This window comes from Vigna umbellata, chromosome 6, assembly GCF_029865625.1.
Source record: "Vigna umbellata cultivar VRB3 chromosome 6, Vumbellata_1.0, whole genome shotgun sequence".
Classification (NCBI taxonomy): Eukaryota; Viridiplantae; Streptophyta; class Magnoliopsida; order Fabales; family Fabaceae; genus Vigna; species Vigna umbellata.
The window spans coordinates 8726329-8798417 of NC_142170.1; the positions used below are offsets into that span (position 1 = coordinate 8726329).

At 31.2% G+C, this 72089-nt stretch overlaps 7 protein-coding genes and 1 pseudogene across 10 annotated transcripts in view; 6 read left to right on the top strand and 2 right to left on the bottom strand.

Annotated features, from left to right (window-relative positions):
- Positions 1-7244: 7244 nt before the first annotated feature.
- LOC124821904 (uncharacterized) lies at positions 7245-8621 on the bottom strand. Its single transcript, XM_047293847.2, has 2 exons — positions 7964-8621; positions 7245-7761 (listed from the first exon to the last, which is right to left on the bottom strand). Exons 1-2 carry the CDS (start codon positions 8450-8452, stop codon positions 7705-7707), a joined length of 546 nt encoding a protein of 181 aa, XP_047149803.1. The 5' UTR covers positions 8453-8621; the 3' UTR covers positions 7245-7704.
- A 9309-nt stretch (positions 8622-17930) lies between these two features.
- LOC148196748 (G-type lectin S-receptor-like serine/threonine-protein kinase At4g03230) lies at positions 17931-24092 on the top strand. The gene is made up of 8 exons (XM_088092994.1): positions 17931-19233; positions 19384-19845; positions 22274-22390; positions 22475-22686; positions 22787-22997; positions 23110-23347; positions 23433-23583; positions 23674-24092. Exons 1-8 carry the CDS (start codon positions 17946-17948, stop codon positions 23980-23982), a joined length of 2988 nt encoding a protein of 995 aa, XP_087949120.1. The 5' UTR covers positions 17931-17945; the 3' UTR covers positions 23983-24092.
- Positions 24093-27304: 3212 nt separating this feature from the next.
- Positions 27305-31295, top strand: LOC124822553 (G-type lectin S-receptor-like serine/threonine-protein kinase At4g03230). 3 transcript variants are annotated; one of them, XM_088093072.1, is made up of 8 exons: positions 27319-28658; positions 28808-29260; positions 29423-29551; positions 29643-29845; positions 29944-30154; positions 30258-30495; positions 30594-30744; positions 30831-31295. In XM_088093072.1, the coding sequence occupies exons 1-8, from the start codon at positions 27380-27382 to the stop codon at positions 31131-31133; spliced, it is 2967 nt and encodes a 988-aa protein (XP_087949198.1). In that variant the 5' UTR covers positions 27319-27379; the 3' UTR covers positions 31134-31295. The 3 variants fall into 3 exon arrangements, with proteins under 3 accessions (XP_087949200.1, XP_087949198.1, XP_087949199.1); XM_088093073.1 differs by having other exon boundaries at positions 29426-29551; XM_088093074.1 differs by lacking the exon at positions 30594-30744 and having other exon boundaries at positions 27305-28658; positions 30831-30972.
- Positions 31296-32028: 733 nt separating this feature from the next.
- Positions 32029-32810, top strand: LOC148196749 (uncharacterized). The gene is made up of 2 exons (XM_088092408.1): positions 32029-32343; positions 32420-32810. Exons 1-2 carry the CDS (start codon positions 32167-32169, stop codon positions 32720-32722), a joined length of 480 nt encoding a protein of 159 aa, XP_087948534.1. The 5' UTR covers positions 32029-32166; the 3' UTR covers positions 32723-32810.
- Positions 32811-33029: 219 nt separating this feature from the next.
- LOC148196750 (uncharacterized) lies at positions 33030-35084 on the bottom strand. The gene is made up of 4 exons (XM_088093075.1): positions 34527-35084; positions 34220-34443; positions 33863-34120; positions 33030-33768 (listed from the first exon to the last, which is right to left on the bottom strand). The coding sequence occupies exons 1-4, from the start codon at positions 35052-35054 to the stop codon at positions 33195-33197; spliced, it is 1584 nt and encodes a 527-aa protein (XP_087949201.1). The 5' UTR covers positions 35055-35084; the 3' UTR covers positions 33030-33194.
- Positions 35085-42273: 7189 nt separating this feature from the next.
- On the top strand, positions 42274-46413 carry LOC124822486 (G-type lectin S-receptor-like serine/threonine-protein kinase At4g03230). 2 transcript variants are annotated; one of them, XM_047294488.2, is made up of 8 exons: positions 42282-43745; positions 43894-44349; positions 44488-44613; positions 44705-44907; positions 45003-45213; positions 45317-45554; positions 45653-45803; positions 45890-46413. In XM_047294488.2, the coding sequence occupies exons 1-8, from the start codon at positions 42464-42466 to the stop codon at positions 46190-46192; spliced, it is 2970 nt and encodes a 989-aa protein (XP_047150444.2). In that variant the 5' UTR covers positions 42282-42463; the 3' UTR covers positions 46193-46413. The 2 variants fall into 2 exon arrangements, with proteins under 2 accessions (XP_087949769.1, XP_047150444.2); XM_088093643.1 differs by lacking the exon at positions 45653-45803 and having other exon boundaries at positions 42274-43745; positions 45890-46030.
- Positions 46414-53040: 6627 nt separating this feature from the next.
- LOC124845195 (calcium-binding protein PBP1 pseudogene) lies at positions 53041-53798 on the top strand (annotated as a pseudogene).
- Positions 53799-69700: 15902 nt separating this feature from the next.
- LOC124832029 (indole-3-acetic acid-amido synthetase GH3.6-like) overlaps positions 69701-72089 on the top strand; it is a 4510-nt gene continuing 2121 nt past the window's right edge. Inside the window, exons 1-2 of the mRNA XM_047306138.2 lie at positions 69701-70129; positions 71894-72089. The exon at positions 71894-72089 is cut by the window's right edge and continues 715 nt beyond it. Of these exons, the coding sequence (XP_047162094.2) occupies positions 69735-70129; positions 71894-72089 (591 nt within the window). The 5' untranslated portion in view covers positions 69701-69734. The remainder of the gene's footprint in view (positions 70130-71893) is intronic.

The following is a 72089-nucleotide window of genomic DNA, read 5'->3' on the forward strand; positions in this document are numbered from 1 at the left end:
GTTCATAGCATAGTTTTGTGACCAACTTTATTTTAACGTATATAATCTATTAATACATAATATAATTAATCTGACCATAACAAAAATACATTACAAGAAATATTATAAAAAAAAAAACTAACTAAATAATTTCGCCTTCGCTGATATGGTTAAAATTCTTTGTTCTTGTATACAAGGGCAAAGGTATACGATTATATTCTTTTAATTCAATTTATCAAAACCTTTCTTTACCTGGTTTTCTTATTGGCGGTTCGTCTAAACCGTTTGATTATCTATCAAAGACATTTTTACATTCAAATTATTGTTCAATTAAGATAAAATTCATTAAATACGATAGATTTAAAAATATTAAATGTTTTATCTCTACATCAATTTTATAGGTTTCTTAATAGGTTTTTTATTTTAATAACACTCCATTACCTTTTAATATTGTTTATCATGATAATTTCATACTTAATTGTCTCACTTCTCTTCCCTTCTAACATGTTTTCTTAAATCTCTCAACTCTTATACTTGCATGAATTTTGCCACCTTCTGCCTTAATTTTTTTATATTTACAACTAACTACATGCATAAGTTGTCAACAAAAGACTCAGCGAAATGACCATGTGATACACGACCACTTCAAAACTCATATTCTTAATATAGAGAGTCACCTTCCCATATCGGTCCATAAAGATCCACAAGGATTCTCCTTCTTCCTGGCTATTATCGAACAACACTATGGACGTCATCAGGTGTTGGAGGTTTGTAGCGAACTAAGCTCTAAACTTTGCTCTAAGCTTAGCAAAATAATCAACGGAGTTTGCGGGCAGAAGGGTGAATCACCCCAGTGCTAATAGTTCATTCGAATTTGTCGTTCCATCATACTTATTGAACGTAGGCATCTTCCAGAACTCAAGTGATGATGCATCCACTATTCCTACCATTAACGAGTAACGGGTGTACTTCGATCATGTCTATTGTGGTTATGATGGATAAGTTATGGTTTCTACTAGCCTCTTCCCTTTCTCCTTAGACCGTTTGTTTAGGTTTCGCACATGTTTGTTTAGGTGACCTCGATTGGTTTGGAGTTGATGGGGTTGGGCCCCTATTATTCATATGTTTTCTTATCAATGTGTCTTCATCTCCTAGAGCCTACAACTCTTTGCATTCTTCTTCATGTTTTTTCTTCATTTCTTCCATATCCATGCTTATTCTCCATATCATCTCCATAAGATCCAAGAGTTGTTCTTCAGATGCTTCCTCTAAAACTACCTTGCTCGACATGTTTCTGGTGGTTACCATATTGGATTTGCTTCCTCGACCCCACGGTGGCACCCGAGCCTACCTAAGTTTGCAACAAACTCAAAGCTTGCCTAAATCGACGACACAAAGTTTGCTTAGATAAGTGGCATCAAATCCTGCCTAATTCAATAATTCAAAGCGCTTAAGACAACATCCATGGTCAAAGACGACTACTCATAGCTTGGTTAAACGGTGAATTCATCTATAAAGTCAAAGACAACCACCCACAACTTAGTTAAGAACAAATTAAGTTAATAGATACCTCAACATGATCAAAGACGACCACATACGGTTGAGCCAAACGACCAATCCACCTGCAAACGTAAAGTCGACTATGACTCGACCAGGGCCAGTTACATTCGCAATAAACATTCCTCATATGCTAATCAAACTTCTGAGGTTGGGGGCCTTATGTACATACTTGCTCAACAAATATGCTAAGTGATGTTGTCCAACAAGGTCCATTCAACTTTACTAGCATAAAGTGGTTGAAAGATATTCTGAGATATATTTATTACTGCAAATTTTCATATATTAACTATGTGACCAAATCTTAGTAGTTTGATTACGTCATGTTATTCTTCAATACCATATATTTACAAATTATCTAGTATATCAAGTAAGTTATCACATTATTGTTATTATTTCACTAATTATCATATATATCGTAAGTTGTTATATTTGTTTATATTACTTGATATTCTCTTGATATTATCAATTTTTACAACAAATCTCATAGGTCCTAAGAACTCTATAAATACACATGATATTTCACCAGAAAATACATACATTCTTATACTCATTTCTCTATTATCTTATATTCTTAAACTCTCTCAGGAACTTGAGTATAAGAAAGTCTTTTATAGGTAGATCTTTTTTCTTTGAACAATTACCTTATTTTTGTGATTGTTAGTAATTTAAAATCTTTAGTTTGAGTTTGAATTGAATTTTCGTATTATTAGTCACAAAATAATGGGTGAAACAGTAAGCAATAAAATGAAAAAAGTGTTTTGCTTTTAAATTGTATATTTAGATTATAAGTGAAAAAAGTGTTTTACTTTTAAATTGTATATTTAGATTATAAGAGTGAACGAAATAATTATAATTTGTTAATCTCTATAGACTAGTATGTTCAAATTTAAATATTAAAAAAACATAAGTGAATAAAATAAACCAATTTAAAACTTACCAATTACAATTAGTTTGATTCACATCTAAAGTAACACATAAAGTATATAATCTATTTCAAAACTAATTCAATAAAACCTACAAGTACCTTCTAATAAACTCGTCACAAATAACGTTTTTCACAAATAAAATAATTCAATAGTTTTTTTTCTTTCATAAACGACAAATATGATATATATAGAGATTTACTAGAGACATTAGTACATTATAGATGAGTTTTTTCCCCAAATATTTAATACAATTGCAAATTCAGAACACACACTCAAATAGCAAGTTAAACTGAAATAACTTCAAACCAATGAATCTAAGTGTTTTGGTTGTTCTTACTTTTTTTTCTCAATGCCAACAATGTGTCGTGTCGTCTTTCTAATCATACCCGGTTGAAAGTTAGCTTCATGTTTTTGGTCTAAAAGAATAAATAAAACTTATGTATCATAATATAAGTTTACATTGAGCATGAAGTTACGTCAACCGGATCCAATTTCCTATTTTATTTTAAAACATTGACATTTTTATATAATTATGTATTAATAATACAGCTTCTTAATTTAATTGATAATAATTTATTTATATGATTTATTTTAAAATATATTATAAATTATAATTTGGTTATTATTGTGTACTCCTTAAATAAGTTTTAAATTTTAAAGTTAAACTTTCAATTCTCCAATCTTTATAGGAGAAAAAATAATTCATAACATTTCTTATCTATATATTAAAATAATTGAGAATATTTTACTAAAAAAGCTAATGCTATAGAGGATTTGAAGAAGTTTTATAAAAAAAATATATTTTATTTAGAAATTGAAAGAATATTATTTATTTTTTAATTTTTTATTGACAAATAATATAAATATATATATTTAGAGACACTTTAGGGTGTCTCAACCTATATACCAAAGATCATGATTTTATATTGGATAAATCAAATTCATCATAATACTGTGTATAACAAAAAGTTTAAAAAAAAAGAGAGGTCCTTACACATTTAATATGCAAATAAATTAAAAGTAACTTCTTAAGTAATTTTGCTTGTTTGTAGTTATTAGATTCAATCCCACTAGTCCAATGCTAGATTTAAATTCATTTATAGGTTATGTTGAGAGCTTCCTGTTGAGCAAATAAACATATGTGTAACATTTTGTTTTCTGACATTATTACTCATAATTAAAACAAGAAAGTTAGAACACTGCACCTTAGTAAAGACTTTTCCTATAAGATTATCTGCATAAAACCAATGAGACCTCTTGACTGAGCAATCTGAGTGGGTTAGAACACATGTTTCCTCCACATCATATTTTGATTAGAGAATTCTATTCCTATGTTACTAATTTGATGCACTCAATAGGGCATATATTCCAATCATTATAAGAGAAATAGACATTTAAGAAATATTTAATTGTGTCAAAGTAAATATTTCCTCTGCATCCACTTTCCCTTATTTAAATGCAATCATATTCTTATGGTTCCATATGTTCTAAATTATTGACACCCATAAGTCCTTCCATATTTTATTTCCTTTTTTGTTTGAAGGCAATAAAGAAAATTGTTGGAAATGCATATATTTAGTTAATTATGTTTATACCACCCATTTATTACAAAAGTTCTAAACCATGTTTGTAAGTTTACACATTAAGAATAAATGAGGTATATATTTTCCAACTTCAACCCCCATAAAACACATGATGTTTCTAAAAACTGTAATCCTCTGCTCAAGTTTTATTTTGTTTCTATTTTATTCAGTGTTGATGATGGAGCTACCTCTATCCTCCAAAAATATGTTAAACATATCAGAATTTTCCTAACAATTGGAGTTCTAAATTTCAAGTATGCCGATTTGACTGTGAATTTGTGTTCCTCATATTTTCATACCCAAAGGTTCTCTCCTTCTTTATGTATTTGTATTTGATTTAACATTTGTTTTATATCCTCTAGACAATTCTTATTCAAACCAATCTCTTCTCAATTTCACTATCCATATCCAACCATTGTTAGTCCATTCACCAAACACCCTTATTATTTTTTCCTTAATAATTGAGTTTCCATATAATCTTAGGAATCTTATATACAGAGGTAATGATCTTATTCATGTATCTTTCCAAAATTTAATCATAGATCCTGAATCTACGTTTTAATCTAAGTTCTGGTCAAATCATTTTCCTTCCTCTTATTCACCACATACATCACATAAGTCTTTCCACCACCTTGATGTGTAACATTTTTTATTATGTTCTCTTAGACCTCTCTATAGGACCCATATTTTGATTCTAAAATATCCTTCCACAATCCATGTTACTACGTGCCTAATCCCAACTTCTATTTGACTACACTAGTATAATAAAGGGAAACGACAATGGTTATTTTTGCTTATATGCAGTAGTTCCACAACCAAGACATATACAAGCGAAACAAAAAGGTATGTGCTTTTGCCTCAGTTCAAATCCAAGAGGCAGTAGAGGGGTTTTTTCATTTTTTTGTGTTTTTTTTTGTTTTCATCATTCACCAGGTCAGTTGTTAGCCCTTGGCCGCAATCCATCAATGTCCACTGCTCCATCTCACACCACCATCATCAAAGATTCCCAACTGCGAAGAACAAAGAACGAGGACGACGCGCTCCCACCACCACCTGCAGAGAATTAATCAAACACCACCACTCCTACAGAGAATCAATCAAACATAAAAAACCCAATCGAAATCAGAAAAAGGGGAGGGAAGTAAGTTTCCTCCTTCATTGCGAATCAGAACAGAGAGAAGAAGAAGAACAAGAATGGCCACCGCACTCTTGCACCCTTGCCACGTCTTCGTCGCATCTCCATCACGCCTTCGTTGCGCTATTGATGATCCCTCCGCTGTTCTTCATCGGAACAGAGAAGAGAAAGGAAGTTCGCCTCTCGCCAACATGAAAGTAAATGGGAGAACAGAGAGGAGTGGCACAACTTCTGTCTGAAAATGTCTCTGTTTGCAAAATTTAACCATAAACACATGTTATTACTGCAGTTATTTTTCTAACCGAGGCAATAAGGGTCTACGGCCTCGGTTCTATAAAGAATCGATGCCTAAGCCCTCAAAAAAAATTCAGTTATTTTATGCCTCGGTTCTTTAAACAATTGAGGTAATAGACCTTTGCGATATTTACAAAAATGTCACCGCGCCAGTTTTAGGCATTAGTTCTTTTTGAACCGAGACATATACGTCTGTGATAATTACAAAAATGTCAGCGCATCAATTTTAGACATCGGTTCCTTTTGAACCGAGACATATATGTTTGCAATAATTACAAAAATGTCACCGCGTCATTTTTTGCTTCGGTTACAACTAAATCTATGTTAAATGCGCGATGTTAAATGTGCGAGTTAAAATCCTTGTTTTTTACTAGTGCTAACATAGTTTTGTTAAACAAATGAATATATTTGAATCCAATTCATCCTTCATTGTTTGGTTTACGTATGTTTTTCCATCTTACACAAGCAATCTTTCTACCCTCATATCCCTAACCCTAGAGAAATTTTTTATGAAGGATTTTAATAATCTTACGGACATCTATTGAAGCTTTATGAAAAAAATAATAAAAAGACATTGTTGTGATGACTGATTTTATTAAACAAATTCATCCTACAAATGGTAAATATATGCTTTTCCAATTGGACAATTTGTTTTTAATTTTTGTAATCACTAATTACCAAAAAAATTGTTTTGTTAGGTTACCTCGTATAATCATATCCAGATATTTGAATGTTACTTGTATTATATTGAAATTTAAAACCTGTGAGTACCTTACTAAAACATTTTTATCTATCCAAAGCTCTAATTTTGCTTTTATAAAAAATAATTTTAAATCTTAAAATCATCTCAAAACACTTAAATAAACTTTTAACAATAAAAGAACACCTAAATGTACTTTTTAACGATGAAGACATTCTGATTTTTATTTTTTTCCTATATTTATGCCCATATACAATTTTTCTTTAACTGCCTAGTTTACCATAGACCTTGTCTCACTATTAATAACAAAATGTTATTAACCAATGAAGTTAGTTTTTTCACCTCCCCAGTCTTAATTATATTAAATTCAAATTTGAATAAATACAATTATTGAATTGAGATACATATAAATGTGCTAGTACATTCAACTCATCTAGATTCATTTGCACCAAAAGAATGTCGCAATGTAAAAAAAAAAATGTGTCCCACGAAGTCTCTTAGTCAGTGGCTTAATAAATTAATTTACAAGTCAAAATAATATATTAAAGAATTAACAGCTACAACAATTTCGGTCTAATTTTTACTTTTAAGGTGCGAAGGTGCAGCCTTATTCATCTCTTACGTGTCATAATTCAATGGTTCATGCACACATTATCTAATTAATTGACTTCGGAACCAAAAGAACCACCTCAAAGATAAATGCATCCTCATAATAAACAAACAAAGAAATAAAAGATGAATGCATAGTTATATAATCTTCTTGTTCTTTATGAAAAGAATCCCATTATTTTTAAACAATTCATTTACTTTTTCATTCTAACACGTTAAATACTTTATGCCTCTAACATTTTAGATGCTTGCTTATACTTAATATGAATGTTAAATAATCTAAGAAAGAAACAATTGCTTACATAATCAACTTTCTTAAATTTTAAACAATTCGAATTACATGTGGCAATATTGTTGAACATCTTCTGATATTTACAGAGGAAATTGATAATTAATTGGTTTCCATAAACTAAAGAAACTATCTAAGAAAGATAGACGCAGAGTCAGAGACATTGATGTCTTGAATCAGGAATCACATTCATGTGCTTCTGGTTTTTCCTATCTATTCATAACATAAAGCATCCTCACCTACTTATAAACAGAAAAAAAAAATGTTATTATTTTACAACAATAAAATAGAAGTAAAAAGTTATAACACCTCCACAGCCTTGATCCTCAAAATATCGAAACGGAAAACAATAATAAAAAGAAAAAGAAAAAGTTTCATACACTTGAGAGTCATTATCAAAAACTTGAGTGCTGTTAGAGGAAGTTAATAATCAAAGACTCCATAAATAATGTCCAATGGTACGGCCCCGAAGATCACGCGGCTGAGATTCCCCGTGTCTCTTCAGATCAAACGTCTTCAGAGGCTCTATCATCATCACCGCAACCGTAGGGAGCCACCATCCCACCACTCCGTCGCTCAACGGCAAGACCGTCATCTTCGCCGCCGGTTCGCCGCCGCAACTGAACCAACTAACCTCCTCTCTCTACTTCGCTCAGTTGACAACCCCAATTGTTCGAATCCGAACACTGAAAAAAAAATCAATAAATTTATCTTATGTAAAAAGAAATTCCTTTTATTTGTTATCGCTGAGCAGGAGGAGAAATTAACAAATAAAGAAATAATTTGGCTCGGATTATGTGACTTACAATTTACATGTTAGATTATAAAATCCGTATATTTAGATTATGGATCTTAACGCACAAATTGAGGCATTAGTTTAATGCAAACCTCGAAATCATTATCCTCACGACGTCGTTTCAATGTGGTCGAAACATCCTCGTAGGCGTTGTTGCACCGGCTAACCGACTCTTCGCTGCTGGAAGAGCTCGGAGCAGGTGGCGGAGGCGCGGAGGACCAAGGGACAACCTGGTTTTCTCCGTCTTCGTCGGCGGCGACTTCGTCGTCGGTCTCATCATCGTCGTCGTAGTCATCTTCGTCTGTGTCTACGTCGTCGTCATTGCCTCCTTGACTCTCCTGACCTTGTTCGGCGGTTCCACCGGCGCACCTCTCGCAGAGGGAGACGGTGTTGCCGAGGGCGGCGCCGGAGGCCTTCCAGGGGGTGGGTGACTGGCAGGTGTGGCAGAGGAGCGTGCGCGTGTGTCTGGCGACGAGGAAGTTGGCACCGTGGACCTTGGCGTCGCAGTCCCAGCATAAGCTGGCCTGGTCAGACTCGCAGAAGGTCCGAGCCGGAACCTTGCAGAGCTCGCAGTTCTTCATCTCTAAACCTATGAGTTATGATCCACACTCTTCTTCAGCTTTTCCTCTCTCTCTCTCTCTCTCGTTCCACTTTGCTTTTCTTTTTCCTAAATTTCCTCTCTTTAGTCTCTCTCTCTTCTGCTGGTACGATATGGTTGAATGGGCGTGAGAAGGAAGAGAAGAGGAAAGAAGGCGCAAGTTGCTGAGATATATATAAAAAATTATTAATCCTTGGTTTATAGTCAAAACCCCAAACTACCCTCCCTCTATTTAATGTTTAATACTCGGGTAGTTTTCACTCCGATTCCCCCGTCAGCCCCTATTATTTCTAAATTTCAACAGCGCGTAATTCGATTATCAAAATTGTTTCCGCAGTTGTTTAGGTTGGGTTTCTGCCTTTTTGGATTATGCGTCAATTAGGAAATTTTGACCAATCTTTCTTTTGGCTACATTTAATATTCATTCATATATTGAACCAAGCTATGTTTTTTTCTTAACCGGTTGTAACCTTTTATCTCGCATATCATACTGTTAGATTTACTCTATCTAATTTGGATTGAAACCTTTAAAAAGTCTGAGGGGCCACGGTTTAAAGTAATTGGTTGTGACTCTACTGAATATGTATGGACACAATGGTTAGAAAAGTGTGGTTCCATTGACGAAAGAGGGAAGATATTGCCATACCATGTTGTTATTAAACATATTGTAGCGCCATCCAACAGTTGCAAGGAATCAGATGGGACAAACTGTTTCTGAAACAACGCTCTGCACCGTCATGCAAACCAAAAACAACGAAGCAGTGCGCAGCAATGTCAAGCATACTAGAAAGGGAGACCAACCAAGACTTCTCCAGGAGATTATGCAAACGTATTATTTTTATTTATGGTATACTATTAGCTGTATGATCCTATTCCAATTATAACTATTTTTTGAGATAAAGAAAATAAAATATGCGGGCCTTTTATTTAAAAAAAAAAACAAGGCATATATTGACTTATTTGAATAAATTTTCGACAAATTATCCAAAGTACTTTTTTTGGATAAGAAAATAAATTATTTATGTAAAGTAAAAACAAATGAAATGATAGGGCCATACCGGGTGGGTGCAATGTATGTGGACCTTACGTAAGGACAGTCTCATCACATCGAAAAATCCATTTTCCATGGCTACATTAGCTAAACTGATCACCAGTACACACCACGAATTTCCCTATTTAAATACTTTTTTTGGTTAAAAAAGTTAACAGAATTTTTGGTATGTGATAATGTTATGAGTTTGATGGTAATTAAAAGAGGAGAGATTGTATAGTATTGAAAATCGAAGAGGTTATGAAGAATGAAAAAATTGATAAGGAGAGTGAAAAATAAGCAAGTGATCTTGTGGTGTGAGGGGACGCCAGGTGTCTGCTGGAAAGGGAACAAGAGGGTTTCCGTTTTGTGTGGCGTTGGACCATAGATGGCATAAGAAAAATATTGGTATTTGGTTTGGGTTTATTTATGATTGGATATTTTTCTTTGGCTGTGTTATGGACAAAGAAAGAAGGTGGTTTGTACGTGGCACATAGGCATGATGGAGATTCCGATTTGAATCACTGGGTCCAGAACCCGCCATCTGGATTTAGATGTGGTCATCCTTACTTCATTTGATCTTCCCTTCTCTCTCCTATCAACACTCATCATTCACTCAACAACTCCATAACTTCTAATCCCATTTCCCACGTCTGCGATTCACGCGCCACTTCCAAAGGGCCCACACCCACGTGCCCTCTGCCACCTCGCCATTCCTTATTCAATTTGCCTTCGCCTTTCACATTCTTCCAAACTCCAAACCGTGTACACTGTTTCACGTTTGATTCCTGTGTGCGCTGACGACCAGCGTCCACGACGCCGTTTCGTTTTCGCTTTCTCTCCAAATTTCCAGAGAAGGACGGGTCAACATTGGCGGTTTCCTCCTGCCGGAGAATTTTAACTTTCATTCTCAGAAATACCTTTTCAAGAACAATAAGGTTTGCCTGTTAATTCTTCTTGCCAAGTTTCAGGTTGTCGGTCCATTATCTTTTTTTTTTTTCTATATATCCTGTACCGCTTTATTCTTCAAAGAAACTATTTATCAACTTTTTCATGAAAGTGATTACATTAGAATTATTTTGATCTATCTACAGATTAATTTGATGGCTAACGAGTTCAATGCAGGTCTGGTCATGTTCTTCCATTTTTTTTTTCCTTTAATATTAAATCCGTGTTCTTTTTTATGACTATAACAAACCACCTATATATAATGGTAAAATTTTAGAATTTTTTTATGTTACGAAGATAGAGAATGACACTAATACTCGCAAGATAATTATGTCTATGTTGTCACGCTCCACGAACTACATCTACAAAAAAAAAGGTTAGGTCACTCAGGTTTTCACATTTAATGAAATTAATGACCAATTAATACATTGTAAAAATATTTAGTTATCAATTATGATGGCACACAAATTTCGAAACTGTATGTGACATTATAAAGATTCCATACATTGGTTCAAAATTTCTTAATATGGGATATCTTACCTAAATATTTCCATTAGCTGGTTTAAGAAAACAGCATCACAGTTGACTCATTAAATTAGTGTTTCATTTTAGAAAATTGACGAATAATGAACTTTGCCTAAAACTTAGAGGAATTTCAAACTAAATAGTTGAGTGTGTGTATAACTCATTGCTTGTTTTAGAATTTTATCAGTTAAAATTTTCGTCGGGCTTCTTTCTGCACCCTAAACTTTCTTATATTCCTAAAATTATCCCTAACTTTTAGGTTTCAATTTTGACTGGAGTTTAAAATCCTTGAGACCCTTGTCACTGCACGATTCTTCCTTCACCTGCACCTCATTCCTTCCATTTGTATCTCATTGTAGGTCAAAGTAGGGTACTGCTATTGTGGTTGAATAACATGAACGTGCTGAAAATTTTATGCTTAAGGTCAAAACAGTCCAACTTGAATTTGAATTTTTGTGTTTGTTGATGTGAATGTGTATTATTTAGAAACTGTTATCTTCCTTGTGCCACGTATATTCCAATTTCGGTTTTCTTCCTGCAATAGTTAGTCAGTGTTCATGAAAGGGAAATGAGTTTTGGAAATGTTAGTGTGCGTCAATTCTCATTGTCGGGAGGTGCAAATTTTCCACAACCAGAAGTTGAAGGAGAAGACAAATAGAAAACAAAAATGTTTTGTTTTTCACGTGTGATGGCATGTAGCACGGCCCAACTTATTGGGCTGGAAAAAAAGTTCTAGACACTTGGAACGTGGCTCCTACTATGTACACCCCCGTTCCACTGCTTTTTTTACACACACTTCCTTTTCGTTTCCTTTATAACTTTATTTAATTAAATAGGCTTTGTATCAGGAATTCCCTCGTATGTACATATACAAGTATAAACCCTATTATCTATAGGGTTAAATATGTTTTTAGTCCTTAAACTATTGGTCGTTTCTGGTTTTCGTCCCTCTTTCAAAGTAAGGTACAATTTGGTCCTTATTTTTTTCGAAAACGTTCGTTTTAGTCCTCGAAAACTAACACCATTTAAAAATTTGGTCCTCATTTAGCAACAAAATGAGGACTAAAACCAAAGTTCCGAGGACTAAAACGAACGTTTCGAAAAGAATGAGGACCAAATTGTACCTTACTTTGAAAGAGGGACGAAAACCAAAAACGGCCAATAGTTTAGGGACTAAAAACATATTTAATCCTTATCTATATCATACTTTCATTGGTATTTAAATATTTTTTTCATCTGTCCTTTTCCTCTTGTTAACGAAAGGAAAAATTTTACCATAGCTCTAATATCCAATTTCATCTTTCGAGAAAACAAAGAAAATTAAAAGAGAGTTGATATGTTGAGTCCTTTCATTCCTTTTTCTATGTTTTAAAAGTACAACCGTAAATGCAATTCATTCATTACTCTATAAAATTTTAATATTTCAGAAACTACCTCTCTTTTTAAATTCTAGAATATAATTGTTTTCTTAACTTTTTGGATATTACTTTTTTTAGAACATCAAAAGTGAAAATAGTATTTTGAAAAATAAAAGTGTGTTATAAAAAATACATTAGAGAATATAAAGAGAACGAAATAGCCACGTTCCGAGCCAAGCAAATGCTATGCAGGACTACAGATATATAATTCCACTTGTTGAATGAAAGACTACTCATAAACCAAGAATTAAAGTGAAATATACTTATAATACTTAATGTTTCTATTGATATTCACTTAAAACAATACTTAATGTATTTATTAATATTCACTTAAAATAATTTTCTAATTACTTATTTTCATGTTATTTTTATTTTATTTGAATAAATTATTCAAGTGATCCAAAATATCTATTAAATATATAAAATTAGTTCGAATTAGATTAGCAACTAATACTGTTTATTATAGTAAAAAATTTCAATCATTATACTTTTAATATGTATTTATAATTTTTTCATAATATTTCATTAGGATCAGTCTAATTATAATTCAATACCGTTTAAATTTAATTCTTAATATGTTTAAATTAATTATATAATTAGTTGATTCTAATCGAGATGGATTATTCTCTTTTATACTTGAACGATTTGTCATATTATTTTCATCGTGTTCCATTCAGTATATACACTTAATAACTTATTTCTATAATTTTCTGAAGCGCTTGATTTCTATAATTAGTTGTTTCCGATACAATATAAATACTCACCTCATCTTGAAAAATAAAAATAACACAAATGCAAGTATTTTATTCTTGAGAATCAACCATATCTCGTAATGCTTTTTCAAAATCTGCACTAAGCCAGAAATTTAGACATTTATTTGTTCCACGTATTGTATACCAAAAATATTATATCTGCTATATATGTTTGATGTTTAGTAATGGAAGAAAAAATTAAAATTGATTTTATTAAAAAATAAGTAAAAGTAAAAGAAGAATTATAAAAGATCAAATTAGAAAATATATAAATATTAATTTTACTGGAGTTCAAAACATAGAAAAAGCATGAAAACAACTGGTAAAAACTTTATAAAATCATACCCAGCAACCATGAAATATGTATTTGAAATAAATGAAAGAAAACTTATATTTGATGGTGGTCACACAAGTCGCCACAACTGCTGGGAGGCTTGAGAAGAGAGAGCGTGAAGAAACTGTGAAAGTAAAATGCTTTCACGTTATTCTTTAGGGTTTACGTCATATCTCTTTAGACATCAAATTATATGAAGGGTCAACGTTAGTGAATAGAAGAAAATGACTTTCACATTGCATTTTTTAATGTTTTAAACAACATTACACGTTGAGCTCCACATAATCCAATGTCTAAATGAATATGACACCGGCTTTCTAGAATCTGACATAGGATATAGGAAATGTCTTTATAAGATGGGTTTTGCTATTGTTTAAAATGTTATTAGATGTCGAATCCACTAGTATCCGACGTGTAAAGATATATGACGTCAGTTCCCCAGCTTTCGATGTTAAAGTCTTTGAGAAACATTGCCTCTTAGTTGACTTTTTCAAATGTTTAAAAACCATTAGACGTTGGCCCCCTTCCAAACAGACACTCTAAAGAGATATGATGTTTGGCTCTCTTGCGTCCGACATCAAATTCTTCGAGAACATTGTCTTTCAACTATATTTTTTAAGTGTTTAAAATTCATTATAGAGTGCCCCCTCCAAATAGATATCTAAAGGTGATATGACGTCAACTCCCTTTTATTACCGATGTCAAATTGTTTATTTTATTTACAAATATATCACCAATTATTTTTTATATTGCTATTTTTTTTCTAGACTAATATTGAATGAGACAATATAAGCTCATTTTACACTAGTGTTAAACACTTTAATTAAGACTTTCAACTTTTTCTTCCTTATAATTTGTTCCAACTTCTTTCTTGTTTCGTTCTTGGACGACAATAAAGACGATGATGTTATTGTGTGAATATTTGTAAACATTTTAGACGCCGTTTTTTAAAGTCTTAATAGGTTGTTATGTATTTCGTGATGATAAGCTTCTTTTTTATATTGTGTTAGAATTTTCATAGGTTTAAATACATTATTAAGATTGGTTATTATATTTTTATTGTATTATTGGAATTAAATCATGGTTGTTTTTAGAAATCTCAACCACAACAATGCATCAATACTAGTTAGTAATTTTGTTTATGCCAATTGTATTATCTCTTATTTAGATTCTGATTCTTATATATAGCACAAAATTTTACTGAATGTAAATTACTGATGATATTCTTTAGTATCTTAGATTTTGGTTTAATTCAAAATCGATAAAATTAAAATAATAGGAAAATATTTCTTTAACAACTATATTTTACCAACTTTTTTACAACGCCACGTGGCGTTGTTTCATTGGTTGGTTTTAAAAGGTTATTTTAAAAAGGTGGAATTTGTTTAGAAGGGCAATTTTGGAAAGAATATGGATAGAAACTCCTTTTGGTAGTTTTTTTTTTTCAGATTCACTCTTTTTCGCAGCTTGGTTTTCTCAACTCTCTCTCCACCATTGAAGCTTCCATCTCTCTCCACCATTGAAGCATCTATCTCTCACCACTGTTTCAGTCTTCTTCGTTCCTTGCTTTTCTTCACTCTCTGTCCACCATTGAAATATTGTTTCTCTCTCGCCTTTGAGTTTGAGTTCGACTCTTCTTACTTCGTTTCTTGGGTCATTTGGTCACTGTCGAGGATTTCGTCTCTCTCGTTACCCATTTTCCTTTTTTTGATGGTGTGACTGTTGACTCGTTGGCGGTATATATCCCCCGTTCTGGAATTTTGTTGATTTTGGCGTGCATTGTCGTTGGCGACATTTCCGTGGTTGTGTAAGTCTTTGGCTTTTGTCTCCCATTATGGTTGGCGGTATTTCTCCCAAGGTTTTGGTTTTTTCGCACACACCGTCGAGGTTGGTATCACCAAGGTTTGGGCTTTTTTCGCACACACCATTGATTCATTATCAAACTTCACATTACAAGTTGTGGAAACCATGAACCATGACCAACAAGGGTCCTTCATTCATAAAATCTTAAAAACACACTCATAAACAAAAATTCCAAACTCAAAGATTCTTTCAAATAGGTGTCAAGTGCTTCAAAACAATTTACCCCACTCAATTGTGGACAAAATAGTTCATATAGGTGTTTAAACCAAGGTAGGTGAAGTCCATATAAGTGTTCGGCTTGTGCTATTAGAAGGCCACTGCATGAACTAACCTCTCAACCTAAAAACATCTTTACTTGGTCTTTCATCCACATAGGGGTGACAGAACTACACATTTGTTAGAACAATCACAAAGGATGAATATTAAATAATAATACCAAATAACAAATGGAATGAAAATAACAATCACAATTAGAATAAACACTTTCTTTATTAACAATCAAATTAATTGTTACATATACAGCTATCCATTCTTGGGGATGTACTAAATACTGCACTATTCAGAAATTACATAAGTCAATCAAGTTTTGGACAATATCCAGTGTAGGGAGTTCTATAAGTTGTGCTTTTGTAACGCTTTCGGCGCCATCCAAATTGCGTCTTATAAATAATGGACTTGTGCTCCTCACTCAAAATTTCAATCAAACCAGCAATAAACTTGGTTTTCAATGAATGACGAACAAACAACTGCACAAAAAAATAATATATATCTGTTAACATTAACCAACACAACTCAAAACCCAAAACCAATAACCACCAAAATGACCAACAAAAGCCAAAAACAATAACCTAATCCCAAAATAGGAATATGAAAACAGAAAAACTACATACCTTGTTCGAAGCAGCAATGTCACCGGACGAACCCGTTGCACAAAAAATAACTCACAACTTCAACACAATCGACACCGAATAGACCAACAACAGAGATCGTTGAACGTAAGTTGCCCAAATCGCGAACTCCAGAGACAAAAATAGCCTTCGAATGGGGCCACCGATGACGAAACTTGTTGAACGTCGACAAAGATTATTGAACGGTTGAACGGGTCGAGAGAGAGATTCTTGAATGGGTCGAGAGAGATTCTTGAACAGGTCGAGAGAGATTATTCAATGGGTCCAGAGAAAACTTCAAATGAAGAATGAAAACCCTAAATTGGAGAGAGGGGACAATGCTGAATGAAGAAGGGTGATTTAGGGGATATTCAAAAAAGAAGTCTGACCCCTTTTCAAAAACAGATTTTTAAAAAAAAAAAAGAAATATTTAAAATGATCCAATAAAACGCTGACACGTGACATTGTCATATTTTTATCAAAATTGCGTTGTTAGAATATCGCAATCAAAAAAATAATATGATAAAATTTGAATTATTTTTCTAAAATTAAATCAATTAATAATTAATCTTCTATAATTAAAATAATAAATTTCATGTAATTAAGTTATTAAATTTTCTGTAATAATGATATACATAATTACATTTCTGATTTATATATATATATATATATATATATATATATATATATATATATTTCTATTCTATAATAATAAGACACATGTATTTTGTAAAGTAAGTAAATTTACATTTATTATTTTGTGTGACGTAAATCTATATCAACTAAGGATATAAATATTTAACATAAAAAAGTATATTTTGTGACAGTAATGCAGGTACAAATATAACAAAAGATGAAAGAAAAATAGCGTGAAAGTGAATGTTTCTTAAATTCAAAACTATAATATTTCTGAATACGGCAAGCAAATACAGAATAAAATGGTTAAAATAACTGTAAAAACTAATAGCTCACCAACTCAATGTGTTAACGGAGTCGATAACCTACTACGTTTGATAATACAGATTGGATTTGATGTATACCATAGAGGTTATACAACGTAACTTTTTATGTGTATTTTATGCATAATTATATCATATAATTATGTAGCATAACAATTATGTAAATGATCTTGTAACGAAACTTTTATAATATTTTTTTTTGACAATATTTTAACATCATTTACATATTAATTAATCTAAAATTATTTCACACTCAATAATAATAATCATAAACACAAATACGTACTAAAATTATTAAAATACTGTGAAAGTATTATTATACATTTATCATTACAATATTCCAAGAAAAAAGAGTAAACCCAATATTCCAAGAAAGTGAAATGACAGAGGTAATAACGACCGCGAGAATGCTGACAAATGGCGTAGACCTTGACGATGTACAAGTCTTCACATCAATAATCAATAATCAATAATAAGGACATCATTAACGTTTTAAAGGATTTTAACACTTTAATTCACTCTATCCTTCAACATTCTGTATTTCATCACTATCCCACTCAAGAGAACCCACTTCAATTCAGACTATTTTACCCAAGGTAAGTCTATCTTATCGCATTGCTGATCAACAATTAAGAACACCAAATTAACGTGTGGTTCCAGTACAATTTGATACGATAACATTGTATTTCAAATGTTTGTGATAATGATATTATGATTATTATCAGAGAGAACACAGGTATTAAGAAGCTTTGTATTGCCAATGAAAAGTCAAGAGATTCTTTTGTCCTTCTCCTTTCTTCTTCTCTGCCTGCCGCTATGCTTCCAAATATGTTTGGGTGGAGATACTCTGAAGGCTAACCAGTTCATAACTCAGGACTCCCAAGGAAACCTCGTTTCGTCAAACGCCACATTTGAGCTGGGCTTCTTTTCTCCTGGCGAAAAAAGTGGAGGGAAATATCTGGGGATTTGGTATCACGGCTTGAAACAACAAACAGTGGTGTGGGTTGCCAACAGAGAAGATCCTGTTGCCGATTCCAGTGGAGTTTTTCGAATTGCGGAGGATGGAAATCTGGTGGTAGAAGATGCATTCAAAAGTCGCTGGTCTTCTGAACTTGAACCATCCTCGTCCTCAAACAGAACACTGCAGCTCCTAGATTCGGGGAATCTAGTACTAATACAAGATGACTCTGAAACGACATACCTGTGGCAAAGCTTTCAAAACCCAACGGACACGTTTCTTCCCGGCATGAAAATGGATGCGACTTTGTCGTTGACTTCTTGGAGGAACTCCTCTGACCCAGCAACTGGGAACTTCACCTTCAAGCTGACTCAACAGGCTGAGAAACGGAGCTTCGTTGTGCAATATCAATCGCAAATCCACTGGGCACTTGATGAACTTCGCACAGAAGCGACTTCCCAGATGGTATTTAATCTGTTGAACAACGACATCTGGAGTACTAAAACGTACAATTATTCTAACAAAACACTCTTCGTATCACAACCTAACATTTACAATAAGTCAAGACTGTTAATGAATTCTACAGGGGAGATAGTGTTTCTGAAGTTGGATAAGGATGGATTACAATGGAATAAGATATGGTCTGGGCCAGAGAACAAGTGTGACATACCTGATTATTGCGGGAGCTTCGGCATATGTAACAGAGACAATCTTATTCGGTGCAAATGTTTGCCAGGATTCAGTTCTATTCAAGGTTTTCCTTCTGATCGAGAATCGGAGTCCCAAGGATGTGCGAGAAAATCAACCATGTGTACCAGTACCAACGAGGACGTGATGTTCCTGAACTTAACCAACATAAAAGTAGCCGACCCAGACGAAGAGATTTATACTGAAACAGAAGGAAAATGCCAATCCATGTGCATCAACATGTGTCCCAAATCACAGTGTCAGGCGTATTCATTTAATAGTACGACATATGGTGATCGTGGTTCATACTCGTGCCATATCTGGACGCGGCCTTTACCTTCACTTGTCGAGAACTACCTGCGCGGTCGTGATCTTTCTATCTTGGTTAAGACATCAGATATAGGTAATTTGAATATTCTTAATACAATTAGTTGAAACTTCTAAATGATATTCATAGGTCTTATTGTACTGACTCGTCAGTTAGAGAGGATGGATTGAACAGTAAACTGATGAAAAATGATTTATGGCTGAATCATTATTTGTTGTTGTGTAGCACCAACTGCAAAATCGTGTGAACCTTGCGGCACATATGCGATTCCTTATCCCCTGAGCACTGGGCCAAACTGCGGAGACCCCATGTACAACTACTTCAATTGCAACAAATCCTCCGGCAAAGTTAGTTTCACGATGCCCGGAGGAAAATCATACCAAGTTACTTGGATCGATGAAGATTCCAGAATGTTTGCCATTCAAACAGATTATTCATATTCCTGTGGTTCCAAAGATCAAAATAGCAATCCTAAATTTCCATTCAGTGTAGCTGAGGCAGAGTGTTCCAAAAATGACGGGATGATTAAGATCAGTTGGGAAGCAGCACCAGAACCTCCCTGTAGGAAGCCCGAAGACTGCGAGAATTGGCTCCATTCGACATGCACTGTAACAAGTAAAGGAGATCACAGGTGCCATTGCAATTCGCACTATAAGTGGAATAGCTCAATCATGATATGCGCCCAAGGTCAGCTTTTCTTTATGCAACTATTATTTTACCATTCAACAAATTTTTACGTCTAAATAAAATATATTTATCTACGTATATAATCAATTTTGAATAGATTTTTCATAAGTAATGTTTATTTTACAAATAATTTTATTTTTAAAAAATATTTAAGTAAAAATCACTAATATCATAACATTTCATAATTTATAATACATATTTAAAAATTTATAAAACATAATAAATAAATAAATTTATTTATTCAAATTCAAATTAAAGTATGTTTTTTAAACATTTTCGAAATAAAAACTACAGGTCATTGTTATTATAAATTATTTTTATTATTTACGTATCGAAAAAACCCTTACCATCTCATTACTTTTAAATAATTCATATAGAGAAAACTTTCCTCTTTAATTTATGAAAAAAACAATATTTATATTGGTATATTACGATATCTTTTAAAATCATAGACAATTTACATAAATGTTGGATTCACACCTATCAAAAAATACGTAAAACATGATAATAAAATATTGCATACACAAATATATCATCACATATGAAAACGAATATAAAAAATTAAATAAGACTCTCATACATAAATAAAATGTAAAAGAAAAAAACAGAAAATCATTACACTTTTTTTAATGTACACACTCTACAATATCGTCTAGTATAAAGTTTACATGATTCAGCAAGTCCATTTCTTAGGGTTAGAATCTCAAATAGAATTTCTGTTTTTTTTTCTCAATTAGATATTTACTTTTGAAAAATTAATACAAATAGAATGTTGCTATTAAATTAGACCAATGCCGTTAAACTGACATATACATTGACATAATAATTATCTTTTAGTAACGTAGGTAATATGATTAATATAGGTGATTATAACGTGTAAATTATTATTTTTTTAATTAAAAAAAATTAAGGTTAAGGAATCTTAAGCTTAACATAATGTTTTCAATTGATGTCAATGCTTATTTCTTTCACACCAAAGTCTATCATGATTATTATTTTTGAATTGACTTTAGTTTGGACATTTTTTGTCAACATCAATGATGTTTTGGAACACAATCTCTGTTTTTGTTAACATGGAGCTATATTATTCTTTCGTGATGTCAATTAGACTAGAGTTTTCAATCATCATAGATCAAAGTATAAATTAAGATCATTTTTTAATCAACATTAATCAAGGTATTCTCTACCAACATTAATCATGATTTTTTCGTTTTCTTCACAATATGATATTTCAATAGATCCCAATTTAGATTATTTTTTTTACCAACTTTAGAAAATATATTTTCAAGTGCAGTAGGTTTTTTAGTCAATGTTAATATAAATTACTTAGTTAATGTTATTGAAATTATTTATTTTACAATATGGACTAGAGTTATTTTTTGATTGATGTTAATTTACTTAACCAATGCTAGTAGGTTAATTTATTTTGGATGTAAATTAAATTTTTTTCAGTTGATTACTTTTCATCTATATCTATAAACATAAAGTAGTAAGTTTGTGTTAATTAAATTAATTTATTTAAAAAAGATAATTAAAATGTAATAAATTTGTATTACATTATCAAAATAAAATATTTAAGAAGTTAGAAGATTAGAAACAGATTTAAATTAAATTCAATGTATTCTGAATTTTCTAAATATTGGAAAATCCTCTGTCTAATTTAACATATGATGTGTCAAACTCTACAAAGGAACTATCTTGCTGCAAAATATGTACAAAATTGCAGTTGCAGCAAATCAAGCTAATAACTACTCTCCTAACAACTAACAACATGTGTTTCTTTCAAGAAAATTGTTGCATAAGTTTCACTCACTTTGTTTCTTCTAATGCTTACATTTGAACACCCACCAACTGCTTGTTAATTTTCCTAAAAGCATCACCACTCCCACCCATCTGGTAACGTGATATTTGCTGAACCAAAATATTGTATCTTAATTTGAACATCCTCGGTTTATATTGTACACATGTTTATCTTTTTCAGCCAAGCATGTTAGGATTTTGAAAATATAAGAGATATGTTACATAAAAAAGTTTATAGTTTTATTTTATTCATATGTATAAAGTAAGATGTCTTAGAATATTAGATATCTACAATATCTTAATTTTAATTTTTTAAATCTAAATAATAAATAAATATATTTTTATCTTTATCATAAAAAATATTTCTATAAAGCTGAAAAAAAATTAAAAATTAATTTTAAGAAAAATATATTAAGTAAATATTTTTTATAAAACATCAGATCTCATTAAGAACAATCTTTCAAGAATTTTTTTAAGTTTCTTTCAATTCCCTGTGGAGCTAGTACTGGTAGTAGATATTCCAAACATTTTTGGAGCAATTCCATGACTAGACGGTTAAATAAATTGCGGTGTAAATTCAATGGATTTTGCCTCTTACTTTTTGCATTTTATTTTTGTCCTTGGACAGAAAAGCGTTCAACCAACCCACTGGCAATGACTTTGGTAATTTTTAGCAGCATGGTGATTCTGGGATGTATAATAGCATTTCTCATTTTGTGGAGAAAGAGAAAAGCTCATAAGCGTGGTAATTAATTTTAGTTTTGGATGTAGAATTTAAACTCTTTTATCTACACTCATTTAATTGATTATATACAAATATGTCTTTTAGATAGTGCAGATGAAGCAAGTAGTCGAATTCAGGATAGCTTGTACGAGAGTGAAAGACATGTGAAAGGTTTGATTGGCTTAGGAAGTTTAGAAGAAAACGACATTGAAGGCATTGAAGTGCCCTGTTATACTTTTGCAAGCATTCTAGCAGCTACAGATAATTTCTCAGATTCTAACAAGCTTGGAAAAGGAGGTTATGGACCTGTATACAAGGTGACTGATTGATTTCAGATAACTTCACTACTTACCTAACAACGGCGCCATTAACAAATTTGTCATGATGTCTGCAATTTTATGTATTGTTTTAATCTAGGGAATGTTTTCTGGAGGTCATGATATAGCCGTAAAGAGACTTTCAAATGTTTCCACTCAAGGGTTACAAGAATTCAAAAATGAGGTTATTCTGATTGCCAAACTTCAACACCGGAACCTTGTCAGACTGAGGGGCTATTGCATAAAAGGAGATGAAAAAATCTTACTTTATGAATACATGCCAAACAAGAGCTTGGACTCCTTCATATTTGGTTAGTTGGCCATATTTATCATATAATTTCGCAGTAGATCTCTTTAATTATTACAATAATGAATTTACTAATGTTATTCTTTACTTGAAATGTGAAATGCATATGTTGAAAGACCGAACAAGAACTTTACTTCTAGATTGGCCAATGCGATTCAAGATAATTGTAGGCATTGCGCGAGGCATGCTCTATCTTCACCAAGACTCCAGATTGAGAGTGATTCATAGAGATTTAAAGACTAGCAACATTCTTCTAGATGAGGAGATGAATCCAAAGATATCAGACTTTGGTTTAGCCAAAATATTTGGGGGAAAAGAAACTGAAGCAAGTACAGAAAGAGTAGTGGGAACCTAGTAAGTTCGACAAGTATATGTAATTTTATATATATTTGTTAATATTTTACACATGTTTTCTACTTGTAACAATGATTTTTGGCAGTGGATATATGGCTCCAGAGTATGCATTGGATGGACTTTTCTCAGTCAAATCTGATGTTTTCAGCTTTGGAGTAATCATTCTGGAGATCCTGAGTGGAAAAAAGAACACAGGATTTTATGAATCCAAACAAATTTCTAGCCTTTTGGGTTATGTATGTTTCTTACGATGCAATTTTGTGCTATGTATGTATGTTTTTGTGAGTTTGTCGACTAACCAATAATTTCTATGGACATCACTTCAGGCATGGAAGTTGTGGACAGAGAATAGGCTTCTGGATTTAATGGATTCATGCATTGGTGAAACCTGCAACGAAAATCAATTCATTAAGTGTGCAATTATTGGGCTATTATGCATTCAAGATGAACCAATCGATCGACCCAGTATGTCAAATGTTTTGTTCATGCTTGACAGAGATACAAAAACCATGCCATTGCCAATTCCCACACAACCAACATTTTTTGTGAACAAGCATTATTCTAGCTCAGCTTCCTCTTCTAGCAAACCAGAGACAAATCTGCAATTTGATACCAGTTATCAACAAGGTCGATAGTGCACGATGGAGCCAACAGTTTTCCATGCTGTTTTTATATTTCATTTTAAACTGCGAGTTTGAATTAGAATGAGTGTTGTATAAATATAAATTTAAACCATTACCTTTTATTCTCTCTTTTTCTCTTTGATTCATACATTTTCATAACTGTTGCATTGCATGTAAAATTAACATTTGATTATTATTCAATTATGAATATTTATTTATAATGAAAAGTATAGGGTTTTGTTACCTCCCCCACTATCTCTGAGGTAAGATTCTTATTGTCCAAACACTTATTTGTTAATCCTAATCAATCACAGCATAAAAATTTAGATTCGATCCAATTAAGCTAACTAAGTAGACAAGAAATATTTATCTCTAAGAATATAAGCTCTCGTATAAATATTTGTCTTTAGTTGGAATGATCACGACTAAAATTCGGCTGAGTCAATTCTAACCAAAAATTGGTTGAAATGGTCATAATCGAAAATCAACCAAATTTATTTGAGACAACTACAATTGAAACTTACTCAAGTTGATTTCTATCCAAATTGACCGAATTAGATCGAGTCAACCCTAATTAAAATCAACGGAATTCGATTGGGATGACCACAAATGATTGAGATAGTCTCAACCGAAAATTGATCAAATTCGATCTAGTTAGTCCCACCTACAAATTTGTTGAATTCGATCAAGTCGAATACAAGTAAATTTTAACCAAAATTCGACTAAATATTTTTTTTAAAATATTTATAAATTGAACAAGTTAATTATGACAAAAGAAAAATTAACTAAATTTGACTGCGTCAACCTTAATTAAAATTTGGCCCTTAATTAAAATTTGGCCCAGTCAACATAATGAAACTAAACTACAATTTAAATAGTCTTAAACAAATAAAAATGTAAAATAAAATAGTTTTAAATTAATAAATAATTAATTATAACATTAAAATTTCAAATTTCTAAAACTAAACTATAGAATAAAACAGTACAATTATAAACTGTTCAATTAATTAATAATTCCGTACACTTAAATTAATTTTTTCGTGTTCTAATCTTACATAAACAGTGGGAGGAAAAAAGGAAACAAATTATTTGTGGGAAAATATCGCTTTCATGTTGTGATGGGTGACTTTGTCCCATGCAAGTCAAAGTCGTCGGAACGCTAGACTGGTCGTTCTCGAAAAACGTCGACATCCACATTTATTTTGCACAACGTACATGTGATCACAAGTCACTAGATTTTTTTTTTTGGGTAATGTTTTAATAACCTTATATTTTTTAAAATACTAAACAAATTTACAATTATAAGACCAAAAAGAGTCACGAGTTTTGACTCCAACATTAAAATTAATCATTTTTTTAAATAGAAGCTTTAAACTAAATGTAATAAAATTTCTAAATATCTTTAATGATATTGACATGTAATAAGAAAAATGTTTTTTTATTTCAAAAGGTCTATCGATTGAGTGTAAACGGTAAATTTTGTTATATTGTATTGTATTTTTGTTATAAAGAAATATCATAATATGCGATTAATCACTAAATTCACTATCAATTTAAGAGTTTATGAATCCAAATTAACAATTAAATTAGTAACAAAATTCAATTAATAACAAAATTAGAAGTAAATCTTTGACACCTTGAAAATGACTTATAAGTGGGTGGTATAAACAAGTGGGTGGTATAAACATATTTTATATACACTTTTAGCTTAGAAATTTTTTTACAAATATTTTTTTACTTCAATGTTTGCCTTTAGATTAATATTGGTACATAAGTTTTAAAAGAGGATTTAGTCATAAATATTCTTAATTATGTGTATTTAGCGATTTGGATTAAGTTTCTTAATCTTGGTAGACAAAGACAAAATTTTGAACAAGAAACTCTTGAAAAATAGAGAATGTGTTTAATGAACCTATCCTTCCAAAGAATCTTTGTAATATTTATTTTAAAGGTCAATCTACTAAAAAATGACCTATTAATCCAAATGAATGTTTCATAATTGCAAATAAGATAATTAATTATTAATTCGCCTAGTGAATATGCATTTGTCGAGCAAACATATTCTATAGAGAAATAATTAACTCAACGACTGCTATGCTTAGAAAATTTGGATATACTGCATGAAATTCTATAAGTTAATTTTTTTTTATTTGAATTTTAATTTATAGGTTAATATTTGATTTTCTATTGTTATAAATGATCAAATTTCAATCTTCTTTTTTACATGTAGTTGGATTTGTTAAATAATTTCAATTACATTATGAATTGAATTTAGGTATTTGATGTTGCTTGTTTAACTCTATATAATCAATAAATGTGTTACATATTTGTAGTATTTTTATGAATCTTTTAACTAAATGGACATATATTAAATATAACCATTTATCTTAATACTCGATCAATCTTTGATTACTTAATTATGTTTATACTTTATTTTTATCAGCAATAACTAATATAAATTAAAAAGGACAATATGATTTACCCAACCATTATACAAAGAACATTTAAGAGGGGAAAAAAAAGTAAAAAAGAAGAGAAAAAGCAAAAGATAAGCACCTCATGTCATGCCCATAAATATTCTTTGTATAGTTCATGCCAAAATTTGAACTGATGTTTACTTAAATAATCCAAAATTTTATAGTTCGCAGTACTCGACAAGTTTGGCAGCCCAAACGATAAACTTTCTAAATAGAATTGTATTTCTCACATAAAACCATTCCGTGTGAGAAAAAATACAATAAGAAACACAAATCCGAAATGAAACAACTATACTCTCTAACTTGTCAACCAAAAAAAGTAATACTATCTAACCTTGAAAAGTTGAGAATTGGTCCAAATTTTTATTTTTTGATATATTTTAATAATGGACAAAATAGACGTTTTTCTATACAATTTTTAATATTAATTTGTTTTGCAATATAAATTAAGAAATGGAAAATGTGATTGCACCGTATGAATTAAATGCTCACTAAGCTTTTAAATTGATAGGTAAGTATTTTTTTTTCCACCTTTCCTTTTTGTGTGGGTGTAAGCAGGACATGCACCTCCCTGACTTATGATTATTATATTTTTTTAGAGTTCTGATATTAGTATTTTAATTAAAGGTTTTGAAATTGAATTTTAATTAAATAAGAGAAAAATTAGTTAGTAATTCATGGATTACATATATATAAGTTGTAATACTTTCAGTTCACAGTTGAATTGTAATCCAACCAGATAACAATTTTATACACACAAAAAAAATTAGTAAAATGTGTTTTTTGTCTTTTAAAAGAACAAATTTTATTGTAATGAAAACCTAAAAATCTGTTTGGGGGAATAATGCTTGAAATAGTAGTTGATGTTATAGCATTTAGTGTCAAAATTTTGAAATAAGCATCAGAAAGACCATAGAAGGTTTGTATTAGCAATGAGAAGTGAAGAGGTTGTGTTGTCCTTCTCCTTTCTTCTTCTTTGCCTGCCAATATGTTTGGGTGGAGATACTCTAAAGGCAAACCAGAGCATAACTCATCACCACTCCAATGGAAACCTTGTTTCATCAAACGCCACATTTGAGCTGGGCTTCTTTTCTCCTGCTGAAAAAAGTGGAGGGAAATACCTGGGGATTTGGTATCACGGCTTGGAACCACAAACAGTGGTGTGGGTTGCCAACAGAGATCATCCTGTTCCCGATTCCACTGGAGTTTTTCGAATTGCGGAGGATGGAAATCTGGTGGTAGAATATGCATTCAGAAGCCTCTGGTCTTCTGGACTTGGAGCATCCTCGTCCTCTAACAGAACACTGCAGCTCCTAGATTCTGGGAATCTAGTACTAAAAGAGGATGACTCTGAAGCGACATACCTGTGGGAAAGCTTCAAGAACCCAACAGACACGTTTCTTCCCGGCATGAAAATGGACGCGACTATGTCGTTGACTTGTTGGAAAGACTCCGCTAACCCAGCACCTGGGAACTTCACCTTCAAGCTGACTCAACAGGCTGAGAAACGGAGCTTCGTTGTGCAATATCATTCAAAAATCCACTGGGCACCTGATGAATTTGACACAGAAGCGGCTTCCCAGGTGGTATTTAATTTGTTGAACAACGACATCTGGAGTACTAAAACGTACAATTATTCTAACAAAACAGTCTTCGTATCACAACCTTACATGTACTATAAATCAAGGCTTTTGATGAATTCTAGAGGGGAGATAGTGTTTTTGGAGTGGGATGAGGCAGAATCAAATTGGACTAAGATATGGTCTGGGCCAGAGAACAAGTGTGACATACCTGATTATTGCGGGAGCTTCGGCCTATGTAACAAAGATAACTTCATTCAGTGCAGATGTTTGCCAGGATTCAGTTCTATTCAAGGTTTTCCTTCTGATCGAGAATCGGAGTCCCAAGGATGTGCGAGAAAATCAACGACGTGTACCAGTACCAACGAGGGCGTGATGTTCCTGAACTTAACCAACATAAAAGTGGCCGACCCAGACGAAGAGATTAATACTGAAACAGAAGGAAAATGCCAATCCATGTGCATCAACATGTGTCCCCAATCACAGTGTCAGGCCTATTCATTTAATAGTACGACATATGGTGATCGTGGTTCATACTCGTGCAATATCTGGAAGCGGCCTTTATCTTCTCTTGTCGAGAACTACCTGCGCGGTCATGATCTTTCTATCATGGTTAAGAAATCAGACATAGGTAATTTATATATACTCTTAATACCATTAGTTGAAACTTCTAGATGATATTCATAGGTCATATTGTATTGACTCATCAGTTAGAAGGATGGATTGAACGGTAAACTGATGAAACATGATTTAAGGCTGAATTAATGTATTGTTGTGTAGCACCAACTGCTAAATCGTGTGAACCTTGCGGCACATATGCTATTCCTTATCCCCTAAGCAATGGGTCAAACTGCGGAGACCCCATGTACAACTACTTCAATTGCAACAAATCCACTGGCAAAGTTAGTTTTATGATTCCCGGAGGAATACCATACCCAGTAACTTGGATCGATGAAGATTCCAGAATGTTTTCCATTCAAACAAACTATTTCAATTCATTCAATTACAGTTTCAGCAGTCAAAATAGCACTGATTTTCCGTTTAAGGTTCAGTACAATGAAGATGCCGTAATAAAAATCAATTGGTTACCAGCACCAGAACCCCCCTGTAGTCAGCTTACAGACTGCATGAATTGGCCACATTCAACATGCAGAGCAACAAGGGAAGGTGGAAGTAGGTGCCATTGTGATTCAAACTATAATTGGAATAACACATTAATGAGCTGCACCCAAGGTTAGGATTTATAATCCTATCCACTTTTCTATTTTTCTCCTTTAATACCGAAAAAATATTGCCAGATTAAAATGATTATAATGGTACTTTGGCATTTTGGTAGTACAATTATAATGGTGTTTGCCCTCATACTTTCTGCATTTTTTTTCCTTTCTGCGACAGAAGAGCAATCAGGAAATCACTCAACTCGACTAGAACTGATTCTTTTAGCAACTCTTGGTTCCCTGGCTGCTGTGACATGCATAATAGCATTCGGCATCGTGTGGAGAAAGAAAAAATCCCTTAAACATGGTAATCATTTGTAGTTTTGCACGTTAAATTAAAAATCTTTTATCTTCACACAGATAATGAAATGCTATGTATCTGTTGGTACGGAGTTCAGATCGAGCAAGCTCTCAAATTCAGGAGAGCTTGTATGAGAGTGAAAGACATGTGAAAGGTTTGATTGGCTTAGGAAGTTTAGAAGAAAAAGACATCGAAGGCATTGAAGTTCCCTTTTACACTTTTGCAAGCATTCTCGCAGCTACAGATAGTTTCTCGGATTCTAACAAGCTTGGAAGAGGAGGTTATGGACCTGTTTATAAGGTGATTTGCTCTGTTCATCAAACTTTTTATTACCTATCTTGCATTGAATCCTTGCAAAATATTCTCATGATATAATGTATGGAAACCTTTTTATCCAGGGAACGTTTCCAGGAGGTCAAGAAATAGCTGTAAAGAGACTTTCAAGTGTTTCCACTCAAGGCCTGCAAGAATTCAAAAATGAGGTTATTTTGATTGCCAAACTTCAACATCGGAACCTTGTTAGACTGAGGGGCTACTGCATAAAAGGGGATGAAAAAATCTTACTTTATGAATACATGCCAAATAAGAGCTTGGACTCATTTATATTTGGTGAGACTCCATATTCCTTCACACAACCTATTCTCTAATTATTACAACCATAACTTCGCTAACATCGTTCTTGATTTGAAATGTGAAATGCATACGTTGAAAGACCGTAGTCGAACTATACTGTTGGATTGGCCGATGCGGTTTGAGATAATAGTAGGCATAGCACGAGGCATGCTATACCTTCATCAAGACTCTAGATTGAGAGTGATTCATAGAGACATGAAAACCAGCAACGTTCTCTTAGACGAGGAAATGAATCCAAAGATATCTGACTTTGGTCTTGCCAAAATATTTGGAGGAAAAGAAACTGAAGCAAGTACAGGGAGAGTGATGGGAACCTAGTAAGTTCACCATGTACTCTGACATTGTTATTTTTCTGAATATGATGTTCCATACATTCTTGCTACACATAAAAATTTATATTGTTTTTTTCTTGAAGTGGATACATGGCTCCAGAGTACGCTTTGGATGGACTTTTTTCAGTGAAATCTGATGTTTTCAGTTTTGGAGTGGTCCTACTGGAGATTCTTAGTGGAAAAAAGAACACAGGATTCTATGAGTCCAAACAAATTTCTAGCCTTTTGGGTTATGTATGTTTATTGTGTTGCTGTCTTGTGTTGTTTTTGTGACTTATATTGACTTCTGATTCATTTTTTCTTGACATTATATTTATCAGGCATGGAACTTATGGTCAGAGAACAAGATACTGGATTTAATGGATTCTAGTCTTGGTGAAACATGCAACGAAAATCAATTTTTCAAATGTGCAGTTGTTGGATTATTATGCATACAAGATGAACCGAGTAATCGACCTACTATGTCAAATGTTTTGTACATGCTTGACGTAGAGACAACAACCATGCCAATTCCCACGCAGCCAACATTTTTTATGAACAAGCGTTATTCAAGTTCAGCTTCTTCTTCTAGTAAACCAGAAACAAGTCTGCAATTTGATAGCAGTTACGAACAAGGTCGATAGTACGCGACGAAACCTTACATGAAATCTATATATTGTTATTTTATAGTTGTATTTTATCACAAGTTAGTGTTTATGTTGTTTTTAAGTATTACTTTTACTATTCTCTTTTTTTTTTTGGGACAGTAAATCTATATAAATAGAGAGCTTATGTTTTACTTTTTATCTGTTAATGTAAATCTATAGAAATTACTTTTGAATTTTTTTAATGATTTGAGATAATCCAATGAGTAAATTTTTTTTAATATCTCCCTACATTTGATAATAATTAGTTTCATGTTCTATGAAAGATTTAAAAGTTAATAACTTTTTTCATAACACATACTTTATTGTTGATTTCACAATCTCATGTGAATACGTTCTTTACATCCGGCAAATTTGTTTAAAATTATTTTCAAAACAATAATTTTATCACAAAATGGGTTTTGAATATATTTTTTTATTATTTTCAATTTTCAAAATATCTCTTAATGTTTTATCAATGATTTCAAAACATAATTTATTCATCATTGATGTTTCATAATAGTTGGTGTTTTGTCCAATATGATCAATTTTGTTTCAATCAAAAGTTTATAAGAAAGACTTCCGTGACTTATGTTGCAACTTGATTCCAAATTTATTAAAAGTGTGGTATGCATGCACAATGTGTTATATGTTTTTTTTCTTCTAAAAAAGGTTTAAACCCTTCGTTGGTCCTCAAGTTTGTATGAAAATCTCAGTTGGGTCCTCAAGTTTTTTTCTGTCTCAATTGGGTCATATTTTTTGTAAAAGTGATCACATTTTGCCATAACCGTTAAGTGTTGTGAAACGGCGTTAAAATGGTGTGAGCTGGATTTTTCAATTTACGGACGTGGCATTGTGCATTAAAATTGACTGTTTTTTTCTTTTATCCACGTAGGCTACGAAGCCCTAACATTTAAGGGCATCCCATCTCATCCAAAGTATATTCTCCTGTTGGAGAGGATCGTGTTTCGTGTTGGTGAACCAGAGCTGGTGTCTTACGTCTTGGGCAAGCACTGTTGAGGAGGTGGTAAGGATGTCTCGTTCATCTTCCTCTTGCCAATGTTTGGGTTCGGCCATGCAACGCAGTAGTGGCAGTGTTAGGAGCTTCGATGGAAACCCAAGATGCCTCTGTGGTCACAGTGCAGTGTTTCGTACTGCGAGAACCCCTAAGAACAAGGGGAAAAAATTCTGGGGTTGCCCTAACTTCAAGGTCAGTTTCATATCACAATAAATCTATGTCTATTTATTTGGGTTTTGACGAAGGTGTGTGTGTTGGTGTTGAACAGGGTGGGAGTGGAGAATTGGTTGGTTGCAACTTCTTCAAGTGGTGCATTGACGAAGGAAATGAAGGAAAATGGCTGAATGTAGAAGAAAGGACTGATAGTGAAAGAACTGAAGAAGTGGGTGTGATGAGCATGGAAGACAGTGTGTTGCAAATGGAAGGAACATATTGTCCAAAGATCAGACTGGGTTGTATAGAGAAAAGTTTAGTTAAGTTAGATAAGTGGTTTAAATTGTTGGTGGGGATGATCTTTGTCATATTTGTTTTGAATGTAATTGTATTAGCAATGTTGGTGAAAGTTGGTTGATGCTGTGTCATCTGTCATCAGATTTCAAACTTGGGTTATATGTAATGTGTTTTTTATTAATGTTATCAGACTTGAAACTTGGCTTATATGTAATGTGTGTTTTATTAATGTTGGTGAGTTATTACAGTGATAATGTGTGTCATTTAATTTCATTTAATTGTATTGTTACTTTAAGTGGAATAATGATAAAGCAATGAGCAATAAAGTAATGAGAAATAAAGTTGATGAGTGATAACAAAATTGGGCAGTAATCACTTTCTGATAACCACAAACATTGTATTAGATGATAACAGAAGTTTTTCAATTGTCTTAGATGATAACAGAAGCTGTTCAAAATGATAACAACATTGTCTTACATATCCAAAATACATCATAACAATACATTTGCACAGACTGTGTTCAAAATGATAGAGCAAACATTTGCTACAAAATATAAATTTAGGATCAGTACATTAGATCATTGATCAGTACATCATTCATCAGATAAAGGCATAGTTGCTGGAGGTTGGGTGACTTGAGAAGATTGGTCACCAATAGGAACATGTGTTGCTGGAGGTTGGGTGACTTGACAAGATTGGGCTGTAGGAACCTCTACTGTTGGAGGTCTTTGTGGACAGCCTTTTCTGTTGTGTCCAAGTTGTTTGCAGATGCCACATGTTTTCCTCTGGCCACCCTTTCTTAATTCACTGTTATTCTTCTTCAACTCCCACTCCTCTAGCCTTCGTTTCTTCTTGGGCCTTCCTGGCATTGTCCTCTTCTTTGGTGGTAATATATCTGCATAGGGTGTAACATCCCAGACATGTTGTCCATTGATAGGGTTAATTATTGTGTTGTAAGTCTCTTCATAAGTAGACTTCCTAAACCAGTTGCCAATGTATTCTTCTGCATTTATATTCAAAAACTTCATTGCAGTGATGGCATGAGTACACGGAATGCCAGTAATTGCCCATTTTCTACATGTGCAGTCCATGGTGTCAATATTCACAACAAATTGCTGACCAAATTCTGAAAGATGTTTCACTTCAAATAATTTTTCTCTTGACCACCTGTATGTAATACACAATTGAAAACACAATTAGATGGATCACAATAAATGGAAAGAAAGTTAACATGAATGGAAACACACATCATAAAAGTTACCTTGGTAACCAATGTCTAGTTAACCAGGACTCCTTTTGAAATCTGCTAAAAATCTTGGGGCATATTGAACCTTGATATGATGTGATCTTTGTCCTGTTGGCAGCCCATCTCTTCATTATGTAAACCCTTATGTCTTCTAACATGGTAATAATAGGCTTAGACCTACTATCGACTAGCACACTATTAAAGGCCTCACTCATGTTGTTGACAAGAGTGTCACATTGTGATCTAGAGGTGAATCTAGATCTTGACCAAAACCTGGGATAAGTGAATATAAGTAGTCAACTATGTGTCATGGCAAGGAAGCAAATATTGAAATATGGTTAAGAGTTAATAACTAGAAGACTTAATGCATACCTAGGTGGGATGGCAATCAGATATTTAAATGCGTCAAGATTTATGTCTCTAATATTCCTCATTTCAGTCTCCCATTGTTGTGGGTGTGTTGCTGTTGCTGCCCGCCACATCAGACGTTTAAGGTTTTTTCCAGGAAATTTTTTTCTGAAGTTTGAATATAAATGCCTAACACAAAATCTTTGTTCTACACCAGGTAGAAGATCCTGGATTGCTGGCAAAAGACCCTGACATATTCAACATATTGTAATTAACATTTGTTTAATGAAGATATTCAGTTATATGTAAAACATATTGAACATTCACTGACCTTTTGTTGGTCTGAAATAAATGTGCATCCTGCACATACAGCTGCCCCACCAAGGTCCTCAATAAGGAGCTCCAAGAACCAAGTCCAGGAGTCTTTGTTTTCTACCTCAACAATAGCATATGCTATGGGCATCATTTGGTCGTTTCCATCTCTTCCCACTGCTGTTAGTAACTCCCCTCCATATTTGGTTTTCAGAAAGCATCCATCCAAGCCAATAATAGGTCTACAACAAATGAAGCTATCCTTGCATGCCTTCAAGCATGCATAAAATCTTTGGAATATGACCTCACCATCACTGTTATCAACTTTGATTTTTACTGTTGTTCCTGGATTTGTTTTCAGCAGCTCATGACCATAATCGCGAAGTCTTCTATATTGATCTTTGAATGATCCTTCAACCTTATCTCTTGCCATTGCTCTTGCCCTAAACGCCATATTTCTTGAAATTCCTACATTCCATTTCCTAGTAACTTTGTCCCTAATGTCCATGACCTTCATTGTAGGATTTTCTCTCACAGTTTTCTCCATCCTTTCACTCAACCACTTTGAAGTGATCAACTTAACATTGAAATCTCTACTACAGTTGTGGTTATCAAACACTTTTCTCAGTTGTCATGCACTGATATCAGTCCTAAAGGAACAATACGCATACCATTTACAATTTCCTCTTCCACCCAAGCACTTGACAGAAATCCTTTTCTTGTCATTCTTAATAAATTTTAAACTTCTCCCATTACTTAGTGCATAAGTCCTTATGGCATCTGTGAATTCATTTTTCTCAGGAAAATAGGTTCCTACTTCCCATTTATAATCCACCAAAGTTTTAGGCATACTAAAAGTGGGAAACCTTATCTTAGTCCTCACATGATTGTCCTCACTATCTGATCCACTCAACAACTCCTCTGATAACCACTCATTGTCAGACAACCCACACATATCATGAATAAATTCATTATCTGTTGACCGTTCAGACTCAAGTAAGGCACTGCAAGCTTGTTCTCCCACATTTCCTTTAGAAGTCCCAATGTCACAATGCACGCTGACATCATGTAGACTTCCTTCACTTCTATCTACATCTTCGTCCTCAGACTCTGCCTGATGTGCATCACCCTCACTGTCTTCTACATCATCATCCTCTTCATAATCCTCTAGCTCAAAATCATCTACATCATGTACCTCAGCTTCCTCCTCATGATGGATCTCAACATCCTCACCATCACCCTCATAGGCATCACTATGATCCTCACCTTCACCCTCATACCCATCACCTTCACCCTCAGGGACTTCACTATGATCCTCACCATCACCCTCAACCATTTTTTTACCAACATCACTATGATCCTCACCATCACCCTCATACCCATCACCTTCACCCTCATGGGCATCATCCTCACCCTCAACCATTTTTCTTCCTACTGCAGTATCATCCAGACCATCACCCTCCTGGGCATCCCCCTCACCCTCCACCATTTCTCTTCCAACTTCAGTATGGACCTCAACATCACCCACATCACCCACATGGGTATCCCCCTCACCCTCCACCATTTCTGTTTCAACTTCAGTATGGACCTCACCCTCATGGGTATCCCCCTCACCCTCCACCATTTCTGTTCCAAGTTGAACATCACGAACAACCTCAACCTCCTCCACTTGTCTTGCAACATCACCTTCATCATTAACTTGACCACCAACCCAATCAATCATTTCTATTATTTCTGGTTCCATCATATTATGAACCACATACAGATGAACTTCATCATTTAACCTAGCAATGTTCAACATGTGCATGGCACCCCTATCATCAGTTAATAATTCTAACCTATCTGGGTGCACAGACTGACCTCCTAAACCGTACCATAACTCTTTGATGTCCAGATGACCTAAATCTTTGACTGACGCTACTATGCCAAAATAGCTAAACAAGTCTGGATCACAAGACCATTCTGCTCTCTCTCCTTCAAAGCTTAAGTTCCCATTATCATCACTCACAAAATTTCCAGAATGGTGGACCACCACCTTAATACGTTCCTCATCCATATCAACAACTTCCTTTTATAACCTGTACATTATGGGGGTTAACAAGTGTTTCGAATATTACACTGCTACAACTACAGAAACACTCACTCACTAACTAAACACTCACTCACTAACTAAACACTCACTCACTAACTAAACACTCACACCGACAAAGACAGGGGGACAGGGAACAAAGTAACATCCCCACTAACGAAACACTCATAGACACGGGGACCACTACAACTGAAAAACAATTCAAGAAACAAAATTTGGGACCACTACAACTGATAAACAATGTAACAATTGAACATGCAAAATGGGGACCACAAAGCATTATAAAAATACATACAGACCAAGACAAAAACCCAATTGTCGAAGACCACAAATCACATGCACTGAAACACAAAACCAAAGACGAAACGAGGTATCTTACCTTAGTCGCCTCAACTATTAGCTGCCCTCTTCGTCTTGTTCAAGATTGGAGTTCTTGTTCGTCCTCCGCTTCGTCTCGCAACAACCAAATGAAATCCCCAATTCCAATTTTCAAATCCCTAATTCTGATATACCTAATATGAATAAAGGGTTGCCACATCACCACTATTATTTTAAACAAAACAGTCCACGTACTAAACCCTAAACACGTCACCACATTCTCTGTGCTCCAGCTCACACCATTTTAACGCCGTTTCACAACACTTAACGGTTATGGCAAAATGTGCTCACTTTTACAAAAAATATGACCCAATTGAGACAGAAAAAAACTTGAGGACCCAACTGAGATTTTCATACAAACTTGAGGACCAACGAAGGGTTTAAACCTCTAAAAAATAACAAAGAAGCAATTTCACTTGTATTAAAAACAATCATTCCCTAGATTTAATAGTAGCTAATAATGTTCTCACGTAGATGTTTTTCCATCATAACCATATAAAAATGAAACCTTTGAAAATAGGAAAGAAAGTAGTGAAGAAAAAAAGAAAAAAGTGTTTGATGGCTAGTTTAAAGAGAAATCAGATTACTTCTCGTTAAAAAAAACTTACATTACAATGACTTATTACAGGAGAAGAATCAATAATAAATAAATAAAAGTGATACTAATTAAGTTATTGATAAGTAAATAGTATAAAATAAAATATAAACTACACATTTGGAAATAGGAATGAAAGTAACGAAAAAAAAGTTTGATGATTTATGAGTCTCTTGTTTAAATGGCTCACACCTAAGTCACTCGTAGTTTAAACTAAGATAATATGTACGCAACATATTTATAGCATTATTATTAGTCTCTTACTTAGATGGATCAAGATTATCTAGACCCATATATTATACTATTTGATTAACATTTAATTACATAATTATGTTAATACTATTGTTTACGTGAATAAACAGAAATTCTGTAGGTCATATTCACACGTTTGGGTGCCGAATGGTATATTTCTAAGTAGAATTGTTTTCTCACATAAAACCATACCTTGTGAGAAAAATGCATTGTGAAAGAAATCTCGAGTTGTGTACTCTCTATTTTGTCCACACAAAAAAAAGTATACGGTCTAACTTGGAAAAGTTGAATAGTCTAATTTGGCCCAGTTTATATTTTAGTGAAAGTTTCATGGAATTGGGTTACGCCCACAACTGAGTAAAACTTTTCATTTTATACTTTTAAATTAAGAAATAGAAAATGTAATTGCACACTGTAAATTAAAGGCCCTCTAAGCTGAACAATTTAAGTTGCTATGTAACAATTTTTCCACATTTCGTTTTTGTCTGGTGTGCACTACCTGACTTATGATTACTAGCTTTTTTTTAAAAGGTTCTAATATTAATGCTTTTAAAATTGAATTGTTACTAAATCAAAGAAGAAGTTAATTGGTAATTCATTAATTATATATTGTCGAGGGCATTGATCAAGTAGAAAAGATTATTTAAAATATCGAAAGTTTCCCGTAAAACCAAAAACTAGTGAAGTAAGTCTCAATCAATCGAAGAAAAAACTTTATATTGTTTAATTGATCTTTTGTTTAGGCATACTTGTTTGTTGTTTGATTAATTAATATCCTCTTATGATCTTAAATCACAATGTTCACACAAAACGTAGTTTAGTTGATGAACAATCTTTTTACTTGTGACATAGTGTTTGGGACACATTTCCAAACAAAAAAAAATACAAGGATTAATAATGAAAAATGGTTAATCTAATTGATTATTACAATTTAGGTCACCACTCTCATTGATTACAAGTTTCTTTATTGGTAATTTACTTTTTTTGCAATTTATTTTAGTGTTCTTATTATTTTATTGTAATTTTTCCTACCATCGTACCTACCACTATGGGTTTTTACCATATTTTCTTTATGCTTTATCCATTGTCATTATATTTCCACTCCCATCATTATCGAGAAATCAAGAGAAACAAAAATATAAATTTGTTATATATGAACTTCTTATTGAAACCAATGTAAAAAAGAGATCAAATTTATTAAATATTTGAGTGACATAGGTTCACAAAATTAACAACTTTATGTAAAACAAATTTTCTTCATCACATTTAAACGTGAAAACACTCCTATTAGATTTAAAAATGAGTGTATGATGCTTTGTAAAAAAAAAAAAAACTCACATTAAATCTTTTATTGTGAATAAGAGTGGAAAATTAATCTCTCTCTCTCTCTCTCTCTCTCTCTCTCTCTCTCTATATATATATATATATATATATATATATATTTGCAATGTTTTAAAGTAACATATGAATTGTAATCCAATCAGATAATAATTTTATATACACAAGTTACACTATTAAAAATGTGTTTTTTTGACTTTAAAAACAGTTTTAATAATAATGAAAAGCTAATGAATCTATTTGAACAGTAAAACCAGGCAGAGTAAAGAAGCGACTCGGAGAGTGCCGACGAATGGCGTAGACTTTGAAGTTAACCTCTCTTCCATTATTTATCATTGTTTATAAGTGAACTGAAATGAATAAGACAAGAGAAAAATATACAAAAGACAAAATATCCACTGTGTGAAATCAAAGTAAATATTAAAGTATTAATTAAAAGAAGAAGAAAAAACCATAACTCAACATAGATATAACTAGTCTATTTACTTTTAGATCAGCACTATTTTTAACTCCATCGTCTTCTTTCCTTGCTTTTTATTCCTTTCAATTTATTTCATACAAAAGTGGTAGGTTGAAAACAAAATTCAAAAATTAATTTTTTGTTTTACAAATTGTTTTAATTTTCTTTTCAACTAAATAAATAATGTGGTATGGTCTATATTTTCTTTTATTCACTGCTGATGACATTATTACATAATTGCAGTAAAACAATATTATTGAATGGCTTTTATATATCTATTATTTCATTCCGTTAATATCTATTTTTTTTTATCTGTCCAACTATTTTGTTATCCTGTACTTAAATATAATAAAATCTTATTCCAATAATTTATATATAAGCAAATTATAACTATTTCAAACTCATTTAATATTAAAAATAGTTAAATATTTAAAATAAATTAAATTTTAAATTCATTTGAGTATTTTTAATCGAGTCTTATTAAATTTTTATATTTATTAATTACTTAAAACTTTTATATTTTTTGTGTTATTTTTTTTCTTAATTATGAGACGTGGTTGTTATCTTATCCTATAATTTAATTTACATGTTAGGGCTTCTGAAAGTTTGGACAAATCAATTACAAAATTCACTGAATAAATATTAAGTTGAGTTGGGTTATTCCAATTTGTATGCTAAACCTAATCCAATTCAAGTTACTTTTAAACTCAGATTTGTTTGAGTCAAATTTTAAAAAACTTTTTTTTTGTTAAATATTAAAATTTTGAATTATCAACCTAATTAAAAATATAAGACATCATTTACAAAAATTATATCAATGTTTTAAAGCAAGTCAATTAGTTAAATCGTAATAAGATTTTCAAAACTAATTCAAGATATGAAATAAAACAATATATCACAATTTTTTTCATAATACAAGTATAAGAGAAAATATTAATTTAGGTGTCAAATCATCATATTAATTAAATCCATCATCTAATCCATACAAGAGTGAATTAGTTAGTTAGAATTGTATTAGATTTAACTAAATAATATATGAAAACAAATCCAATTTAAATGGGTTAAATTGGGTCATTGGATAACCCAACCCAATGAACATTCACATTTTAAGAAATATAAGAGATAGTGCATTAATAGTTATAAGTGATTCGTGAAAGCGCTCTATAAATATGATAACTTCGTCATTCATCTTATTTTCAACCAAAGCATTAAGAAACTCTTGTTATATTAAGTTAACATTAATATTATCTTTAATTTTATATTAAACACCGATAACTTTTTAGCAAGTATACGAAATCATTTAAATAATACAGGAAATTAAGTTAAAAGTATAGTTCTCCCAAAAGAATTGGAGTCAAGTTTATTCAATTAAGACTATTTATCAAAATCTAACATCCTGGACAAAATACTTTATCTGTTCAAGCATTCACATAAGCGTATCTTGATTTAAGTAATTCCTTAAAACAAGTTCTAAAATTATCCATTAAATTATTAATTCCTTAATTAATTCAACAGATAATTTTGCATTAAATTCAGATGACCAAAAACACAGAAGTTATTTCTAGCATACCTTTTCTTACGTTTCTGTTGTAAAAAATACTTTCCAAAAGAAAGTTTAAAAATAATTATACTTCCGTATAATCATAAGCAAGTCAAGAAAAGAACAAGAACATAGACATATATTACACAGGAAATTTACATGAATGTATTGTCATACGACTAATTCTAATGAACATAAAAACCAGCCTCTCCTAGACATCTAGAACGTACTTACAGCAATTCCTTGCAGAAGTGAAGTCTTGATGCCTTGAAGTGTCTCATGAGCGTCTCCTGAAGTTCTCAAGTATTTTTCTCCTTTTGTTTGTGTGTCAGAAGATCGTTTTTGTCTTTCTGTCACGTCTTTTTAAGCCATTTAACTTCATTAATTCGCTTCGCACACATATGTGTATGCGCTGTGCGAATTTTCTTAACTACTGCACTTCAACTAATGCTATTCGCACAACGCTTAGCGAGAATTGGCTGACAACAGTCCAAATAATACAACCTTTCATGTACAATGTTTTACATAACATCTACTTCCTATTTCCTATTACAACTTTCACTGAGTAATAACATGAATAATTACCATATTAAGTTTATTTATAAGTGTAAAAACAACTCTTTTTCACCCTTATCAAACACACAATATTTTTTCAATACATAGACATATAAGTAAGCAAAATTAAAAGATAAAAATAAGATAAATCATCCAATTAACGAAAAAATAATACAGTAATAACTTAATAAAAAAAATATAAAATTTTTAATTAGTCAATAGATTAAAAATATTAATAAAAATTGAATTGAAAATAATTAATTTTTACCGGGGTCTCGATACTCAATTAAACACATATTTAAATTTACATATCATTTCTAGTAAATGGGATTAAATATAATTATAAATATATATAATTTTATAAAAACAAGAATATTAAATAAACTTATTAAGATGCTAAATGAGTGTAAAATTAAAAGAAAAATGGTTTATATTAAAATTGACTAGTAATAGTTACTGTAACTACAGATGTGTGTCTTCTCTCCCCTTACGTAAGATTTTTCTTTGACTAGTGATGATTGCCTTAGAATATCTTTGTTGGGCATGCCGAGTGAGACTTAAACATGACTGGTAAATTGTAGCTCGTTGAAAGATCAACAAATTCTATTTTTTATTTTTTATTTTTCTGAGAAAGAAGATGAACAATTAAGAAATTAACGAGAGGTTGAAATAGTAGTTGATTTTATAGCATTTGGTGTCAAAATTTTGGGAAGAAGGATCACTTAGATCGTAGAAGGCTTGTTATAGCAATGAGAAGTGAAGAGATTGTGTTGTCTTTCTCCTTTCTTCTTCTCTGGCTGCCGATATGCTTCGATATATGTTTGGGTGGAGATGCTCTGAAGGCTAACCAGAACATAACTCAGGACTCCCAAGGAAACCTTGTTTCATCTAACGCCACATTTGAGCTGGGCTTTTTTTCTCCTGCTGAGAAAAGTGGAGGGAAATACCTGGGGATTTGGTATCACGCCTTGGAACCACAAACAGTCGTGTGGGTTGCCAACAGAGATCATCCTGTTCCAGATTCCGGTGGAGTTTTTCGAATTGCGGAGGATGGAAATCTGGTGGTAGAATATGCATTCAGAAGCCTCTGGTCTTCTGAACTTGGAGCATCCTCGTCCTCTAACAGAACACTGCAGCTCCTAGATTCTGGGAATCTAGTACTAAAAGAGGATGACTCTGAAGCGACATACCTGTGGGAAAGCTTCCAGAACCCAACAGACACGTTTCTTCCCGGCATGAAAATGGATGCGACTTTGTCGTTGACTTGTTGGAGAGACTCCTCTAACCCAGCACCTGGGAACTTCACCTTCAAGCTGACTCAAAAGGCTGAGACACGGAGCTTCGTTGTGCAATATCAATCACAAATCCACTTGGCACTTGATGAATATGACACAGAAGCGGCTTCCCAGAAGGTATTTAATTTGTTGAACAACGACATCTGGAGTGCTAAAACGTATAATTATTCTAACAAAACACTATTCGTATCAAAACCTTATGTGTACTATAAATCAAGGCTTTTGATGAATTCTAGCGGGGAGATAGTGTTTCTGGAGTGGGATGAGGCAGAATCAAATTGGACTAAGATATGGTCGGCGCCAGAGAACAACTGTGACCTACCTGACTATTGTGGGAGCTTCAGCCTATGTAACAGAGATAACTTCATTCAGTGCAAATGTTTGCCAGGATTCAGTCGTATTCATGATTCTCGTTCTGATGGAGAATCCGAGTCCAAAGGATGTGTGAGAAAATCAGGATCGTGTACCAACAAGGACGTGATGTTCCTGAACTTAACCAAGATAAAAGTGGGCGACCCAGACCAACAAATTTATGCTCAAACAGAAGCAGAATGCCAATCCATCTGCATCGACATGTGTCCCGAATCACAGTGCCAAGCCTATTCATTTAATATTTCGACCAATCGCGACGATAATTTATACTCGTGCAGAATCTGGACGCGGCCTTTACCTTCTCTTGTTGAGAAGTACGCGCGCGGTAGTGATCTTTCTATCTTGGTTAAAACATCAGATATAGGTAATTTATATATTGTTAATTCGAATAGTTGAAAGTTCTAGATGATATTCATAGGTCATATTGTATTGACTCATCAGTTTAAGGGATGGATTGAAAGGTAAACTATGGAACATGATTTATGGCTGAATTATTAATTGTTGTTGTGTAGCACCAACTGCTAAATCGTGTGAACCTTGCGGCACATATGTCATTCCCTATCCGCTGAGCACTGGACCAAACTGTGGAGACCCCATGTACAACAAGTTCAATTGCGACAATTCCACTGGCAAAGTTAGTTTTATGATTCCCGGACGTATATCATACCCAGTAACTTGGATCGATGAAGATTCCAGAATGTTTGCCATTCAAACAGACGATTTCTATTCCTTCAATTACAGTTTCAGCAGTCAGAATAGCACTGATTTTCCGTTTAAGGTAGCTCAGTACAATGAAGATGCCGTAATAAAAATCAGTTGGTTACCAGCGCCAGAACCCCCCTGTAGTCAGCGTACAGACTGCATTAGTTGGCCAAATTCAACATGCAGAGCAACAGGGGAAGGTGGAAGTAGGTGCCTTTGTAATTCAAACTATAAATGGAATAACACATTAATGAGCTGCACCCAAGGTTAGGATTTTGTTATAATCCTCTCGACTTTTCTATTTTTCTCCTTTAATACCCAAAAAATATTGCCAGATTAAAATGATTATAATGGTGTTTGCCCTCATACTTTCTGCATATTTTTTTTCCTTTCTGCGAGAGAAGAGCAATCAGGAAATCACTCAACTCGACTAGAACTGATTCTTTTAGCAACTCTTGGTTCCCTGGCTGCTGTGACATGCATAATAGCTTTTGGCTTCGTGTGGAGAAAGAAAAAGCCCCGTAAACATGGTAATAATATGAAGTTTTGCATGTTGAATTAAAAATCTTTTATCTTCACACAGATAATGAAATGCTATTGATCTGTTGGTACGGAGTTCAGACCGAGCAAGCACCCGAATTCAGGAGAGCTTGTATGAGAGTGAAAGACATGTGAAAGGTTTGATTGGCTTAGGAAGTTTAGAAGAAAAAGACATCGAAGGCATTGAAGTTCCCTTTTACACTTTTGCAAGCATTCTCGCAGCTACAGATAGTTTCTCGGATTCTAACAAGCTTGGAAGAGGAGGTTATGGACCTGTTTATAAGGTGATTTGTTCAGTTCATCAAACTTTATTACCTACCTTGCATTGAATCCTTGCAAAATCTTCTCATGATATAATGTATGGAAACCTTTTATCCAGGGAACGTTTCCTGGAGGTCAAGAAATAGCTGTAAAGAGACTTTCAAGTGTTTCCACTCAAGGCCTGCAAGAATTCAAAAATGAGGTTATTTTGATTGCCAAACTTCAACATCGGAACCTTGTTAGACTGAGGGGCTACTGCATAAAAGGGGATGAAAAAATCTTACTTTATGAATACATGCCAAATAAGAGTTTGGACTCATTTATATTTGGTGAGACTCCATATTCCATCATACAACCTATTCTCTAATTATTACAATCATAACTTCGCTAACCTCGTTCTTGATTTGAAATGTGAAATGCATACGTTGAAAGACCGTAGTCGAACTATACTGTTGGATTGGCCGATGCGGTTTGAGATAATAGTAGGCATTGCACGAGGCATGCTATACCTTCATCAAGACTCTAGATTGAGAGTGATTCATAGAGACATGAAAACCAGCAACGTTCTCTTAGACGAGGAAATGAATCCAAAGATATCTGACTTTGGTCTTGCCAAAATATTTGGAGGAAAAGAAACTGAAGCAAGTACAGGGAGAGTGATGGGAACCTAGTAAGTTCACCATGTACTCTGACATTGTTATTTTTCTGAATATGATGTTCCATACATTCTTGCTACACATAAAAATTTTTATTGTTTTTTTCTTGAAGTGGATACATGGCTCCAGAGTACGCTTTGGATGGACTTTTTTCAGTGAAATCTGATGTTTTCAGTTTTGGAGTGGTCCTACTGGAGATTCTTAGTGGAAAAAAGAACACAGGATTCTATGAGTCCAAACAAATTTCTAGCCTTTTGGGTTATGTATGTTTATTGTGTTGCTGTCTTGTGTTGTTTTTGTGACTTATATTGATTTCTGATTCATTTTTTCTTGACATTATATTTATCAGGCATGGAATTTATGGTCAGAGAACAAGATACTGGATTTAATGGATTCTAGTCTTGGTGAAACATGCAACGAAAATCAATTTTTCAAATGTGCAGTTGTTGGATTATTATGCATACAAGATGAACCAAGTAATCGACCCACTATGTCAAATGTTTTGTACATGCTTGACGTAGAGACAACAACCATGCCAATTCCCACGCAGCCAACATTTTTTATGAACAAGCGTTATTCAAGTTCAGCTTCTTCTTCTAGTAAACCAGAAACAAGTCTGCAATTTGAGAGCGGTTACGAGCAAGGTCGATAGTACGCGACGAAACCTTACATGAAATCTATATCTTGTTATTTTAGTTGTATTTTATAACAAGTTAGGATTTTTTGTATTGTTTTAAGCTCTTTTATAGGGACCGGGAATCTATATATACAGAGAGCTAATGTTTTATTTTTTATCTGCTAATGTTTATGTTTCTGTACCTCATACACACACATAATGTTTATTTATAATAGTGAGTATAAGTTATTTTTGAAGATTGCACTGATCACTTATCTCTTTGAACATGTTAAATGATAATCTTATAGTTTTAAAATTCTTCTGAATGAGATTCATTCTTATTTTTAAATAATATTGACATTTCGTATATTTTAAACTCAATACTTATTTTTTCTTGTAATAATCTAATCATTTCTATATTGTATTTAAAAATACTAGGCACGTCTACAAATTATTTAAATTTTAAAAGTAGTAATTAAAAAATAAAATAAAAAAATGTATATAGATATAATTATAGATAAAATAAATTTAAGTTATTGATATAAAAATATTAGAAGTAATATTATGTAAATAATTTTTTTATTATGAATAATTATTTTAATTTGAAAACTAGTTACAAAATGTTAAAAAAGTAAATAAATCTTTTATAATAAATAATTATTCGAATTAAAATAAATTAATTACAAAGACTGAAAAATAATATTTTTATTGTAAATAACTATTTAAATTTAAAAAATAATAATTAAGAGGATAAAATTGAAAAACAAAAGATGTATCTTTGTATGTAGTTATTTTAGTTACAGATTAAATTAACTAAAAATCATAAAAGAATTTATATATAAAAATGAATAATTTTGATTAAAAAAACTTGAATTATTTAATTGTTAAATATTATAAATATTATAAAAGTTACATTGTGAATAAATTATAAATTGTTATATAAATCTAAAGGTTTTTTATTTTATTTTATTAGCATATATTAGTAACTTTTCTTTAGTTTAATGTAACACATTTATGATAATACGTGTAAGAGCATAGAAAATAACATATTAGATGTGATAGGATGTTTTAAATGATGTTTATTGTAATATCAAAAGTTCAACCATTTAAATAGAATTTTAATTAATGAGTTCATTAGGTAGAAGAACATTATCACTCTAAAACTCTTTCTCTAAAGATTATCTACCATCTCTTTAAGTCTTCTTATCTCTTATTCATTTGTTTGAAGATCACGGAATACTTAAGTGATCACTAAGACGAGGTCTTCAACTATATTCTATCAGTTCTTGCAAAAGAGTAGGTTAATTTATGCTCTTTTCTTTATTTTATGTGTTGTCCAATGCACATGAGTATCGTTTTGTCACATGTATCATTTGAGTATTCTACAAAACTTTGTTGATAAATGATGCTAACATTATGATGTACTGATCATGATTATATGATTATTTGTAGGAACAGATAGAGTTCTCTGAACTGTAAGAATGATTTTTGGTTATAGTAGGTAAGGGAAGCTAATTATCTAATTTAAATTTGTTGATGTGTTGTTAATCTAAATTGCATGTTTGGTTTGAATTAGTCATTTTGGTATGTGGAGTTGTTGTTGTGATTGTTGTATAATATATGCTTGTTTTTATTGGAATTGATGTTGAATTGGAGAATTGAGAATATGATCATTTGAAATTGGAGAATTGAGAATATGATCATTTGAGCAAATTGGTATTCAATGTAGAGTTGTTGTTGTGATTGTTGTGTAATATGTGTTGTTTTATTAGAATTGATGTTGAATTAGAGAATTGAGAATCTAATCATTTGAGCGAACTGGTATTCAATCTAACACTTAAACCTATTTTTAAACCCTTCACTGAGTTGGAATACTAATTTGGTTATTTGAATAAATCTTCAGTTCCTAAAAACTTAGTGTTGAAGCTTCCATTTTTTGATGTGGCGCTGATACGACGCTGAGCACAACTTGTTATTTATAGTCACCAAAAAGTACTTTTCATGTTATTTTAAGGAACACTAACACAAAAGGTTTTTTTAACATATGTTGTTTTAGGCTTTTGATGTCTATTAAAGGTCCAACCTTATAGCCAGAGACATCAAATTGACGTCTGTTGTCTCTTAACAAACATAGTTGCATTATAACAAATGTTATTAACTTCTCTTGCAGGAACAACAAACGTCAAATTGTGTGTTTTTTTTTTGTTAATTTTTTTCGATATTTCCCTTTACTAAAACAATGAAAAAAAATCAGTATACAATACAAGAATACACCACAAAAATTTATAAAATTTTAGAAGTAGTATAGATATCTAAAATAAAAGTGTAAGGTATAGAAAAATAGGAGAAAAATAGGAGAAAAATAATAATACAAAAATTCCTTAAACTATGAATTTTTAAAAATTCCATAACATTTCAGAAAAAATAAAATCTTAAACGATGTTTAGCGCGTTCATCACTCCATTTCCAACAACTTTCATTTTTGGAGCATCTCCATGTATGATATATACCAAAAGTTATGACAATTTAAAATTTACAAAACTCAAGGTTAATCTTAAACTGCAAAAACACAATCTTTAAGACACATAACAATGACCAGTGAATGAAAAAATCAATCTTAATAAGAAATGTAATGAGAGAAAATGAAAGTTTCTGCCCAAACAAATACCACAATCGATAGATAAAGTGAAATGGGTTGAAGAATTTTCTCCTAGAAGTTTAGTATTGTTACTGGACTTTGGTGGGAAGTTTCGTATGAAGGGAAAGATGAGGATGTTGAGATTGCTTCTGAAATTTTAAAATAACATTTGACGTCATATCTATTCACAAGAGATGTTAATTTAGTTTTTAACATCAGCCCGAGGCCAACATACATTCTGACAACATTTAATGTCTGTTTAAGATTAATGTTAAAAGCTAAATTGATGTTTATTGTGAATAAATTCAACTTTAATTTGGACAAAATATTTACAAAAATATTACTATTTATTTTTGAAGTCGAAATTTATTACTTGCAAATTAAATATAATGATGTTATAATATCTTTTTATACTAGTGGAAGGTTGAAAGGGATAAATTTATAGGGAGAGAGACTTATATGAAATGAGAAGGAGAAAGTTAGATTAAGGGATTAATGAATTACACTATATGAAAAAATGTCACTTTATAAACTCGTGTCTAACAAAAACTTAGACTAGATTCTGTTAGTTTTAGAATCTATTCATAGAAATGTTCAAAGTTTTAAGTACATCATAATTTTTTATTAGGTTGTTCTAACCTCAAATTAGAAATGTAAAAGATCCCAAACAAAGTGTAATAATATGGAATTTGCAAATGTGATTGGATAGCCTCTACCAAACGATTCTGCAATATGAGAGGTAAAAAAAATGATTTCCTTTTGAAGATGTATTTTTATTCAAACTTGACTGTTTATTATTCACCTGCAATCTCTATTATTACTATGAACAATATTGTCGCCTATGGTATCCGTTAGACTATGTGATGTTCTCTGTAGGTGAAATTTTTTCCTAAGTTAACTGCTTAAACCATTTAAAAGATTCAAAGAATAACTCGTGTATAAATTATTTGTTTACGCTTGTCTCATTGGAACACATTGTTTCCAAAAGAAATTCCTTCAAAATCTTCATTTTCATTTCAGTTTAAACAGCACCCAGGCCATTTCTATTTTCATTCTCATTCTCATTGATGGGCCTTTACAAACCACATCTTCAAGTTGACGGGCCTTCACTGCCCTATCTGAAAATACTCGTTTCTTCCTGCACCCTCCTTTTTTCTGCACCTCCATATAATTCAAATTCTGAATTATTTTTCATTTAAATTATAATAAAAGATAAAAAATTACTCCCACCTCTCTTTTTTAAATAAATTAGGATAATTCAAAAAATATTTTCATATTCAAAAATATGTTTTGAAAAATTATATTTAAAAGCTACATTTTCGAATGTGCATTTTATAACTCATTTAAAACTTTTATAATATCTTTCAAATTATATATATTCAGAATTAAATTAAAATAAGATTCACCATGTACCCACCACCAGAAGAGGTGCAGCGCTGAAAGAGGTGAAGAACTGGAAACTGACAGGATATAAGAAAAGAAAATAGAGATAAAATTGTCATTTCATCAATTAATAAAAACTATATAGAAAGAAAAAAGGAAGATGCGGGAAGAATCATCCTTTAATATTATGATAAAAGCTACAAGGCAATCCCCACTAAAAATGTCATTTATTAATTAATAAAAAATGTTTTTTTTTTCAGAATAATGAAAAAAGAAAATGCCAAAGTATTGAAAAAATTACTATATTTTTTTAAAAAGTTACTATTAACTTTTGGAGCTGATCAATAAAATAACTTTATACATATATATATATATATATATATACGGTGCTAAAGCATATGATGGTGTTCAAACTTTTCTATGATGTTTTTTTTTCTTTCAAAACCTTATTTTTGAATGTGACATGATCATATGAGTTAATATGGAAACATAAAATGTTCTACCTCTAGTTTTATAACGAAGATGGCACTAAAAACAAGAGATGTAATCCGTGGTGCTGAATTTGTTGTATTCCATAAATGTCAAGCATCACAATGTGGTTAGTCACATGAATTTGATGAGAGGTATACATTTGTGTATACATGGCGTTGACACAATGTTCACATGAAATTGTTGAGAAACCTCCACCACTGTATGTGTTGCTAATTCTGACCAACACCTATTGCTGTTTCTTGTTTTTGGTTGACAACATTAAAAATGTTCCAAAGCCAACACTTTGAACTGGCAAAAACAGTCTTCAGACTAAGTTGTTGGTCAATCATGAACCGTCCATTCCACACGGCCTTAAATTAATTAATTAATTAATTTGTATTGTGCTGCCACGCTTTCCCACTGCTCCCGTTTTGGGTTTAATCTTTCCATTTCTTTAGCTCAATACTCACAAATAGACCAACATGCTCGTACATCATGTTTATTCCTGTTTTTTCAACAAAATATATTTTACGAAGAAAATAAATTATATACTATATGATGCTTTCGTTTCTTTCTTTCTTTTATTTTGTGCACGGTGGCTGAGAATAAATCAATTTAAAATGTCTAATTTTTTTATTAGAAGTTATTCTAAACACGCTGTCTCCACGGTGATGAACTCCTCTAAAATTTCGGTGCACCGCCACGGCCTTCGCTTGAAAATCACAATGGATTAAACCGAGTGATTTTCACATTAAACACAAATATTTTATCAATAATATAAAAAAAATAAAAACGACTAATTAAAAAAATTAAACGTATTGATAAATGAACGATTTTCACATAAAATTCAAATGGTTTATTTTGTTTTATTTTTCTAAGAAACCTCTTTTCTTATACCCAATGGAACTAGCAAATTTACTTGAATCAAAGTATCATCAGTTTCCGTGTACGAAACCACTGTATCATACTTTTCTTCTTAATGTTATGTTAAAATTAGAAGAAGTGGTGTTTTGAAGATTTCTCAATCAATTTTCATAATTTGATAATAACTTTTTACACCATTCTTGTTTGCCCATGGAAATAAATTTAAAAATTAGGGAAAATATATTGCAAAAATAGGTTATATATAATAGAATTATGACTTCCAATGAACATGTATTTAAGTTTTTTTTTCCCTTCAGTACAATATTTTGAGTTATTTTATCCTTTTATTACTTTCTTTAACCCAATGTTATCAATCCATTCACTGTTTAACACTGGAAATGATTGATGAGTCGAGTAAGGTTTGACCAAATTAAATCTTCTCCTGATCTTTTACATTCATCAATGAACGCCTGATTTATTAGGATTGTATGAAAAAACGGATACTTTAATAATTCTTCCATTAAAAGGAATTAATCTTTATTTATTAATTGGATGATTCCTCACACAATGTAAAGTACAATTGACAATAGCAGACAATAGTTTATAAATTGACTATAAATTTCTTTTTATATCTTTTCATTGTTGTTATGATTATATATGATAAATGTATTATATTGTAGAATTATTATCACAAAACCTACATCTATTTCAAATGATTTAATTAGTTTTTTCTTTCATCATCAATTAAACTTCATGCAACAACTATAAGTTCTGTTTACATCACGATGCAGATAAAATGGTGACGGATTTTCATGGAATGTTGTCTCTTTTTTCTTGTTTAGTTATATTGATATACATGAAAAATGTGTGAAAAAAAAATACTACGTTTTTTGCATCAAGTTGAAAATAAATACACCGACAGTTAACATAAATAATAAATATATATTTTTATTATTTATTATCACTTTTTTTTCTTTTCCTTATTCTTATTCACCCTCTTATTTTCTATCATATAACCTTTTAATTTCTATCATATATCCAAATACCAAAGTACGTTGTCATAAGTATTCTGGTTGAGCTAAACTTTACCAGTACACCTGAGATCGCATTAATGCTTTATGTGAATCATAAATCTTATAATTAATCATCCAACCTCTATCAACTTGACAAAGCTTAAATACAGTATTATAAACAGTATTATAATCTACCACATTTAAGTTTTGCAAAGGAAATCCACGAAGCTATTGCACATTTGACCAGATGTTTTGGTCCCCCTTTGACAACAATCTCCTCGGTCCCATTTCCTCAAAGTCAATCATGACAAAAATGGTTAAAAGCACAGTCATAAAACATTTTTACTGTTTAAATAGTTTAACTTATTTAAAAAGTGATATTCTCTTTGATAAAGTTTGAAAGAACTTATTCCAAAAATATATAGGTACTTAATTTAAGTTGCGAATGTATACAAATTTTGGTTTAAGTTGTGTGTTGAATAAGGTTTTATTATTCGGTGGGTAAATTGACCGGATGCAGGGGAGCTTAGTCAAACGTGATTAGACAAAGTATGCGATGAAATTGACAGAAAAGCCCCTGAGAAAACTTCTAGGAAGCAGAGAAGCACTTGCGGTTTGATCCGCAGCAGAATGAAGGTATTGAGATGATAACTCTCTGTTTCTTAACTGTCATGGAACCAGGCTTCACCAACTTTCTAACCTCTTTCCTTCAAATGTATCTATATAAACTTCCCAAGAGTCATCGCCTACAACACATTCTCATTCTAAAATCTACACCCTTTATTTTTGAGCCGGGGAATGGAATTCGAAGACTTGCTACCGGTGATCGCCGGTAAACTGGGCGGTGAGGGACTGATTGATGAGCTTTGCAAGGGGTTTCAGGTGCTGATGGACAAGGAGAAGGGGGTGATCACCTTGGAGAGTTTGAGGAAGAACTCTGCTACTATGGGTTTGCAGGATTTTAAAGAGGAAGAGCTTGCGAGCATGATGAGGGAAGGAGATCTGGACGGTGATGGTGCACTCTCTCAGATGGAGTTCTGCGTTTTGATGTTCAGATTGAGTCCACAGTTGATGCAGGACTCTTGGTTTTGGCTCCAACAGGCTCTTCACCATAACAACAACGCTTCCCTTTGAACTCATTTCCAGGTTCTTCCGAAAACGACTCCGTTTTCACAATTGAAATCGGATGGTAGAGATACACCCTCACTCAATAATGTATTACTCCTATTTCATATTATGTTTCTTGAATCATACAATTTTATGTTTATTCTAACACCATTTGCAATGTTTTTGTGTATATTTAACAAACTAACTATTATTAAGAGTTATTATACGTGTTGTTACTTTATATTCTCTACGGATATCACCCACAAACCCTAAAAGAAATTAATAACACTTGATGATTAGGGATCAATTAATTACACTTATCTCACGATTAGTAAAAAAATAAAAAATCATACCTTGAATGTTCTATCTGGAGCGTTCGCTGCCAGATTTATATACCAAAACAATTTTTATCTTTTGCTAAGAGCTCTCTCTGATGTGTTAATTAATTTTTTAGCTTTGGAGTTTTTGCTGTCGTTGACCTGAATGAATATTTGGTGCATTTGCTTTGAATGGCGAATACATATTTCAGTTTCTTTTTTGCTAAGGAAATTAATCAAGATTCATAATATATAATATATGGAGATAAATTGCTGCCACTATTAGATTTATATATATTAAACTTTGGAAGTAGTTGGCAGTGTTCCCAACAAGGTTTTGTTCTTTTCATGTCTTATTCTTTTTTTCATAAAGACTATAACTTCTATAATGAAAATTCTATGCTTAAACCTTACGCCTTTTTCGATGGAAAAACAAGGAAAGGAACGAATTTATAAATTTAAGAGAATTTTGCATATCATATATGATTCCTCATTTTATGTTTAATTTATTGAAAGCAAAGGGGTAAGAAACTGTTCTAGTTATGATTTTGATTTATATATTATGTTTTTATATTTTATCACATCATTTCGTACACTCTTTATTTTATCTTTCTTCTTTTTCTCTCCCACTTCATAAAATATTCACAAAGTAGTTTTATTTTATTTAAATACAATACTAAGTCTAAGTCCAACCAAATAAATACTTAATTATTATTAATTGGTTTGATGATTTTTAATTTTTTTAGTTTACTAATAATATAACGTAATGTTTAATTACTAAATTATGTTAAATTTATTTTCAATGGACTGGATAAAACATCATTAGTTTTTTTAAAAATTTGATTATCTAATAAAAAATCAATATAATCTATATATTATGAATGAATGTCCAATTCAACCATAAAAATAAGATATTTGAAAAAAATAAAAAGTTAAATATAATTCATAAATTATATAAATAATTTAATTCAATATATTTGAATTGAATAAAAAAGGTTGATTAAGGTCGAGACAACAATAATATAATTGAGGTTGAACCAATGGTATGTTTAAAGGTTAAAATTGAGATAAAAATGTCTTAGTTAAGGTTGAATGAATGAAATTTTGGTTAAGAGCAATGACTTGATTGAAAAGGAATAAAAAATACTTCTATTAAGATTTAAGGTTAAAACTCAATGTCTCTAAAGAATTAGAAATGTCATGACTTTGAGTGAAATGTTTATCTTTCAATCGGAACAAAATTAATTATTTCTCTATTAAAGACAAGTTAACTCTGTTATAATCAAATTCACAATATTCTAATTGATGTCTAGAAAAAATAACCTTAATTTAAACTAAACTGTTTCTTTAACGAAGTTCAGCTAAAGATGTCACACTTAAAATTAAATTAACCAACACCAACAATACTAAAATTTGAAATATTTAATTTTAAAAATATAGTTAGTTTACTTTTGATCCATATATTGATAAAAAGATTTCACGAATTTTGAAAAAAAACATAGTGCATAAATAATTGACCAGCAATAAAAAGTAAACAAATGAATTTGATCTAATTCATTTTTATCATTTTTAATAAATAAATTAAATGAATTAAGTGATTGTGTTGTATAAGTAATATAGCATTGTTAGTCTTTTCTAAAATAGTAGTATATTTTCATCGCTATTTAACGATTATAGCAAATACATTTATTTTCATTGCTATTTATGGACACACTCCAAAATACAAAAGGAATGTTACGATCAGACACGTGATGCTTTTATCGGGCACTATAAAATATATATTGTTTTTGTCATTGACACGACTTCTGATATGGATGGACTGCTACTTCGTGCACCTCCTTTTATTTCTTTCTGCACCTCCCTTAATTTTAAAACTCCTTTAATCCCTCGGTCAAAGTAAAAATCTTAGCTTACTTTCTCTTTCTCCTCCCATATCTCCATCCCTCCATTCTTCATTCTCTCTTGATAAAAAAACTCCACCACCTCCTTCAACTCACAGCTTTTCCTATAGATAGAAAAAGAAGTTATAGAAGAATAAGACAAGAATAAGAAGAAAGCCCATTATTTACAAAAAAGATTTATTAGAGATACATTTGGAAATACATTTCAAACTCAAAAATACATTTCAGAATAATTAAAAAATTCAGAATAGATGTTTCGGAAGTCATATCTGGATTCAAAATACATTCCAAAACTTCAGTTTTGAAAATTCTTTTTGTATTATAGATTGATTGTTCTAAAATATATTTCCAAATATAAAACTATCTTCTGAAACACTCAATCTAAAATACAAAATAATTTTTTTTAAAACAAGTGTTTTGAATATATTTTCAAATTCGAAATGACTACTGAAGCACTTGTTGCAAAATTATATTTTTGTATTTCAGAATGTTCTAGAAATCCGACACATTCAAGCTAGAATATATACTATTATACTTTTCGAATTAATTATTCCAAAAGAAATTTTCCAAATCCAAAAAATATAAATGATAAAAATGTGTAGTGATCTTTATTATAATTTTAATAACGGATAGTTTGAGAATTACAATTTTTATGGGATGCAGGAAGAAAAAGGGGTGCAGGAAGAAAGACCTATGAATGTCCAGCAACACAAATTTCGTAAGGCAAGAAACAAAAAGGAGGAAAAAGCAAGGAATAGAAGTGCGTGAGACAGGAAAGAGATCATAACACTTTTTCGTTGGTGGGAATGAAAATAATGAAGACAACAAAACCAGATCGATGGATCTCACGTGAATGTGCATAATCTATCACTCACTTTTTATGTCGTTTATCTGTACTTCACCACTCAAACTCATCATCTTCCCCTCCGTTAACTTACTTTTCATATCATTTTCTCTTTCTTTTCTTTGCCTTTGCTTTTCCATTTCTCATTCTCCTAATCACTAAAATGCCGACAACCCACAAACATTTTAGCCCCAACACTTGCTGTCATATCTTTCTATTGGCTCTTGTGGCCATCGAGCAGCCATTGATGTTAATGGAAACACATTTTTTTGTCATGTTTAGCCGTTCGATATTAATTAATTAGTTGGTCAAGAGCTTAATTAATTACAACAATAGTTTAATATAATTTCTTGTCTCAACATCTTAAAATCAAAGTCCTCTAATAATATATAGGTTAATACATTAATTAATGAATTCCTTATAGTAGATGAGTATGTTTGTGATATAACTATAAGTGGGGATGACCCACAATGAAAGAAATACAAGCTAGGTCGGCCAACATGGGTAATCTTTTGAAGTAAATGATTATGTACCTTGTGATTTTCATCAGTTCATTACGCCAAATACTCTTGAATTCCAAATACCAACAAATAATATGACTTTTACGTGGAAATGCTCCCCACTTTTATATTAGCTTCATTGTGTAAATTTGTTCTTCCTCCTAGAAAGTTATTTGGATGAAAAAAAGAAGAAGATCAAAGGTATGTCTCCTCCACTTGATCATTCTTTAGCCATTGTGAAAGAGATTAGATGACAGTTGGAGTGTAGCTCTGTATCATAGTACTGTTGGTTAAGGGAGAAGGTCCCACGTGCTAGCCATGGTCGTTGCATGATGAAAAGATTGCAAGAAAAGTTCAACTCATAGCACATTGGCTATAGATACGTAATTTGTCCCAACAAAATGAACCCTGTCATCGACTTATCAATCCGCTTATTCAATTCCTTTTTGCTCATACTTTATGCTTTTTCAACACTTATCCTTACCTTAACTAGCTTCACAACAATTGCACTTTTCAAAATGTATACAAAAGATTTACAATATATATATATATATATATATATATATATATATATATATATATATATATATATATATATATATATATATATATATATATATATATATATATATATATATATATTGAAACATAAATGGAATTCAACAATTTTCACCTTTTAAATATGATATTGTAATTAATATAAAGTGATAATTAATATTATTGTTTTAAGTGAAAATATATTAAATAATAAGATTTTCATATTTTTTTAATGGCTTTAAACATCACCTATAGTGATCAAGAGACTCTTGATTACCACCACCATTAATATATAGTAATTTAGTTTTTCTTCTTATCTAATACAAGTTACTTGTTGTTTTACATTATAGTAATATGATTTTATATTATTAAAAAAACTCGCACATTTCTCAGCATGTGAAAACAAGTGAAAAAGATGATCAGATAAGATAATAGTTACCTTACTCGATTAATGAAAAATTGAGTATTCAATAGATTGAAAAAAGAAGTTAATATATAGGGACTAAATTGATAATAAAAAAATGTACGAGGGACTTATAACTTAATTAAGCAAGTTCTATTATTTTGATTAGAGCTGTCAAAACGGGTCACTTGTCTCGATCCGGCCCGGTCCACCACGGGTTGGTCACTTAGTGAGTCAACCCAACCCGACTCATTTATTAGCTAGCCAAAAAAATTCGAATCCAGCCCGACCCACCACGGGTTGGTAGGTAAACGGATTGGCTTACTGGCTCACTTAATTACAATTTTTTTTAAATAAAAAAATTACAAACTTTCTATAATTCAAATCTAAACAAATTTCACTCCCAAATTTCACTCCCAACATGGATGTTTAATTAATTTTGAAAATAAGGAATTTAAATAATTTTTTCAAGCAAAAAGAAAATAATAAATATTTTTTATACAATTAAAATTAAATTTTAATAAAATAAAATTAGGTAGGTGGGTTGGTGGGCCAACCTAACCCACCACGGGTTCAACCCGCATGAGTCGGGTTTAAATGAGCCGGGTTGAAATCTGACCCGTATAAAAAAAATACAAATTTTTCAAACCCAACCCGGCTTAAACCCGTGGTGGGCCGGGTTGGCCCGCAGGTTGTGACCCATTTTGACAGCTCTAATTTTGATACACTTGTTGGTTATGAACACTTGTTTATGAATTTAATTTGATCTTTTTTTTCATCCTTATTTGATTTTACTGTAAATTGATTGATTGATTACTTCTTACATTAGAAGAGTTTATCCAATTTAAAAATATTCGTGTTTCTTTTCAAATAGTTGTTGTCATTCTTTTATTGATATTCTTCAAAAGTTTTTGTAAGTTAAAAGAATTATTTTTTTTATATAGACTATGCCGTCAAAATGGGTTGAAACCCGTGAGCCAACCCAGCTCACCACGGATTTGAGCCGGGTTGGATTGGAAAAAAATGCAAAAATTTTTATGAGAGCCAATTTTGACCCGGCTCACTAAGAACACGGCTCACACGGGTTAAACCCGTGGTGGGTTGGGTTGACTCACCTACCCACCTATTTTTTTAATTAAATTAAATTAATTATTCAAATCCTATTTTTTTATTGAAATCAAATTAATTAAATTAATTATTCAAAATGCACAACCTTTACTTAGCAATAGAGTCTTTCGCGCTGTTGTCTTTCCAAAATTTTCTCGCAAATAAAACCCTAAGATTATAGATTGGATAATATTATAGAGGGCGATAAAGAAGAATATGCTTCAAGAGAGCATAATACTGTGAATTTATCCATTCAGGACTCCAATTTAATAGAGGGATAATATTATAGATTGGATAATTCAGAAATATACCATTTGTTTTGATCTTGTTTTTAGATCGATCAAAGTAACATGTTAAGAATCTGAGAAAAAGAGGGTGAAAAAAAAGTTAATTAAGTGAGCCAACCCGTTTAACCCACCAACCCGTGGTGAGTCGGGTTGGGTTGACTCACTAAGTGGTCAACCCGTAGTGGGTCGGATCGGGTTGGACCGAGTGACCCATTTTGACAGTTCTATATATACTAATAAATACAAACTGAAATAAACGTATAACATTATTTGAAACAAAAATATGGATGAAGATGTAGATTTATATGATTAACTGTGGAAAATTAAAGCTTTATCAGCTACATTAACATGGAAAGTAATGATAAATAAAATCACAACATATGATAATCTAATCAAAAGAGGAGTGAATATAATAAGGAATGTATGTGTGATGTGCGTGAATGATGAAGAAACAATATTACACTTATTTTAGTTTTAGAGTTGTAGGGGAAATTTGGAAAATGTATGATAAATGGGCTAGCATTATTACAAAACATCACAATGCAACATTATATCATTTTTATCAGTTTAGTCTCACAATGTTAGGTAGAAAGGGTAATACAATATGAAAATGTACTAGGGTTGCTACATTATGGACTATTCATATGCATAAGAATAATAATCTTTAGAAGTTAGGTGAAAGATATTGAGGAAGTTTTTAATTTAACTCAAGTTAAGGCATGAACTTGGATCACTGATAAAGTTTCTAATGCAAATTTCTTTTACTCATACTAGTGTTTATGCCCGATTTATATGCTTAAAATCTATAAATCTTTATTTAGTCTTGTGGGTCCATGTGTATGAAACTTTGATGGAGAGTATGATAGGATAGAAAAGTAGAAATCCCAATACAAAATATTGCAATATATTCACTTTTCAAGGAGTTAAAAATACTTTTATTTATGTACTATTCTCATATGCATAGTCCCGTATGAATGGTACCATAAGAAAAATATGAAGAGCCAGAATCATTTTTTACAATACAAAAAGATGGACTACTCTTAAAACTCACATGATCTAACCATACTCATTGACAGGACTTTAGAACTACTACACCAGTTAAAACTTTGTACATCATTTTTTTTTTGTTTACATATATAAAAGGGTTGGAGCACTCCAAGTGCTCTAAAATTAATATATTCTTTATTAATGATAAAAAATATTTTAATACTCTTAGTTATTGGATTGTTTTTTTCTCTCTCAAATTAGTATATGTTTGTTGTGTTGCTTTATTTGACTATCATTTGCAAGAAATAGTTTAAAAATCTTCTAAAAATAATAATTCCAACAATAATAAAAAAAAACAATATCCACTACTAAACAAGCTTTAAAAATTACGTATTTATGATATCATAGTCTAAAATTCCTATAAGCTTTTCTATAGAAGACACATATCGTATATATGTAATGGGTTCATGCAATTACTCTAAAACTATGTAAGATACGAAATATCTCCCTCACAGGCTCACAGATAAAACATACTAAACATATATAAATGCAATTATTGGAATAAAAATAAATAGTTTCTTAAAACTTTCTACAAAGAAGACTAGGTTTTATTTTTAGTCATGAAAATACAGAGCTAGAAATTGGTAAGAAAAAATGTATTGGATAAAGAAAGGTGAAAGAAAAGAGTAATTGAATAGTGATAGGTGTTGGATAGAGGTTTTAATTAAAGCGTACCCCATTTGTTGATGATGATTGAGCAGGACGCAAAGGCATAATAGGTCGGCCATTACTTCCTAAGTAATATGGAAACAAAATCACGTGTCCCCTTAATTTTCCTGTCCCACAACCACAACACTTACAATAATCTTTTATTTTTCTACAAATTTCTTCACAAACAAATAACAATAAATATTTCCCATTTTAGAAATATCAACCTTATTTATATATTATTATTATTATGTAGATATGTATGAGGAGGTATAATATATATAATATATAAAAGAAAGGGTTATCCTTTGTAACATGGATCTCAACCTTCATTTTGACTACTGAATAATGAATGGGACTGCCAAAAGATATTCAATCCCATTCAGAAATGAAAATACGTTTAGGTCTACCTAGGTCTTTTAGTGGAGTTTAATCGACAGGTTAAAAATACAGTCTTCACTATTTTATCATTAAAAAAACCTCTAAAAATGTTTTTAACAACATAAGACCTAATTGTGTTGTTTATTAGGCCACGTAGTGTAAATTATGATTTACTGTTTTATCGTTTAAATTAGAAACACGTGGGCATATAGATGCAGATATTGATATCTATGGAAGGAGTGAGAGTGAGTGGATAGAGACAGATCCTCTTTCAAAGTCTACCGAATTGGATGGCGATATTATTTTGTCCTCACAATTCTTCACTTTCAGGTTACAAAAAGCAAAATTGTTTTTCAAAATCTCAACTCTTAAACAGTCTGCTTTAGTAATAGATACCAAGAAAGTGAAAGAAAAGATATAGAATTTATTAATGGTAAGACTGAAAACATATGCATCAATTATTACTCTAATCCCAATTCTAAGAGCAGAAAATAGTTAATCAAAATATAGATTAACATGTTTCATCTCTCAAAAGATGAATCAAATTTTAAATCTAATTTAATCTTACCAAATCAACTTATAAAATAAAATTTATATTTATAATATGAAATTATATATTAATAGATTATTTAATAATATATAATGTCATAATTCCAAATAACAATAAATTTTATTAAAGTAGACTCAAATTTATAACTTTAATATTATGTTAAAATATAAACTTTAAATATAATTTAATTTTATAAAACTAATTTATAAAATAAAATTTATTTCTATTTATATAATTTAAATTTATCTTATGTCTAATAATTTAATATATCCAAAAGGATGGTAATTAACTAACAAGAAACACTTTAACTACCTCAAAAATGTAGTATAAGAAGTTGGTATTGTCTCCCACATCAGAATTGATGTTAATGGAGAGGGATCTTCCACAACAATGGTTGAAGACATTTATGTTATGGACATTCATGTTAGGTAGGTGGCATAAAGGCATTGGACAGACGTCAGTTTCTAAGTTACAGAAGCCCGTCATTGGGGCACCATTCAGCAGCTCCTGTTTTTAGTAAGACTACGACATTATTATGCATGCTTATCCTTTCGTCAAATTAATATTGTAAAATGGAACCCTAAAAGAAATACATTCAATTTCTTTCGACTCCGTGGAGTCAAATCAAAACATAATCTGTTTTCATTCATCAAATTATATATAATTTGTCTATGGAGTTCCGTTATTGTTTTTGAACATGTATTTTAAGAGATTAATTCTGGATGCTTATACTTTATTATGATGATGTATTTTTTTTTTAATTTTAAAATACGAAATCATAATGGTTTAGACTTTATTTGTTATCCATTAAAATGAAAATTTGTTAAAGATGAAATTTTAAAAAATATGGGTTAATTTTTTCTTTTTCAAAGTAATGAAAATATTTAGAGATATAATAACAAATAAAGGGATATATTCACTCATGAGTCTAAATATAGTAATTAATTTTTTTATTAGATTGATACGCAGTACTTAACACTTATTTAATAAAAGAATCACATTAATTCGATTTAATAAAAATTGAAACTTAAGTTAAAAAATAATGTAAAAATCAAAACGAATAAAAACTAAATTACAAAATCAAATTAAATAAAAATATTAAGTTTATTAACATTTTTTTTAGTTTCTGAATGTAACCTTCAGTTTCAGATACACAACTCTTTCAAGTCCTTGACTCTGTCTCCAAACTCCGGGTTGTATCAGCTAAAGTTACTCCCAACATTTAAGTTACTATTCAAACAGTTCGGTTAGCACAATCAAATTTTAAAATTGTAATAAATATAATTATCTAACTTTTTATCTCTTACTCGTATTTATAAGTTTTGAAATAATATGATTAATATAATATAGTTTAATATATTTTATTTTTAAATTTGATTATAGCTGGTACTTAAATGTTTTTTTAAGTATTTATGATCATTTGGTAATCTTTGATGTTTGGGTGAACGTTACTTGATACAAAATCTTGATGTGCTGGTTCTATGATCACATTAACAAAAAAAACAATTAATATTTCTAATTACTTTAACTCTTCTTAAACTTTCTAAATTATTTGTAATATTTAATTTTATATTAGTTCTCACAACGAGTGGAAATCTTTTAATTACTGTAATTTTATAATATTTAGACATAAGACTACATATTTATTTTCATTCACATTTCAAAATCATCTTATTCTATCATTTACTCATGATTATTTACAAATTCTGCAAGTTATACTTGTGTAGCTTAACATTCTGAAATTTACTCTTTTTTTTAATTTCTCTTCAAGGCGGTTTGCATTTATGATTTTTTTTTTATATTTGGTCAAATTTACATGCATTATTTACCGGAATTATTTTTCAAAGTGAAGTCATTCTACGTAACTTTGATCTTTCGAACAAGAACTTTATTTTTTCTGATTTAAAAATTTCATTATAAAAAAAAATCACTGTATACGTCATGAATTTTGTGAATGATTTGTTATGAGTTTATGTGAATGATTTGATAGAAAGAAATAAGAAAAAGATAAATAAAAAAATTAAAATATAGAAAAATATATTGTGCACTTTAAAAAAATTGAATATTTGTAGAGAAAAGATGAAAAGTATAATAAATTTGATTTGAAAGTTGATACCCCTAAAGCAACAGTCCATTTCCAGAGTTGAAAGGAAGAGGATCGATCACCTGGGTCTGTAGCTCCACCATGTAGCAGTAGAGCCGAACTAAAAAAGAAATGTTGGGGAAAATACTGATATATGTGTAAAAAGTACTCCACAGGAAGAAAAACACATGAATTAATAATGGTAATACCGTCGAAGCTGCACTTTTCATCAGTCTTGGAATTGTTGAATAAGCATTGAAACACATGATCGAGATTTGTTCTCCTGAAAATGAATGGTATGTTTTTTGAGTTTCTGTTTATATTCTACACACTCACTATAAATCTCCAAAATCTATACAAAACTTTGTTTGACTTTAACCTTTTGGAGTTAATAAAATATCTGTGCTTCCCTGTGTTCATGTGCTGTTGTAAATCCCAATATGTAATTTTACCAAAATCAATGACATTGTTATATATACTTTGTATGAAGAGGCTTCCTGGTATACTTCTCTCAGCTAGTGGAGTCAAAATCTTATTATACTCATCGTATTCGTGTTCCCAAAGAAACAATCGTTTAAAAGACGTGAAACTTATAAACAAGCAAAAAGTTGTAAACACTGATAAAGAGACAAAAAGAGAAGAGACACAAGTTCCTGATATCATTCAACAACTGATACGCTAAAAGCAGAAAAGTAAAAGAAAAGATAAAGACTGTCCACTAGATTTACGTAAATGTCGTGTTCGAGTTCTCCAAAATTGGGTTTCTAATTATTAAGAAAGTTTTAACATAAACATTCCCAAAATCTTCCAGTTTTATTACCTGTTGTTTTTGTGTTCAGATTTATTATCCTACAATTATAACTAACTCAAAACCCTCGCTTCTATTCGAATTATTGGGAATTCAAGATGTATTTAACGTAAAAAATATATATACTTATTTGATTCGGTTTCTAAGAATTGGAAAAAATTTGATGCTCGGTCTCTGTTTAAGCGTCTTTTTATATTTCTTTTTGGAAAAATCAAGAAATATAATTAATCAGTTTTCTTTATTTTAATAAAGTTGTAATATTATTTTATAGTTCATTTTTCATTTATACGTCACAATAAATATCTACACTCAGATTAATTAAATATTAGATGAAGAGTAAAAGTATAATAATAAAAGAGTAGTTAATAGTATTTTAAACTTTAAAACTATGATCAAAATCCTGGTTTTTAAGTCAAATCATTGTGAATCAAAGGTGTATTTAATGTAAAAGGTAGTATTTGAATGGTTGAATATTCTAAACATCGAATACAGTCTGATAAGACTTTAGATCAATGTCTCGAAATTTAAAAGATTTAATGAACTATAATGGTTTAATTAGTTGAGATTTTGATGAGAAAATAAGGATTTAGAATTTTTAGATAAAAAATTAAGAAATATTGACTCCACTAACTCAAAAATAGCATATAACGTGTTCAAAATCCAACCATTTAGTAGGCAAAGTTAAAAATGACACCTAGCATTTTTGTAAGTTAATTATTTAAATTAGCGTGTCATTCTCTTTCTTTTTTCTTTTAAACCACCAATAGTACGTCGAATCCTTAATACGGTCGAATTTTGTAGGAGCTTCGACATATTATTTGTCAGCCAAAAGTTTTCCCTTTTTAATTTAGCGGGAGATTGAAAATTCATTCACTTTATTTTAGCGCACAAGACTCTCTTCTATTCTCAAACTTTTCTCGAACGAAGTTTGACGACTATCACATGTAATATTTCTTTCATTTGGTACAAATGCATATTAATTAACAACTTTATGTATAATTTTTCGTTTATTTTGACCGATTATTTTCGTATTTTTGTCCTTCATAGGCGCAGTCTGCTTCTTTTTTTCTTATTGGTGGAAACACTTTATTTCGACGAATCCACCTTTTGAAAGTTAGTTTTCGTTTTTATTTTTGTTTTGAAGAACTTATTTGTTGAACTTGTTTGTTGTGTTTTTTGTTCATGTTGTTGTTATTTGGTTGAACTTGTTTGCTATTATTGTTTGATTGAACTTGTTTGTTGTTTGTTGTTGATATTATTTTACACGTTAAAAGTTCGTGCTTTATATTTGATATCAATTTGATTTCACCGTCAATTTAACGTATCCTGATATGACGACGTCAACCTCAAATTCAACATAAAAGGCAAAAAACAACGACCTTATAGATATTTTCATACTAGTGCTCATAAATTGGTTTAGAATATTTTTTATTAGTCACTTGTCATATATGGTGCCTAGTATATACTATTATTATTATTATTATTATTATTATTTAATTCACTTAAAGTGTAAAGGGTTCTTGTAGAACTTTTGATATACAATTGTTAGTGAGAAAATTGTAAAGTCATAGACATTTATGAAGGCATATTAGTACCTCTAACCAAATTAACTATTTCATATTTTAAAAATTTTGTGATTCTGATTTCATTATTAAGTCTTTTGATGTTTTAGGTAAATGGAGTTTGAGATTTTTTTAAATGTATACTTAAATGAAATGAAGTCATTTGTGTTACGACATATCTTTTGGTATCATTAAGATATTGGACCACTTTTGTTAGAATTACATATTTTTCTTTTTTTACTTATAATTTCATTCATCCATTTGTATGAATTATGATTTTATTGTGTTATGTTTATCTTGTTTTTGGAATAATTACTTTGCTTGCAATTCATTATTTCTTTAGACATAATTGATATTTATTTGTAATATATATTTTGGCTCCAATTATTAAATTAATATTATTCAAGTTGGAAACGGACAGAATTAATATTTTTAATTCGTAAAATACAAGCTATTTCGACATATGACGTGGGTGAGTTTGTAATGAAACGATGAACTCTCGTTTAAGATATATAAAACAGTCTGAGATCAATCTCTATATTATATATACTTTAATTTTTCAATTTACGAAAAATAATTAGGACTATTTTATTATATGTTATATTTCCCGTTCTATTTTAATTGGTTTTTTTTTAAATAATATTTTTTTATATGTTAGTTTTCAAATTTTAAGATAATATATAGATTTACTTTAATCAATAAGGATAAAGAAAAATTATCTATGATAACTGAGCGAAAAATGTAATGACACAAAAATACATTAATATAAGAAATTGAAAGGAACATAACAAACAACTCATTTAAAATTGTACTAAAAGTATAAGAATGAAGTAATTTCCTTAATTTGAATAAAAAGGTCAAACAACTATTATATAAATCAATTGAAGATGATGCATACAAATCAACTATTATAAATCAACTTGTCCTTGTTTTCGATGGTTATAAAATTATCATAGTTTTCATAATTTTGAAAATCCTTTCATTTGCTTTAATGATCCTTTTTAACGGTAATATACTTAAATCTCGTTTATAATTTTCATTTTTGTAATTCTTATTTAATTAAGTATATTTTTAATTTCTAAACTTTTGTCATGAAATTAAAATGTATCTATATTTAAAATTTATACTTTTTTATCTTTAAACTTTAAATATAAATAAATATAGTTTTTTAACTGAATTATGTTTAATTTGTTTGATGTGTCAAATGAGTTTTTCAGTTAACATTGAAATAACATAGTGTTAAATAGTGTAAACAATTTAAATACTAACATACATTTGACACAAAAACAATTAATGTAATTGTTCATATTTATTCATTTCTATAGTTTAAAAAACAAAACATATCATAATTTCAAACATAAATAAATTCTAATTTTGTGTCAAAGTTCAGGACTAAAAACTAAAAATATAATTAACTTACTTTTTATATTATTAGTCATCTTACTTTTATTCTTTAACACTTCCTATTTTTATATTATTAGTCACCTTATTTTTATTTTTAATTGTGATAAGAGAAGAGTCTTTTAACAAAGATTATTTGAGGAGATATAACAATAATACGAACCTTATTTAAACTTACACAAGTATCAATATCATCTTCAACCTAAATGAGTTTTTATTTACTTGGCCATCAAAATTCAAATTACTGTAGCGAAGGAAGTCTTCCACACTTAATCGGTTTACATTATTAAAGTGAATATTGAGTGTGATAACACAGTTTCAGTGTTTGTGTAGAGCTAGAAACAGGGACTTTCAAATTCAACCAGAAAGTCGCGCATTAATCAGTGGAAGTGTAGTGGATAGTGTACAGAATCAGTGAATCAGTGAGATGGGTCCTGAAAGAGAGAAAAAAAAAACCATTTACTCAAACACTTTAAGGTTTTTATTTCCATCATCTATCACTATCCTCATTTGGAAAAATATAGCATCCATCCCATTCATTTTATCAAGTGTTGGATAGTTAGGCAGTTATATTACATATTTGGATTGATGCTAACCGAATAACCAAACCCTTTTTGCCACCCCCTGCCCTAAAAGTCCAAAGAAAAAGTTGAGCATTTACAACTTACATGACAACACATTATACCACTGTTTATAATTTTCATTAAAAACATCTTTTTAATAGTTTGAAGATTTTACGTGTCAGTTCAAATGAAATTCAATATCTGTCTTTAATTCATTTTCCCAAGAATTACATGCAGCTTTGCTTTTTATACCTAATTAACCAGCCAAGTTGATTGATTGCATGCAGTAATAAGTTCACAAGAAACAACAATATCTAAAGAAAAGTAAAGTCATTAGAAAAATATTTCTTCAAAAAAATATATAAAAAATAGTCTAATCTCTGTACATCAGTTTCAGTCATAACTAACAAAACTGTTTTATATACAGTGGCAGAGCTAAAAATATGGATCCTGCTGATAAGAGTAGTAGTCAAAGAACATTTAATACAGTCATTAATTATTAGTATACTCAACCAGACAACATTTGGCAAAAAATATAATAACACCAAAATATGTAATGACCTGTTTCTATGCAACTATAGCCGTAATCTACTTACCGCGCAGCCAACGTTGGTTTTCTTAACAACAGCCGCGGTAATTGTACCCTATATATTACTTCCCTTATTCTTTCTGCTTCCTTTTTTTCAAACTTGCTTGCTTATCAAACAGTTTCACACCATGTTTCCAACCAATTTCTATGTGATGACAATTAATACATGTTTTTAACTTCTTTTTGTTATAGAAAATAACATCTAAATACATGTTATATTGAAAATAGTTAAAATGATAATAATCTAAGCATATATATAATAATTTATCCACACAGAAATCGTATCCTTTCCCGGTTGCCGAAGCAAAGTTCTTGTAAAGGCATATTTTAAAGCCCTGCATGATAGACTTGGTCATCCAAAGTTTCGATAACATTACTTGGAAATTAATTAAAGTCACATTTTTTTGAAGTTTACAGTTATACCCCTTTTTGTCCTATTTGTTTGGACGAGACTCTGGAGAGGGTTCCCCAGTTTGCCTTTATATAATGCACTTTCACTTTGTTTAGTTTTCCAACCCACACTCATCGATCTCTTCCAAACTAAACCCAAACTCTTGCTTCTCCTAAGGTGTGCATGTTTGGTGCCACACTCCGAAACTCGATAGCCATTGATTCTGCAGCCATGCCAGAGGCTCCAAAGCAGTTGTGCCACGAGCCAAAGGAGCTTGATGATGGTGGCAGTAACAGTAGTATGATCCAGGAGAATAAGAGAGCCCTGGAATACATTGAAGAGGTCACCAGAAACGCTGATGAAATTCAAGAAAAGGTGCTTGCAGAGATCCTTTCTTGTAGTGCAGAAGCTGAGTACCTTCAACGCCATGGCCTAGATGCTCGCACTGACAGAATCACTTTCAAAAAGCTCGTCCCAGTGGTCACTTACGAGGATTTAAAGCCTCATATTGATCGCATAGCCAACGGTGATACCTCCCCAATTTTATGTTCCAAACCCATCTCAGAATTCCTCACTAGGTAAACCCATCAACTTCATATCTCTACACATTTCACTTTGCCTTATTTCTTCTAGTATTACTTATTTTACATTAGGCTAAAATCAAACTTCGATCTGTTATCTACATTTTAACTTTCTCAATCCTTATTTTATCTCTGTCAGACCAAATTGCCCTTTTCTTAGTTTTTCACACTGTAATTTGGTCAACTTGATAAGAATTTGGTGTAAATCTGACACCAGACATTAAAGAGAAAGAATTAAACTATGCATATAATATATGCTGGAGAAAATTATAGCTAGTATTACATAAAAATGTTCTATACTTAAAAAATGGTATCCGTTGAGATTTCCAGTCTGGATTAAAAAAGTTAAATTATTAACATGCATATGATTTGTTTATACTAACAATATATATTTTATTTTAACCAAACTATTTATTATTGGTATGAGTTGTCACATCCTATCAAAGTGAATATGAATAAATTATTACACTTTAGTGAGCTATGTTTATAGTTCTAACCGACCTCTATGTGATAGATAATCGAAAATTTTGGTTTAGAAGAAAGAGTTAATTATATGATTACGAGTTGAGGTCATGGTAATTTCTTATCATGTAATAAACTCTTGGGATTACGAAAAAAAAATTATACTATATACAAATTAGTTGTATAGATTTAGTTAGACTTTTTAATATTTTATTTAATTATTTTTTTATATTGATCAAATGTAAAATTTATTTAAATGATTTCATATATTAAAATCAACTTCTGCAGCTTAGACTTTAGAACCTTTAGTTTAAGAAATAAATTTAATTTTGTTTAATTTTTTCCTCTTATAAGTATGAATTTAAGTCCTTGTTAACAATAATAAAATTTAATATCATATAAAAAAATCATAAATTTGTTATCTAAACTTTTGAATGGATGAAAATGATATCAATATTTTAGATATATTAATAAATCATACTTTGATACATACAAAATATTTTTCTTCATTTAATAGTATCATTTTTTTATTTTTTATATATTTTTAAAAAAAAATACAAAAATTAATTTTTATGATTATTTTACTTTTATAGTATCAAATAAATGTAAATATATGTCACTAGGTTAAATACTGATCACATTTTTATAATGTAATGAATATTATTATTTTCACACGTAACAAATATATGTGTACGCACACTTTCTTTGTAAATACAATTTTTTTTTATTGACAAAAAAATCCTTAAAAATAGGTTGTCAAGTATCCGGTTTATAAAAAAGACATTTTATTTATGTAATTTCTCCCTAATACTATCTGAAAAATACATCCGCCACTTATTCACATCATATGCGTGTGGATAATATATAAATGGATTTTGCACTTTGTCTCATACTTATAAATTACTGTGTATAATAAATTTGCTTGTTATTATAACAATTATTGAAAAATCATTCAGTAATACTTTATTATTGACCTAAAGTTATAAAAGTGTGTATATATACATATATATATATATATATATATATATATATATATATATATATATATATCAGTATAGAGTCATGCAGTGTTAATATTTGCAATTTAATTTTCGTAAGCCCAAGTATACTAACAATGGAAAATTTAACGCCTAAGATTAGTATTAGGCTGTTCTTTTCGCGGTTGAGATAGTTGGAAAACTAACAGTACTGTTTGGTTTAAAAATATTTAGACAGAAATGCATATAAAGAATCTGTTCTTATAATATTAAAGCAGTGTAACTGAAATTAATCTGATATGTTGTTTATTGAATGAATAAGCTCTGGAACGTCTGGTGGGGAGAGAAAACTGATGCCTACCATCGAAGAAGAACAAGAGAGAAGATCATTGCTTTACAGCTTGTTGATGCCAGTGATGGATCAGGTTGTGCCTGGTTTGGAGAAAGGAAAAGGCATGTACTTTCTGTTCACAAAATCAGAAGCCAAAACTCCTGGTGGCCTCCTTGCTCGTCCAGTT

Excerpts from the sequence above, each read along its gene's own strand:
- LOC148196749 (XM_088092408.1), top strand. The coding sequence starts at position 32,167 with ATGTCTCGTTCATCTTCCTCTTGCCAATGTTTGGGTTCGGCCATGCAA. Across the intron at positions 32,344-32,419 it reads GGGGTTGCCCTAACTTCAAG|GGTGGGAGTGGAGAATTGGT; the intron begins GTCAGTTTCATA and ends GGTGTTGAACAG.
- LOC124821904 (XM_047293847.2), bottom strand. The coding sequence starts at position 8,452 with ATGAAGAACTGCGAGCTCTGCAAGGTTCCGGCTCGGACCTTCTGCGAG. Across the intron at positions 7,762-7,963 it reads GTGAGGATAATGATTTCGAG|TGTTCGGATTCGAACAATTG; the intron begins GTTTGCATTAAA and ends TTTTTTTTTCAG.
- LOC124822553 (XM_088093072.1), top strand. The coding sequence starts at position 27,380 with ATGAGAAGTGAAGAGGTTGTGTTGTCCTTCTCCTTTCTTCTTCTTTGC. Across the intron at positions 29,846-29,943 it reads GTTATGGACCTGTTTATAAG|GGAACGTTTCCAGGAGGTCA; the intron begins GTGATTTGCTCT and ends CTTTTTATCCAG. Across the intron at positions 30,155-30,257 it reads CTTGGACTCATTTATATTTG|ACCGTAGTCGAACTATACTG; the intron begins GTGAGACTCCAT and ends ATACGTTGAAAG.
- LOC148196748 (XM_088092994.1), top strand. The coding sequence starts at position 17,946 with ATGAAAAGTCAAGAGATTCTTTTGTCCTTCTCCTTTCTTCTTCTCTGC. Across the intron at positions 19,234-19,383 it reads GGTTAAGACATCAGATATAG|CACCAACTGCAAAATCGTGT; the intron begins GTAATTTGAATA and ends GTTGTTGTGTAG. Across the intron at positions 19,846-22,273 it reads AATCATGATATGCGCCCAAG|AAAAGCGTTCAACCAACCCA; the intron begins GTCAGCTTTTCT and ends GTCCTTGGACAG.
- LOC124822486 (XM_047294488.2), top strand. The coding sequence starts at position 42,464 with ATGAGAAGTGAAGAGATTGTGTTGTCTTTCTCCTTTCTTCTTCTCTGG. Across the intron at positions 44,614-44,704 it reads GAAAAAGCCCCGTAAACATG|ACCGAGCAAGCACCCGAATT; the intron begins GTAATAATATGA and ends TACGGAGTTCAG. Across the intron at positions 45,555-45,652 it reads GGGAGAGTGATGGGAACCTA|TGGATACATGGCTCCAGAGT; the intron begins GTAAGTTCACCA and ends TTTTTCTTGAAG.
- LOC148196750 (XM_088093075.1), bottom strand. The coding sequence starts at position 35,054 with ATGGAGAAAACTGTGAGAGAAAATCCTACAATGAAGGTCATGGACATT. Across the intron at positions 34,444-34,526 it reads TTATTTCAGACCAACAAAAG|GGTCTTTTGCCAGCAATCCA; the intron begins GTCAGTGAATGT and ends TGAATATGTCAG. Across the intron at positions 34,121-34,219 it reads CTGATTGCCATCCCACCTAG|GTTTTGGTCAAGATCTAGAT; the intron begins GTATGCATTAAG and ends CACTTATCCCAG.